This window comes from Eleutherodactylus coqui, chromosome 10 (genome assembly GCF_035609145.1).
Source record: "Eleutherodactylus coqui strain aEleCoq1 chromosome 10, aEleCoq1.hap1, whole genome shotgun sequence".
NCBI classification, from domain to species: Eukaryota; Metazoa; Chordata; class Amphibia; order Anura; family Eleutherodactylidae; genus Eleutherodactylus; species Eleutherodactylus coqui.
The window spans coordinates 124650500-124722588 of NC_089846.1; positions in this window are offsets into that span (position 1 = coordinate 124650500).

Here is a 72089-nt window from a genome sequence, read left to right on the forward strand (position 1 = left end):
ACATATAAGGAAAAGAATAATTTTATGCCCAAGTATGGTAAAGAGTCTGATGCCCACAGGAACAAAAATCTACCTTAAACCCCATATTCGTGTGGCCTATGTTAGCCATGAGGGTGCAACAATTTTCGGGGGATTTCATCTCCACTTTTCAAAAACCATAATATTTTTATTTTCCCGTTGATATGGCCGTATGAGAACTTGCTTTTTGCATGGTGGACTGTAGTTTTTTATAGGCACCATTTTTGGGTGCACATAATGCATTGTAAAACTTTTTTTATTCTTAATTTTAGAGCAGGAAGAGATAACACATCAATTGTGCAGTTGTGTTCTGTTTTCTTTTTACAGCGTTAATCATTCAGCATAATTGGCATGATACATTTTTTCTGCTGGTCAATACGATTACAACAATACCAAAAATATCATACTTTTTTTAGGTTTTTACATTTTCGCACAATAAAACCCCCTTTTTTAAAATACTTATTATTTTTACATCACTGCGCTCAAAGTCCCTTTACTTTTTTATTTTTTCTTGGTTGGAGCTATTTGAGGACTTACGTTTTGCACGACATTCTGTAGTTTTTACTTATAGCATTTGGGGGTTCATATGGCTTTTTTGATAACTTTTATTGTATTTCTTGTGAGGTAAAACAAACAAAATAAACATTTTACCTCCATTTTTTACAGTGAGTTTTGCCGTGCAGGATAAATAGTGTGTTCAATTTATTGTACAGGACTTTACAGACGCCTGAATACCAAATATATGTAGGGTTTTCTTTTTTAATTTTTTATGCAAATGAGGGAAAATGCGCAAAAATATTTTTCTTTTACATTTTTTTAACACTTGGAATTTTTTATATTCCTTTAGGAGACTTGAACTGTAGCAGCTATGATGGTTATGAAAGTGCATTGTGAGACTTCTGTGCTGCAATGCCTTATCGCTTACAATAGCGATCATAGCCAATTGCCAGTATCTGGCATCCTATTGGCATTGCAACCCGTCGGTCCTCATGCTCTCTGTGATTACATTGCACAGTTTGATGATATTACAGAGGGAACACGCTCCCTCTGTCAACCTTTTACAGTGATCACTGCATGTAGGGGGTTATAGCATACTGCAGCAGCATATATGGTGCAAAACGTTTTTTGCAAATCTTTATTGTTCCATAATAACACAGCAGGCAACATTTCAACCTTCTTAGGTCTTTCTCAAGGTAACCTCCCAGGTAACCTCCGTTGACCTTGTTGAATGCCTTCTCCAAGAAATAGAGGTGCCTGAGTTATTAAACATAATGATGTTTATAAAACAGTGGGTACCATTCAGAAAGTACCTACCCGAACAAAGCCAACTTGGATCTGAGTAATCAAAATCGGTAATCTGCCAACCTAATGGTTAATATCTTCAAATATATTTTCAAATCTGTATTAAGCAGTCAAATGGAATGGAAATTTCCCAATCTATCTGTAGTTTTTCCTGGTTTAGATAAGGTTATAATAGTTGCACATAACATCTCTCTCGGAATTTCCCTAGTGACTTAAATATTATTGAAAAGGAATAATACATGAAGGGATAGGGTTAATTGAAAAACTTTTTAGTAATCGTTTGGAAGCCCATCAGGCCTAGGGGCTTTATGTAGCCTAAGCATTTTAGAAGCTTCAAGAATTTCTGCCAAGGAGACTGGCATGGATAAGATGCCTATCTGTTGTGCAGACACCCTAGGGAGCAACATTGACTCTAAAAAGGCTGACATACCATTAGCAGTGGGTTGAGAGGTCTCTAAGTCCTTGACAAAGTTATAATGCAAGGCATAATGCTTTCCTATAATATCAGCTATTCCTTGAGGTTTAGAAAAATATGGGATATTTAAGTTAGCAGAACGGGTTTTAAGATATGAGGTCAGCAATGCACTGGCTTTATTTCCTTGGCAATAATATTTAGCTTTGACTCTCCTAAGAACTTGATCATATTTGTATAGCTCCAGCTGATATAGCTGACTTTGAAGATTGAAATATTTTATGGGCTTAAATTAATGATATTATTTAAAATATATAGTCTTTTTGTTTTAATGGTATTTAATAAAGTTTTCAGTTTTAAGTCAGAATACAACCAATTGAGCTGTCATCTTTCATATACAAAGAATATACGATCATAGCACATCAAGTAGCATATACAAAGAGTTGTACATTAATTTACCAATATAATTTGAGTGTTTAAACATAAAACTGAAAACAATAACAAAAAAGCATAAAAACTGAAAAATAGTTACCAGGTAAATAGTAAATAATTCAGACAGTGTTACAAGTCTTGGTGGTTTTTTGGGCAATTCATGAGAATGAGGATTGCAATCAGGTATGCAATCAGAGCTAGAAAACCAAGTTCCCCATATATGATAGAATTTAGAGAGTGTAAAGATATTGCCTGCAAGCATTTTCTCATAAACACCTGTTTGATTTATCATGGCTATAAATTACCATAAATTAGGGAATCTACACTTTGATAAAGATGGCATTTTACATCCAAGAATTTAAAATTTCAGTTGGATTGCATGCGAGCCAATGTTCAAGAGTGCCAAGGATGGGGTTTTCTAAACTGCACATCCCACCAAAGAAAATAGTGTCTGGAAAACAGAGTCCAGTACTGCTGAAGTAAAGGGTAACTCCTTAGTCTATGCCATAGTGTTCCTCTACTACCATAATTGCCCCAGCAATTGTCCATTCTCCAAGGTTGCAAATGCATACTACCAGTTCATGCAGTCGAACACTTTTTTGGCATTTAGGAATAGCAGAACAGCAAGTATTGTCCTACATTTGATAACATATGAGATATTTTAAATAGAGATGAGCGAGTATGCTCGCTAAGGCACATTACTCGAGCGAGTAATGCCTTAGCCGAGTATCTCCCCGCTCGTCTCTAAAGATTCGGGGGCCAGCGGGGGGCGGGGAGCAGCGGGGGAGAGCAAGGAGGAACGGAGGGGAGATCTCTCTCTCCCTCTCTCCCCCTCTCTCCCGCCCGCTCCCCGCCGCAACTCACCTGTCACCCGCGCCGGCCCCCGAATCTTTAGAGACAAGCGGGGAGATACTCGGCTAAGGCACTACTCACTCGAGTAATGTGCCCTAGCGAGTATACGCGCTCATCTCTAGTTTTAAACCCTTCTAGTATCATCTAGTGCTTGTTGGCCTTTCATAAATCCTACTTGATCTACTTTAATAAGTGATGGCAAAATAGGTGCCTATATAAAGGCTAATACTTTGTATAAATTTTAATTTCAGTATTTAATAATGAGATAAGCCAAAAATGGCGAGATTATTTAGCTCTTTTGTTAATTTGGAGAGGGTAACTATTACAGTTTGCTGGCTTTCTTTTGGGAAGAAACCTCCTGTGGCCACTAATTGGATGGCTTTGTACATGTATGGGGATAAGATCTCCCGAAAGGTTTTGTAACACACATTTGAAAGTACATTTTGGCCTGTTGATTTACTGGCTTGCAGGGAATTGATATGATCAAGCACTTCTGCTATTGTAATCGGATAGTCAAGAGTTTCTCTGTGGGTCTTAGAGAGGGTGGGTAGATTGATATTTTTCAGATACATTCGGACATGCTGTGTTACGCTCAGGAACACAAAAGGATCTTCTTTCAAATTGTATAAAGCTGAGTAATAGTCCTTATAGCTATTTGCTATACCTATTGGATTTGTTAGTTTCCCATTATTGTTTTGATCTGTCAGATATGGAATCCAAAATTTAAGGTGTTGAGCTTTAAGGCAAGAGGCCAACAATTTCCCAACTTTATTGTTTTGTGAATAATATTGAACATCAACTCTTTTCAATTTCCTCTCATAGTTCTGGAGCCAAATGCTTTGGAGTTTATTCCTGCATCAGAAAAGCTTCTCTGCCTGTTGTGTCATTTGTGATTGCTTATTTTGTGTTTTGAAGTCTTTAATTTTATTAGTTAGCTCTTGTAAAAGTCCAGCTTTTATTTTTTTTCACATAAAATGTGTGAGTTTACTTCCTAGGATGCATTAAGGGTAAAATCTTAGTTTAGGTATCTTTCAAGTTTGTTTTTGTGTCCTAGTTGAGATAGGAGAAAGTCATTAGTGTACCAAATATAGCGGAACAATATTCTTCTGCTATGATCAGATAGATTGCAGCATGGTCAGACCAAATGATTGTCTCGATCGTCACTTTCTGAGATCTCAAGTAAAGATCTATTGGTTATAAACATGTCAAGTTGTGAATTGCTATTATGAACATGTAAATAGGTCTGTGCATTGCTCACCATACATCAAATAGTTCCTTTTTCTACCATACATTAACCAAAGATTGAGTATATCTGTATAAGTAAGAGGTTGCGTCCATACTAGTGTTCAAAACTGCATTAACCTCTTAAGGACATGGGTTCTTTTGGCCGTATAGACACAACAATTTTTTGAGGGATTTCCATCTCCACTTTTCAAAAGCCATAACTTTTTTATATTTTAGTTGGCATGGCCATATGAAGGCTTGTTTTTTTTTGTGTTTTAAACTGTAGGTTTTATCAGCTTTTTTTTTGGGGGGGGGGGGGTGTCAAACACTATTCTGCCATTTTTCTTTTTTTTACAGCAGGAATCATACAGTATAAGTGACGGGATACATTTTATATGCGCGTTGGTACAATTGCGATAACCATTTTTTAAAATTGCATTGTCATAAAAGTTAATCCAGTTTTTCAAAGCTAGCGTTGTTACTGGTAATTAGGAGATGTACTGGAAACCCCCACTTATATAGCATTTTGTTGTTCCTTAGTGTCCTAATACAATGGATTAGCTGTTGACTTTGTGCTAAGGTAGCTGCAGATAGATCTATATACATAGATAGTGATTGATATGGCTCAGGTAATGGATTTATTTTCTTCATGGCCTCCAGCAATTTATCTATGAAGAAATGGACCCAGGCCAGGACATCTCTTAGTATATGGTCTGCCAGATGTTTGAGGCAAGGAAGTGTATGTGTCCGAGCAATTATAAAGTCTTGCAATGAACACTCCGATGGCAGAGTTTTCATAAGACTTGGTAGATAATGCATCAGTTCAGAAGCCGGCACACTTTATGGTATCCCTTGAAATTTTACGTAGTTAGAGCATGACCTGTCTCCATCTCTAACATTTTTGCTTTCAATCCATCTAGTTCTGATTCTATGGTGTAATGCCCATCAATGAGGGAATTGTGCAACGCTGGAAACTCTGCAATTTTAGGTTCCACATGGTTAATTCTGTTTCTTGCTTTGATAGCAGAGTTAATGGATTGGAGAAGCTGAACAAAGTTTTATTGCAGATATAGTTGCCGAACTTTCAGCATGGCTTTCATGTAGTATCAGTAACAGAGAAGACAGATACAGAGATATCGTCAAAAATGTTAATCATCTAATCATTGGCAAAGGTGTAGTGTTAGTAGGGGATTTGTCACTCACCCTGATGCTTGCCCTTCCAGGGAGTCCATCCTCTTGTTTTGCTGGGCAGAAAAAGAAGAGGCTGCTGCTGCCATGTGGCCCGCAGATGATGATAATGACATTCCTGTTCTGGAGACTTCCACCCCTTTTCTGCAGGACCACTTTCAGGAGCATTCAAAACAGTGTGACTTGTATGAAAAACCTTGCTATTTGAGGAAACAGAGCTCTTTCCCTGTCTCCTCTTCATAGAATCCATATGCTTTGGTGATCAGTCAGCAGGCTCCAATACCGGACAGCCAGCTCTTGAGCATCTGACCATGCTATCTTGATCTCACTCTGATGATTGGATGAAATAGAAATTAAGAAGCTTCCCCTGCTTTGCAGGTATCCTCTGCCCCCTCTGCGGCATCTTGGATGTCTAAGCTGCAGGTGAGGCCTAAGAAACCTTAAGCCTGGTTTAGACACAACAATTATTACTCAAAAGATGTTTTTTTGAGCAATTTTTGAGCAATAATCGTTGTATGCCTTTATAGCGCTGAGAGATCACTTTGCACTCCCAGCGAGGTATACATAAGACAAGCGGGGCCACTTGTCTTCCGCATCCAACTGTTCTCTGCTCAGAGCGCCCGGCTGTTATACAGCTGAGCGCTCCGAGCGGGGTATGCAGAAGACAAGCGGGGCCACTTGTCTTCCGCATCCAGCTGTTCTCTGCTCGGAGCACGCTGCTGTTATACAGCCAAGCGGTCTGAGCAGGGTATGCAGAACACAACTGGACCACTGTGTTCTTCATACCCCGGCTGTTCAGGGAGCGCTCAGCTGGTATACAGCTGTGCACTCTATGCGGAGTATGAAGAACACAGCTGGAATGCTGTGTTCTTCATACCCCACCTGTGTTCAGGGAGCGGGATATAGCTGAAATAGTATCAGCTGTATCCCATTGTGAATTCCTGATAAGGCTGATCGTTGTCTTTCAAGAGTGCGCCAGAATAAAACTGTATGAATTTCAGATTTGCAGTTATTAGCAAAATAATTAGACAGCACTGAAAATATTTTAGAGGGGTATTTGGAGGAAAGTAAATAATAATTATTCAACCTCCATGGAGTTGTTGGGAGTTTATTGTATATTTTGGAAATAAACAATAAAATAGGAGTGTGGTCTGACCATGTAATCTCGCCAATTTTAGAGGTTACAATATGTTGATAAAAAAAAAAAGTTATGTGTAAGGAACATATCTATATGGGTGTAGGTTTGTAAAGAAAGTGTTGTCTCACTCCATATGTCAATAAGCCCTTCTTTTTATGGTAACTGCTGAAGTTCCATGGGTTTGTCAGCCACGTATGAAGTGGAAGAATCCAAAGATAGATACATAATGTTATATAAAGGAAACCCTGTTTATATTGATTAATTATTATTATTATATTGATTAATCTTCATAACAACTGGAATTGTTTCTTCTATTAGGGGTGTAAACAGCCCCAATGGTGTATGTGATGTTATTTATTGTACAGATTAAAATAACATATTTCCCTAATGCATTTACATGAGACTGAATTGAGACAAAAGCTAAAATAAAAATTCTTAGTAATAACACCTCTTTTTTTATTAAATATGAGAAAAAGGTTTATGTTTTATTAAAAGAGATCTGTCTAATCAATATGGGACACTTGAATACATATGATATCTATGTGGGAGTTAATTGCCTGTTTTTAAAGCATGGATCGCTTGAATGGACTATTTAGTTCTTTAACATAAAAGTATATAATTTATAATTTGAAACACCATGTTTAAATTTGGGGAAGTTTATTGGAAAATTGGCTTGTAAGCATAAGCACTCTGTGTCAATTGGGTATATTGCAGACAGAAACTTAGAAAAACATAGCGTAGAAACAAATATTGCTATCCAATACCGTATCCTATTAGTATTAATATTGCTTTGAGTCATCAGTGTCAAAGCGAGAAGGGTTCAGATGATAAAATCAGCCAACCTAACATAAACACGTGAGCCATTCCTGGGCTTAGTTATACCTACTATATATATAAAGGAGTCTAATAAGCCATTTTTACAGGGCTAGAAGTTGGGTTATGCGGTTATCTTCTTATACATTTATCAAACCTCTGATCTGTAGACTTTCAGTTCAGTTAATATAAGTGATCTTAAGAAAAATATACAGATATCTCTGATAAAAGATTTGAGAAACATATCAGAAGATAGCTGCACAATCCAACTTCTAGCAGCTATCTGTAAGATTCTGTAAGAATCGCATTAAGGTAATTAGTAGAGATGAGCGAACGTACTCGGATAAGCACTACTCGTCCGAGTAATGTGCCTTATCCGAGTACCGCTGTACTCGTGCTGAAAGATTCGGGACGCGCTGCGGAGCGGGGAGCTGCAGGGGAGAGCGGGGAGGAACGGAGGGGAGATCTTTCTCTCCTTCTCTCCCGCCCGCTGTGCCCCGCTCCCCGCTGCGACTCACCTGTCAGCAGCGGAGCGCCCCGAATCTTTCAGCACGAGTACAGCGGTACTCGGATAAGGCACATTACTCGGACGAGTAGTGCTTATCCGAGTACGTTCGCTCATCTCTAGTAATTAGTAGAGATGAGCGAGCGTACTCAGCCACGCCCCTTTTTCGCCCGAGTACCGCGATTTTCGAGTACTTCCGTACTCGGGCGAAAAGATTCGGGGGGGCGCCGTGGGTGAGTGGGGGGTTGCAGTGGGGAGTGGGGGGGAGAGGGAGAGAGAGAGGGCTCCCCCCTGTTCCCCGCTGCTACCCCCAGTGCCACCACGCCTCCCCCCGCCCCCCGGCGCCCCTTGAATCTTTTCACCCGAGTACGGAAGTACTCGAAAATCGCGGTGCTCGATCGAGTAATTACTCGAAACGAGTATGTTCGCTCATCTCTATTAATTAGACAAAGAAACATAATAATTAGAAAATCACTTACATAGCCATTCCTTCTGTAGTCATGGAGAGGAGCTGTTTTTAGATGACTAATTCCCATTATTGTAGTAGTTAAATCAACTTTGTAGGGGTGTCAATCGATAACTTATTTTCTTTTCAATCATTTTTATTGGGTTTTATGATAAACAAACAAAAATTGTTTTATAATAAACAAACAGAAAGTTGACATATATGTTGCGCTAGAATACAACCCGCCTTACAATAGCACGCAACTCGAAAGGCTCCGAAGTTTCTACCATAAAAAAAATAGTATCTACAGTCTCGTCCAACGGCCCCTATGAAAAAATGCTGGCAGTCCAAATTGGAACATTCAATCTCTTTGTATCCAAATGGAACATTTGGCTGATAACTTATTTTCATCCTTTAAGTAGGAGTTTCACTGTGAAGGCCCATTTGAAGAAAATGTTATTGTTTCATAAAGTTCTTGTGGCATTGCCGAATTCACTGTGTCTTGCTAAAGCAGCCTCAGAGAGATCAGTGAACAAAGTAATGTCCTTAAACCTTTTGGGAATATCTTGTACATTCCTAACTATTAATAAGAGTTGCCTTAGGTACAGATTTAGTTTTAGGAATGTGATGTGCTCTATTGATCAGAACATCGGTTTGAGGTGCTCCAGGTAACACTGCAGCAAAATAATCAATAAGATATTCAACAAGCTGATCAGTTATAATTGTTGTTGCTATACCTCAGAATTGCACATTATTGCCAATTCTCTAATTCTGCCACTTTTAATCTCAGTGTGCAGACCTCCTCTTCTAAAGCGTTATTCTTGTCTACTAATTCATTATGCACTGTTGAAAATTCTGCCATCTTTGTTTTAAAATGGAAGGTACGTTCTCCCAATACCAAGAATTCTGCTTGTATGGATTTGAAAGCAGTGCTAATGTCTTTCTACAACATAGACCTGAGGTTGGAGAACATACCTATAAAGATCGTCCTCAGAGATCGGGTTAAAGGATGCAAGGAGAAAAAAATCACATGGAGGCATGTTGTGATGAAAAGCAACAGATTGACAATCTGTGCTAATGCATTTAGCTTCACAAAGTACAGCATGACTTACTAGACTTGCCGAAGTTACAGCCTCCATCTGTATGGTGGAGAGGATTCCAGGATAAGAAAAAGGGTGATTCTCACAGTGCACGGTGAGAAGAAGGGGAAGCTGAAGGAGATATGAGGCTGCCTTCCATTGCTGTGATTGTCCGAAAGCCACTATTTTGGAAGCATGTGGATGGAAAGAATTCTGTGAGCTTGGAAGAGTGACTGGTTGGAGAAATTGATGCTGACATAGGTCAGTCGGTCTGTACTGCAAAAGAGCAGTTAGACTACCATGAAGCACCTATATGATGCATAGGGCAGAGGATCTTGCTGCAATACTGCTTATGCCATGTGCTACTGGCCACGCCCCCTCCCCCTATTTTACTAATCTTCAATGTAAAAATACTGTATGTGTTCAGGATTACACTATACGTGCCATACACCAATGATTTAAATCAAAAGAAAAGCTGATTAAATATATCCTTCCATTTGTATGAAAGTATATTTTCAGTGCCTTGAATACAAGTGACATGTTATTTGGTGTTCAATATTTTGCAGTGGACTCTCTATATTAGACTTGTTATTGACCAACAAACAAAATGTTTCTATTGTCCATTTCACTGCACATAGGAGACTACAGTAATAATTCTCACCCATGGCTCACAGGAGCTGATAGATTTTCAGGGAACAGCATGGTGGCTGGCGCTTAGCACTGTTGACTTCTAGAGCTGTGGTCCTGGGTACAAATTCTACCTAGGACAATGTCTGCATGGAATTTGTATGTTTTCCACGTGTTTGTCTGGGTTTCCTCCCATGCTCCAAAAATATACAGCTAGGTGAATATAGATTGTAAGCCCCAATGGGGACAGAGCCCAATGTTATGTGATGTAATATGCATGTGCTATATACATAAATGTGATTATTATTATTATTAGATTAGTGAAGGATTTCTGGAAAAGTGGCAATAGAGGAGGTTGTCTATGGTCCTAGTCTATAACTAGCATGCCATGTTTTTTTTTATATGTAATTCCAACATTTCATATACAAATACAGAAACTTTTATCTTGATTGTGATATCCAGGCTCAGAAAGTCATCTTATCTTAACCCATTAAAAAGCCATTGTTCTCTATTTTAACATAACAAAACTAATTGTTAAACGATTAGCAGTGTAAATAATCCATCTTGATAGCACAGTACACCATGATATTACATTGCATTAAGAGTCAAGCTAAAGAAAAATGCATCTATATCATGTGCAATATATAAATGGCGATTCTTGACTGTCCTAGAATAAAACATTCTATAATACCAATCTAATTCTCATATATAAATATAAAGTGGAACAGGGTTGACAATTCTTCTGTTCACAAAATTAATATATTGAGAAATTTGTGAAGCATAGGAAATTTGTCAGTGAACCAGAACATATTTAAATTAAACATGATGAGGATTTCATTGACAGAGCAGAACAAAGTCTTGAAAATGTAGGAAGACAAGAAATATTTAGTGTACCTGCAGAAACAGAGGAATGGAAGCATGTGACGCAAAGACGTAGGAGGATTAGGAGTCATTCAGCACCCATACAGCTCAGGAACTGGTACCAGGTTCTCACACAGGAGAAGAATGAAAAGGTACAGCAAGAAATTACTTTGCCCACAAAGAACTGTGTAGTAAGCACACAGTGTCCTCTTGGATGGAGAAAAAGAAGTGTTGTTGGGAAGAAGAAAAGGAGAGTGGTGGTTGTGGGGGATTCCCTATTAACACCAATTATCAATATTTTGAGGAACATTTTGTTTTCCTACACCAAGCCACGATAGCAAAGGCTCATAGGTGACTAAATGAAAGATACCCCCACAAAGGACCCCATTTAAAAAATACACATCTTAATTAGAGATGAGCGAATTTACTCGTTTCGAGTAATTACTCGACCGAGCACCGCGATTTTCGAGTACTTCAGTACTCGGGTGAAAAGATTCGGGGGGTGCCGGGAGGAGGCGTGGCGGCACGGGGGGTAGCAGCGGGGAACAGGGGGGAGCCCTCTCTCTCTCCCTCTCCCCCCCACTCCCCGCTGCAAGCCCCCACTCACCCAATGCGCCCCCCGAATCTTTTCACCCAAGTACGGAAGTACTCGAAAATCGCAGTACTCGGGTGAAAAAGGGGCGTGGCCGAGTAGGCTCGCTCATCTCTAATCTTAATGTATTCACTGAGGGGTATCAGGAGTATTTTGACCCCATAGTTTCTTTTCAGGAATTAAAGGGGTTGTCCCGCGAAAGCAAGTGGGTCTATACACTTCTGTATGGCCATATTAATTCACTTTGTAATGTACATTGTGCATTAATTATGAGCCATACAGAAGTTATCAGAAGTTATTCACTTACCTGTTCCGTTGCTAGCATCCTCGTCTCCATGGTGCCGTCTAATTTTCAGCGTCTAATCGCCCGATTAGACGCGCTTGCGCAGTCCGGTCTTCTTCTTTTCTCAATGGGGCCGCTCGTGCCGGAGAGCGGCTCCTCGTAGCTCCGCCCCGTCACGTGCCGATTCCAGCCAATCAGGAGGCTGGAATCGGCAATGGACCGCACAGAAGAGCTGCGGTCCACCGAGGGAGAAGATCCCGGTGGCCATCTTCACCAGGTAAGTAAGAAGTCACCGGAGCGCGGGGATTCAGGTAAGCACTGTCCGGTTTTTATTTTTAACCCCTGCATCGGGTTTGTCTCGCGCCGAACGGGGGGGGCTATTGAAAAAAAAAAAAAACCATTTCGGAGCGGGACAACCCCTTTAATGAAATTTAGAGGACAAAAAAATAAAATTTCATATTTTTACAAAAATGTAATTTTAAAGACAATTTTCTTTTCTATAGTGCACATGAAAGTGAGGATTTGCACCCCTAGATGGATACCCTTGTTTGTCCTGTGTTCAGAAACAGACCCATTGCAGCCCTAATATTATTTTTGGATGCACAACAGGACCCAAACTGAAAAGAGCAGCCAGTGGCTTTCAGAACAGACATTTTGCTTGAAGGTGTTTTAGGCCCCATAGCACACTTGTAAAGGCCTTGAGCACCAAAACGATGGAGAACCCCCGCAAATTACCCCATTTTGAAAACTAGACCCCTTAACGAATTCATCTAGGGGTGTACTGCGTATTTTGACCACACAGTTTTTGAATGAATCAAAGCAAAGCAGAAGGAAAAAATTATGATTTTTGTTTTTTTTGGCAATTGTGTCATTTCAAAAACAGGGGTTTTTTTTGTACAGCACACCCAGAAAGGAAGACTTTCATCCCAAAATGGATACCCCTGTTTGTCCCCTGTTCAGAAACATACCCATTATGGTCCCAATAATGCTCTATGTCCCTTCCAACTTTACGATTCTATGAAAAATTAGGACCAACTACGACAATCTTTTTAAATAAAATGATTGATTGAATCTAGAAAGAAATATATGATTTATTTCCATGAAACACCACCACTTTTGTGCAGGTGCTATGTCTTCAGCCCCATGCACTTGAATAGGACTGAGCTAGCATACAGTTTCTGACTCTAGTCCTCAAGACCTCCTTCCCCTACAGGTCCTGTTTTCAGAATTTCCTGAGCATTGCATAGATGATGTGATTACTGTCAGCATCACAGAAATGGCTACAGGTATTCTCTCTTTAGTATATCATGATATCCTGGAAATCTGTTGGGAGGGCTTAAAGGGGTTGTCCCGCGCCGAAACGTGTTTTTTTTTTTTCAACAGCCCCCCCGTTTGGCGCGAGACAACCCCGATGCAGGGGTTAAACAAGAACACCGGACAGCGCTTACCTGAATCCCCGCACTCCGGTGACTTCTTACTTACCTGCTGAAGATGGCCACCGGGATCTTCTCCCTCGGTGGACCGCAGGGCTTCTGTGCGGTCCATTGCCGATTCCAGCCTCCTGATTGGCTGGAATCGGCACGTGACGGGGCGGAGCTACACGGAGGCGCTCTCCGGCACGAGCGGCCCCATTGAGAAAAGAAGAAGACGGCTCCATGGAAACGAGGACGCTAGCAACGGAACAGGTAAGTGAATAACTTCTGATAACTTCTGTATGGCTCATAATTAATGCACAATGTACATTACAAAGTGCATTAATATGGCCATACAGAAGTGTATAGACCCACTTTGTTTCGCGGGACAACCCCTTTAAGGACTGGTGTTAGGAAACACTGCCCTAAATAGAAAATGTGCTGTTTGGAAATAAAGAAGACTTTTTTTCATTTCAGACTAACCCTTTTAAAGGATTGTTTATCTTAGACATCATTAACTTTGAGCCAAGCTACTTATTTCAGGCATACAGGTATAGCAAGTGGCAAAAAAATGTTTGCCTAATGTTAATGCACATTCGCTTTATTCTTATGCAACTTATGGAGCATGGCCATATTTTGAGTTTGCATTGCAGCTCCCATGCTATGCCAATAGCACATTACGTTTTGTTGTGCCAAACAGTCATAATCTGAAGATCATTTGTGTGATGCCTTCTATATCTGCAGGTAGGTCCCAATTGGTGTAATAGGTTTAATATGGCAGAAATCTGTTCTGGTCTGTTGTATTTAGTATTCAGTATGTCATACATAAAAAAGAGAAGATTATTTTATTAGCAGACTGTAATTTATATTAGTAAGCAACGTAAAAAAACATGGTCTGCAAAAACTGAAGAAAAAAAAATTCTTCAAACACGTAAAACCCTTTTATTAGCCGGACATATCATTGAATGTTACACTTGCTTTTTAGTGGAGTGTAAACCAACTTGTCTTCCAGTTGTAGTTTATCTAATTCAATTTACAGACAAACTGGGAAAATAGCAATCAATGGTCACTGATCTCTTCACAGAAAATGTTAGGAGATAAGATTTTGGGCAGTTCATGGGCCATGAAGGTAAAAAGCAGCATTCATGGTCTATCAAGCATTAGGGAAATGTTATGTACTACGAATTCAGTTCATTTCAGATTGCAGTGATCGATAGTTTATCAGCTGTTTCTATGGAAGCCACATTATGGTGCTGTATAAAATGGAACTGTAATTCGGACGTGTACATAAGCCCTTAAATGTAGGCTAGGTTCATATTATGGCTTGGTGACTACGTCAGGCATTTACCGCACCTGAAAAATAACTTTCACAGAGGGTAGGCAGTTGAAGTCAAACTAATAAATTTAAGGCCCAATTCACAGACGTGACTTATATTAAAACTCAAATTTTAATAAGATACAATTAAAATACGAAAAAGGGGCACTACACTAACAAACATACAAACACAAAAAAAAACCAGGTAAGGTAAACCACGGAGAATGGCGGTACCCGCAACAGCCTGGATTTATGATACTCGATGAATATTATTTCAAACACTCCACTAGAGTGAGAGTCAGGAAGACCCCAACAGAACCAGAGTGGGAATTGAACAGGCTCATTTAATAGTACAAGAGCCTAATGGAGTCTTATGGGACCTCGAGGCTCCACTCTGTCTCTGTAAGAAGGCTTGTTAAATGAGTGTCTATTTTGTAATTCGCATTGAGCATATATCGCTCGGTGCAAATTAGAATTCCAAGTCCTATATGGACAAGATTTTGTGGGGTGTTATAATGCAATCACCCGATATTTATATTTATAGAACACTCAAAAGCCAGCAGTTCGAAGTGAAATAAATGCTAAGGGTCAAACCTAGATAAATTAAACTAGTAGTGTATTTTTCTCCAGATGTTTTAAATACAAGACTCTGGGGTAGGTACAGTATCTGCATTTAGCAGTTGATATATAAGAGAGTAGTGTTTTTAGACTCACTGCATTAAGCAGTTGATGCGAAGAAATAGTACTTTAGACTCAAGAAAATAGTGTTTTTGGACTCTCTGCATTAAGCAGTTGATGCGAAAAAAATAGTACTTTAGACTCTACGCGTTTCACCACATATTCTTTGTGGATCATCAGGAGATATAGTACTCAAGTTTTGGATCAGGTCTTTGTGTACAATAGGAGGATGACAAGGTTGTCTCAAATCACAGAGTATCATGAGCAGTTTACAACTAAAATAAATGATAGACTCTCAATTTCACTTATAGCGAAAAATAGGTGCACCTGGAATAACCAAGTGCCCTAATTCAGGAGTTTAAGGAGATAAATCCTAACTCTAAGTGCAAATAGCTTCCGCTCCTAACTGATGCGAAGCAAGCTATTTCTCAGTATGAGGGGCTATAACATAATAGTTATACCCTTGAGGTTAGAAAATAGCCTGATGTTAGAAAATGAGGCCCTATGGGGGAGACAGCAATGTGTGTCTGTTAACCCCAGTTTTAGCTGGATACCTCGACAAAGAAGCACTATGGGGGAGACAGCAATGTATGTCTGTTAGCCCCAGTCTTAGTTGGATACCCCAACAAAAGAAAGCACTATGGGGGAGACCAATGTGTGTCTATTAACCCCAATCTTAATTAGATGCCACAAGAGACTAGTGCTTTTTGTTGTCTTAGTTGGACTTCCCAACAAAAAAGCACTATGGGGGAGACAGCAATGTATGTCTGTTAACCCCAGTCTTAGTTGGATATCCCAACAGCAAAGCACTATGGGGGAGACAACTATGTGTGTCTATTAACCCCAGTCTTAGTTAGCTGCCACAAAAGACTGGTGCTTTTTGTTAGAGAATAGAATAAACCTAAGAACTAACGTCAGGTCTATATCTAAAATCCCAATGGTGGATTTTAAGAGTAGCAAATTAGTCAAGAACAGCCTCAGGTAAAAGCCAATGCCCTCATACAAAAGAAAAAAAGAGCTCCAGCAGGAGCGTAGCGAAGAGAGTAACCCGTCGCCTTGATGGTAGGCTAGGGAATGAAGATGATCATTGAGTGAGCTCATTATATATAAATGGCTCCTCCCACAGTGGGTTTGGTTTGAGTAGATTCATCCAATCAAGTCGCTTACAAGCATCAACAATAGCCATGTGCAGTAGTTTGTTGATCTTAAGAACGTTATAATACCTCCACAATAGTAAGATGATAAATACATGGTTGCTCACCTTAATAGTCTACCATAATGCAGGAAACCTTTACTGTTAAGTGTGGATCGTAGATCATGGCAGGTAAGTAAATGGGCGAAGCTGGTGGGCGTAACAGAGGCGCCTGACGCCGCCGGAGGGGCGTAGGACGTCATTACGCAAAGGGGCGTGCTTATGGCTCAATGCCCCGCCGCGAAGCGGCGTGACGCAGGACGCACAACGAAGGCGCCCAACGCCGCCGGAGGGGCCGGGCGAAGCGCACGACGTCATTGCGCAAATGGGCGTGCCTATGGCCTAACGCCCAGCTGCAAGGCGGCGTTACGTAGGGCGCATGTCTCCGCCGGCGCAGCACACGTGAGCACGTAGAGGGCGCGCTCGTTGATGGGAATTTCGCCCACAAGGGGCGTGGTTGCGCTGCGTGTCACAGCCAGCACGCCCATTTGCGCAATGACGTCGTGCGCTTCGCCCGGCCCCTCCGGCGGCGTTGGGCGCCTTCGTTGTGCGTCCTGCGTCACGCCGCTTCGCGGCGGGGCATTGAGCCATAAGCACGCCCCTTTGCGTAATGACGTCCTACGCCCCTCCGGCGGCGTCAGGCGCCTCTGTTACGCCCACCAGCTTCGCCCATTTACTTACCTGCCATGATCTACGATCCACACTTAACAGTAAAGGTTTCCTGCATTATGGTAGACTATTAAGGTGAGCAACCATGTATTTATCATCTTACTATTGTGGAGGTATTATAACGTTCTTAAGATCAACAAACTACTGCACATGGCTATTGTTGATGCTTGTAAGCGACTTGATTGGATGAATCTACTCAAACCAAACCCACTGTGGGAGGAGCCATTTATATATAATGAGCTCACTCAATGATCATCTTCATTCCCTAGCCTACCATCAAGGCGACGGGTTACTCTCTTCGCTACGCTCCTGCTGGAGCTCTTTTTTTCTTTTGTATGAGGGCATTGGCTTTTACCTGAGGCTGTTCTTGACTAATTTGCTACTCTTAAAATCCACCATTGGGATTTTAGATATAGACCTGACGTTAGTTCTTAGGTTTATTCTATTCTCTAACAAAAAGCACCAGTCTTTTGTGGCAGCTAACTAAGACTGGGGTTAATAGACACACATAGTTGTCTCCCCCATAGTGCTTTGCTGTTGGGATATCCAACTAAGACTGGGGTTAACAGACATACATTGCTGTCTCCCCCATAGTGCTTTTTTGTTGGGAAGTCCAACTAAGACAACAAAAAGCACTAGTCTCTTGTGGCATCTAATTAAGATTGGGGTTAATAGACACACATTGGTCTCCCCCATAGTGCTTTCTTTTGTTGGGGTATCCAACTAAGACTGGGGCTAACAGACATACATTGCTGTCTCCCCCATAGTGCTTCTTTGTCGAGGTATCCAGCTAAAACTGGGGTTAACAGACACACATTGCTGTCTCCCCCATAGGGCCTCATTTTCTAACATCAGGCTATTTTCTAACCTCAAGGGTATAACTATTATGTTATAGCCCCTCATACTGAGAAATAGCTTGCTTCGCATCAGTTAGGAGCGGAAGCTATTTGCACTTAGAGTTAGGATTTATCTCCTTAAACTCCTGAATTAGGGCACTTGGTTATTCCAGGTGCACCTATTTTTCGCTATAAGTGAAATTGAGAGTCTATCATTTATTTTAGTTGTAAACTGCTCATGATACTCTGTGATTTGAGACAACCTTGTCATCCTCCTATTGTACACAAAGACCTGATCCAAAACTTGAGTACTATATCTCCTGATGATCCACAAAGAATATGTGGTGAAACGCGTAGAGTCTAAAGTACTATTTTTTTCGCATCAACTGCTTAATGCAGAGAGTCCAAAAACACTATTTTCTTGAGTCTAAAGTACTATTTCTTCGCATCAACTGCTTAATGCAGTGAGTCTAAAAACACTACTCTCTTATATATCAACTGCTAAATGCAGATACTGTACCTACCCCAGAGTCTTGTATTTAAAACATCTGGAGAAAAATACACTACTAGTTTAATTTATCTAGGTTTGACCCTTAGCATTTATTTCACTTCGAACTGCTGGCTTTTGAGTGTTCTATAAATATAAATATCGGGTGATTGCATTATAACACCCCACAAAATCTTGTCCATATAGGACTTGGAATTCTAATTTGCACCGAGCGATATATGCTCAATGCGAATTACAAAATAGACACTCATTTAACAAGCCTTCTTACAGAGACAGAGTGGAGCCTCGAGGTCCCATAAGACTCCATTAGGCTCTTGTACTATTAAATGAGCCTGTTCAATTCCCACTCTGGTTCTGTTGGGGTCTTCCTGACTCTCACTCTAGTGGAGTGTTTGAAATAATATTCATCGAGTATCATAAATCCAGGCTGTTGCGGGTACCGCCATTCTCCGTGGTTTACCTTACCTGGTTTTTTTTTGTGTTTGTATGTTTGTTAGTGTAGTGCCCCTTTTTCGTATTTTAATTGTATCTTATTAAAATTTGAGTTTTAATATAAGTCACGTCTGTGAATTGGGCCTTAAATTTATTAGTTTGACTTCAACTGCCTACCCTCTGTGAACCCTTTTACTCGACTATATATGGCAGGTTTTCTTTCACGAAATATTTGCACATCCGAATGGGTATCCGAAGCCAATTCTGTCTTCTCCGAAGAAGGCTACACCCCCAGTCTTGATAATATCTCCATTAGACCCACCTTCAAAGAGCTTACAAAAGTGTATAAAGAATACGTCCGATGTTGGTGGGAGATACAGGGTCTGTCTAAATATTACGAACATAAAATCGTACCAAGAGGTTTGAGAGTCTCAGTGCTGCCTCCAGTCCGTTGCCGTAACCCCGAATTTCTCAAAAAATGGGAGACCGAAGCAACTAACTCATCACTCAGACTCATCAACCTCTTGCTAGAAGAGGAGAAAACCACCCTCGTTAAAAATCAGAAACAATTAGAAGATCTAATAGAAAAATCAAAAATCTTCTCGACAGACCCTGAATATTCCTCCTTAGAAAAAACCTTACAAGACAGTATCTCGAAGTATACCCAACACATAAAAGATAGAAAACACTCTTTGTTTATGAGAGATCTGGCAGACTTTAGGGAAAATCGAGCTTATTTTGGTACAAATAAATATTCGGGAACTGAACCAAGTTCCTCAGAAACGGAACAGTCTGACACTGAGGTCGCTCGATCTCGTACATTGAATTATTCACGTCCTAATCGAGTACGGAATAAAGGTCGAGGTAGGGGACGACTACACCAGCAACCACCTCAAGATTTCCCTATTTCACAATATTTTTTACGGGGGCGCAGAGATCAGCCACCGAGCTACTGACAGTATCTGAGGAGCCTGGAAGAATTCAGGCATCCTCTGGTAGTTCGTCGGCTGAGGAAGAAATGAAAATTGTCAATTTATCTACACATGTACTAACTAGTCATGAAACTACAGTGCTGAAGAGGGGGCTGTCCTTTGTCCCGACGACCCGTTACCAACCGTTCGTCTGGGCAAAGGACATCTCCCTCTTCGTCAGAAAATTGCGCTGGAAGAAATACTTTTCCATTCAGGATGATAAATTAGCCAAGGACCTTGGTATTGATAAATCTGATATTCCAGCAGTCAGAATTCTCCAGAGTCTTGAGGATGAGATGACTATGCCCCTAGCAAGTACCGACTGTAAACTCCGTAATAAAACTAACCCACCAGCCATTAATTGTCCAGAATTGGACTTATTTGAAAAATTGGTATTAAGGGACCTGAGGAAAATCAGGCCGAATCATAATAAAGCTCTGAACATGACCAGACTAGAAAAGTCAGCCCTAAAAGATCTCGAAAATAATGAAACATTGGTGATCAAACAATCCGACAAAGGGGGTAATGTGGTGGTATTAGACAGGAGCAAGTATATCCAAATATGCATGGACCTCCTGAGTGATAGATCTACATATGCCATACTTGAAGAAGATCCAACAAATGTCTTTCAGACAGCCCTCAACAGAATTCTACTCAGGGGTAAAGAACTGAAGTGTATCAGTGATACAGAATTCAAGTTTATGACCCCAGTAACTCCGAGAATAGCAGTATTCTATGCTCTACCTAAGATCCATAAGGGCATTAGTCCATTGAAAGGACGTCCAATCGTGTCCGGCATTGATAACATCACCCAGAACTCTAGCGTCTACCTGGACCGCATGCTGAGACCATTTGTCTCAGCATTACCATCATTTGCACAGGATACGATGGACGTCCTACGTCAAATTGAAGGAATCACAGTCAGCTCCGATACATGGGTGGCAAGTCTTGATGTCGAGGCACTGTATAGCTCGATCCCCCATCCAGTGGGATTACGAGCTATTACTCATTTTTTATCTCAGAGAGGGATGCAGTATCAGGCTCAAAACGAATTTATTCTACAATTGCTGGAATTCGTGTTGACACACAATTACTTCCTTTTTGACAGGAGATTCTACCACCAGCTCAGGGGCACCGCGATGGGGACACCATGTGCCCCCACGTACGCCAACTTGCTCCTGGGCTGGTGGGAGGAAAAGTGTGTCTTCTCCACTGAGAACTGTACCTGGTCGAGATATGTCTTGTCATGGATAAGATATATTGACGACATACTCATCTTGTGGACAGGGTCTAAATCACAGTTCTCTGAGTTTGTAACTTGGCTCAATACCAACGAGCTTAATCTGAGATTTACGGCCGACATCAACAAAACATCCATGACTTTCCTCGACATAACTATCATAATCCAACCCGATGGCAAAATCTCGACCAACCTTTATCGTAAGAATACAGCTACAAATAGCTTACTTTCCTGGAACAGCTTTCACCCACAACCCCTTAAAAAAGGTATTCCAAAGGGGCAATTCCTGAGGATCAGACGGAATTGCTCCGAAGAAAGTACCTTTAACATCGAGTGTCAAAAACTGAGGGATAGATTCCTACAAAGGGGTTATCCTATTCAGGTCTTGGATCAAGCAGAACACTTTGCACGTACTTGCAATAGGAATGAGCTATTGATCCCAAAAATAAGGAATGAGACAGCAGAAATGCGTATCGTGGGAACCTATGATACTGGACGGGAAAAAATATTAGAGATTTTGCATACATACTGGGATGTCCTTCAAAATGACAAAGACATCAGTACTTACATTCCAATACATCCGAAAGTAACATATCGCCGGGGCCGCAACATCAAGGATCATGTAGTCAAAAGCTTTTTGAAACCATCTACACCCCAAAATAACTGGCTTACACGCTCCATCCCCAATGGCACCTTTTCATGTGCTAAATGCTTGGCGTGTAGGTTTATTAAAAAAGGAAGTACCTTCATGTCAAGCTCAACAGGGACAGAATACACTATACGAGAATTCGTTAACTGTCTCTCTACCAATGTTGTCTACATTATCACCTGTGTTTGTCAGAAACAATATATTGGAAAAACTAGGCAGCAATTTCGCCGTAGGATTCTGGCACACGTAGGCAACATTGGTAGAAAGGAAGCAACTTCAGTGTCCACCCATGTGTTGGATCAGCATGGAGGGGATGCTAATTGTCTGAAGTTTCAGGGGATGGAAATTGTGAAGTCTGATGGGAGAAGAGGTGACATAGATTCACTGCTTTTGCAAAAAGAAGCGGCCTGGATCTATAGATGCGACACTGTTCAACCGGCTGGTCTTAACGAACAACTTTTGTTTAACTGTTTCCTTTGAGGCTGATTTTTGTTGGCATTTTTTATAATTTTGGTCCATGCCGTCCATTCTGGTGCAAATATTTCTTGATCTCTGCATCATCATATTGACATGCTCTAAATTGAGCTTTCACCCTCTATCGTGTATCAATTTATATCTTTATTTTAGAATCGGTGTACACTATCGGTCCCAAAGAAAGGGGCAAGACACTAGAACATACTCACAATTAACGATCTGTGTTCTCAGTGGACTAAATATTTTATGCATAAAATAGAGCTCCTGTATATTTTATGTAAATATGCACTTGGTGGAATATATATTCTTTCCCCTACTTCCTTCCCCTGGTGGTATTAAAAATACACTAGTAAAAATACTTACCCACAAGATTGCTATTTATCTATTCCATTGTGCTAATTTACGTTGAATACCTTAATAGAATTTAAACAGCCATGCATATTGTACATTGTAGTTACGCTTTAGTATCAAGAATACGCCTGCTACGTACTTATCTTTGTGAATAAGCGTAGCGATACCGGGTTGCCCTCTGACGTACAGACGTCATGGCGCCCTGACGTAAGTGCTGGCTGTGACACGCAGCGCAACCACGCCCCTTGTGGGCGAAATTCCCATCAACGAGCGCGCCCTCTACGTGCTCACGTGTGCTGCGCCGGCGGAGACATGCGCCCTACGTAACGCCGCCTTGCAGCTGGGCGTTAGGCCATAGGCACGCCCATTTGCGCAATGACGTCGTGCGCTTCGCCCGGCCCCTCCGGCGGCGTTGGGCGCCTTCGTTGTGCGTCCTGCGTCACGCCGCTTCGCGGCGGGGCATTGAGCCATAAGCACGCCCCTTTGCGTAATGACGTCCTACGCCCCTCCGGCGGCGTCAGGCGCCTCTGTTACGCCCACCAGCTTCGCCCATTTACTTACCTGCCATGATCTACGATCCACACTTAACAGTAAAGGTTTCCTGCATTATGGTAGACTATTAAGGTGAGCAACCATGTATTTATCATCTTACTATTGTGGAGGTATTATAACGTTCTTAAGATCAACAAACTACTGCACATGGCTATTGTTGATGCTTGTAAGCGACTTGATTGGATGAATCTACTCAAACCAAACCCACTGTGGGAGGAGCCATTTATATATAATGAGCTCACTCAATGATCATCTTCATTCCCTAGCCTACCATCAAGGCGACGGGTTACTCTCTTCGCTACGCTCCTGCTGGAGCTCTTTTTTTCTTTTGTATGAGGGCATTGGCTTTTACCTGAGGCTGTTCTTGACTAATTTGCTACTCTTAAAATCCACCATTGGGATTTTAGATATAGACCTGACGTTAGTTCTTAGGTTTATTCTATTCTCTAACAAAAAGCACCAGTCTTTTGTGGCAGCTAACTAAGACTGGGGTTAATAGACACACATAGTTGTCTCCCCCATAGTGCTTTGCTGTTGGGATATCCAACTAAGACTGGGGTTAACAGACATACATTGCTGTCTCCCCCATAGTGCTTTTTTGTTGGGAAGTCCAACTAAGACAACAAAAAGCACTAGTCTCTTGTGGCATCTAATTAAGATTGGGGTTAATAGACACACATTGGTCTCCCCCATAGTGCTTTCTTTTGTTGGGGTATCCAACTAAGACTGGGGCTAACAGACATACATTGCTGTCTCCCCCATAGTGCTTCTTTGTCGAGGTATCCAGCTAAAACTGGGGTTAACAGACACACATTGCTGTCTCCCCCATAGGGCCTCATTTTCTAACATCAGGCTATTTTCTAACCTCAAGGGTATAACTATTATGTTATAGCCCCTCATACTGAGAAATAGCTTGCTTCGCATCAGTTAGGAGCGGAAGCTATTTGCACTTAGAGTTAGGATTTATCTCCTTAAACTCCTGAATTAGGGCACTTGGTTATTCCAGGTGCACCTATTTTTCGCTATAAGTGAAATTGAGAGTCTATCATTTATTTTAGTTGTAAACTGCTCATGATACTCTGTGATTTGAGACAACCTTGTCATCCTCCTATTGTACACAAAGACCTGATCCAAAACTTGAGTACTATATCTCCTGATGATCCACAAAGAATATGTGGTGAAACGCGTAGAGTCTAAAGTACTATTTTTTTCGCATCAACTGCTTAATGCAGAGAGTCCAAAAACACTATTTTCTTGAGTCTAAAGTACTATTTCTTCGCATCAACTGCTTAATGCAGTGAGTCTAAAAACACTACTCTCTTATATATCAACTGCTAAATGCAGATACTGTACCTACCCCAGAGTCTTGTATTTAAAACATCTGGAGAAAAATACACTACTAGTTTAATTTATCTAGGTTTGACCCTTAGCATTTATTTCACTTCGAACTGCTGGCTTTTGAGTGTTCTATAAATATAAATATCGGGTGATTGCATTATAACACCCCACAAAATCTTGTCCATATAGGACTTGGAATTCTAATTTGCACCGAGCGATATATGCTCAATGCGAATTACAAAATAGACACTCATTTAACAAGCCTTCTTACAGAGACAGAGTGGAGCCTCGAGGTCCCATAAGACTCCATTAGGCTCTTGTACTATTAAATGAGCCTGTTCAATTCCCACTCTGGTTCTGTTGGGGTCTTCCTGACTCTCACTCTAGTGGAGTGTTTGAAATAATATTCATCGAGTATCATAAATCCAGGCTGTTGCGGGTACCGCCATTCTCCGTGGTTTACCTTACCTGGTTTTTTTTTGTGTTTGTATGTTTGTTAGTGTAGTGCCCCTTTTTCGTATTTTAATTGTATCTTATTAAAATTTGAGTTTTAATATAAGTCACGTCTGTGAATTGAAAAATAACTTTAGGTAAGAAATTTAACTAAAAAATTAACTCTAATTAATTTGGTTAACAATATTTTTTATTAATTTTGTGAATGTAAAATGAGTTGAACGATTCAATATTTTAATCATATTTTGGATCGGAGGGTTACAATATCAACAAAAGATGACGATATAGAACAGATTTTAATTTGTTAATTTGAAATATTGATGGGTTTGCAATCTCACTTCTTGTGCTGGTTAAGGCATTCAATCAAACATCAGAACAAATGGCATTTTCCAAACAATGGATTCAACTTAATGTTATATTCATAGTAACAGCTTGAGACGGCACACTTGTGAGTTACACTGAATAATAAAGAAATTAGAAGAATGATAGACCGTGAACTTAAACAGACATACATTTCTAAGGTCTTAACTCCTTTAAAGGGGTTCTGTCATTAGAATAAAAAAATCTATACTTACCTAAACTTCCCCAGGCAAACACTTTGCCGGATCTTTACCTCGCCGATCTTCTCCTGTCTGCTGCTGTTCCACCAGGTCACCTCAACTGTAGCCTGCCAATCCTTCTTCTTCCGGTGACAAAGCTTCCATTACCAGCATTTCCTTCCTGCAGGGCAATGTACGCTATGTCACCAGTAACGTAGCATTCATAGCCTAGTGGGGAGTCCCGAACAATTGCCGAGACTGCGTATGCACGCAGTCTCTCTGCAATAGTATATGAACACTCTATATTATATCATATATTATAATATTATGTTATTATTGACGTAACCTACACTGACCAGCAGAAAGAAGACTGCTGAGAATGGACACTCCATAACAAGAAGAGGAACTGTCCAGCTTACAGTTTGGTGACCTGGGGGACTGGAGATGATCACCGAGGAGAAGATGTGGTAAGAAGACTGCCTGGGGGGGGATCATATTTTGGTCAATAGGGCTTGTCCAGGACTTGACAGGAAAAAATGCAAAGAAAGAAAAATTACTCATCTGATAAAGCCCTCACTACTTCAGAACTACCGCTTTGGTGGCCCCTTCCAGTCTTTATTTATTACCCTGCATTGACGATGAGCTGTATAGCCATGTGATTGCTACAGCCAATCACTAGCCTCAGAGGCCAGTGACACCTTCAGCCTGATTTCATCGATGCAAGGAAAGATAGATACTTGGATGCAGTTTATGTTAAATCCTAACCTTAGACAATAGTCTTTACATATCTTTACTTTGTCTCTATAGAGGTGATGAAAGACCTTTGTTCAGTAGTACTATGTAGACCCATTCTGCCTGGAGCTCTTCCACTTTTGATCTACAATCTTCCCCATCTTCATTTTCACCAACCATACATCTTTGCAAGCAGTAACTGAGATATTCCTGAGTCGGCGAAGAGAACATGAAGGAAAATGCAAGTAAGGAAAAGTTGCATGGGAAAATACATTACAAAGTAGGTCAAATCAATGATATGAATTGAGGATGCGAAGGACATGGACTGAGAAATAACGATGTAATGGTCAAAGTTCTGCCTTTCTGTGCAAAAAGAAAGTAAAGTAACATAGGCATTCTGTGCTATGTGTTGTGAGATGTTCTTTGGCAGAGCACTGTTGCTAATCAGGTTAGGGCTCATTCACATTAGCACTAGGACTTTCCATTTTCCTGTTCCATTCAGGGAGCAGGAAAAAGGCAACCCGTAGCCAAATTGAATCATCATATGACAGAATCAAATGCCGTTAGACAGGCCTCATCGCAATTTATTGGGGTCGATTTGATTTACTTTCTGTCCGGCCAGCATTTTGACAGTTTGACAGGTCAAAATAATGCTTCATGGAGCGCTATTTCATCCTGATTTTTATCTGAAACTTTCAAACCCGTACTTTAGTTACTATTAGTCTGTGCCATTTGCATCCACATTCTGCAACTGGTGCTCACTGTTTTTTGTTTTTTTTCATTTCTACACCATTCTGTCTTGTTATTATTGTACATGGAAATACCCACAGATAATTAGTTTCTGATATATTCAAGCACTGATTAGCGGCTGTATAACTGGCTGACATTGGTATAATTACTGAGTATACACGGTATTATTGTATCTTGACGCCACCAGAAGCTAGGAGTTTGACAGGAGGAACGCCCCTGTTACACCCCTAATTCCCAATTGGGTCAAGCCTTGAATGTCCTGGCAGCAGCATTTGCATTGTTTATTGTGGGCCCTGCAGGCTTAGGGTGAGAGTTCGTTTTCACTTAGCCTTAGATTACGAGTTGAAAGATGCCAGTCTTTACAGTTAATAATCTAAGGCTAAGAAGAAAAGTAACCTGTGAGGGTATATGTATAAATTGCGATATGTTTTTATGCTTTTATACCTGTATGCAAGTTCTATTCAAAGCTAAAATGAGAAAAACTTAATATGTCGCCTTACATCAGATATTCCAAAGGTTTGCAAGGCTGACAGAGATGTGTCCAGAAATTCAGAGATGATACAGAACCGGACACGAAGGCCGTGTGCTTGGCTGTTTTCTCAGAAGTGCCGTATCTAGATAACGACTGTTTAACTACGTAGATAACTATCACTGCCTCAGGCGGAAATGCGGACTTCACATATATGGTTATGCGGTGAATTTGAGCCAATGAGACCATTACTCATTCCTAGTGATGTGACCAAAGGGTATAAGACCCCATGTAATCTGTAATAAAGTGTGCAGTTATGTCCCCATGTGAGGAACTATACCAGACCTCCAAGTGTGGTGTCTCTTCTTTACCGCCGGCAGCGGGGTGGGCCTGATTGGTGCTGTACGCAGACATTTCCCTGACAAACCCTCACCCTAAGGCTGCAGCCCCGGCTAAATACAATGCACATGCTGCAGGTCAGACTCTCACCGGAGCTGCCATCCGCCGTGTCTGTGCTTCGTCCCTGTGCGCCGTGTCCCAGCTACTGGCTGTGTGTAGCATCACGGCCACCGGCTGGCAATTCCCTCACAGCCAGTCCCCCACTGATTGCTTCTGTGCATGTGCCTCCGGGGCTCCGTCAAAGTCGCCAGCTGTGTGTAGTGTCCTGGCCACCATCTGGAAGCTCCCTCATGGCTGATCCCCCACTGAGTGCTTCTGCATATGTGCCATTGGGGCTCCATCCCGGCCATTGTCTGACAGATCGCCCATTGCCACTTCCCCACTGACTGTGCGCTTGTGCCGCTAGCGCCCCAGACGCTCCTAATTCTGCAGTGCGCTTACTGTAGCAGCAGTCTGTCGCCACTCACACTCTCCCTACCCCTGTGCTGTAGCTTTCCGGGACCTGCAGGCCAGCCAGCAGTGCAGCCAATCACATACAAGGGGGCGTCACCCCCCTATCAATCTTGACTCCACCAGTACTTTCCGGTGGCATCAAGATACAATAATACCAGTATACACTACATTGACTTTCTTTAGTCACATCCAAATGTACACAGTTATAACATTGCTGGATGTTTGTAAGAGAGTGTACAATTTGGCTAAGTGATAGGGAGCTACCACCTGGAGTAACTATAAAAACAACTGTTGATGCTAATATAAGACCTGACTGAAATAATTGCACAGATTATTGTTGAAAACATTATATTTATCTTGCTTCTCATAGGGATTAGAGGATTAGGCTACTATTTATCTCTTAATCATTGATATTTGAAATCCGTAAGGATGTGCATTGTTTCAAGGTCATGTTTTTAATGATTGCTTATATTCTTAGTAGGGTTGATAATATGGTGGGAACCAGTGGCTTTTTAAAAATCCTGTCATTTGTCATGCCACTGTAGATGTTTTTGAGTGTCCTGGTAAACACTGCACTTTGTTAAATATGCATAGCACAATATATACCAACATTGTTTTTCAGGATTTATTTTTTATAGTTTTCAGGATGATTAACCCTTTCCAATCCACTGCCTGACGTCTAAAGACATTCTGATAGAAGGCTGTACAGCTCCGATGTCAGAAGACATCGGCAGGGTATTCTTACTGTATATTAATGGCCGCTGTGTTTTCGGGGGCCTCTCCAGCATGTCCCATACCGCAGTACTGGCTCTAGCCAGCAGATGGCGCCATTGTATAAAGACAGAAAGAGAAACCCCCTAGGAAACCCTGAATCCAAAATTGGATTGCAAAGGGTTAATGCAATACAAAATCCATATAGTTTATTTTAATGTTTTTCTACATTTGCACATAATTTGTTTGCAATGTATTATGCCTGCTTGAGTAAAATTGACAGGCAGCCTGTTGAACCACGCCTGTAGGACTTATTAGGCTTCCCCACATGGCAGACTTGAGAGCTTTTTGCCATAGAGACCCATTAGGACTCCGCAATATGATCATGGGATGGGACCAATGGAGTGACAAAAGAATCTGTCTCTTCCTTCTGTAAAACTCTGTGGATGCCATAATCAACATTGACCATGGCATCTAAGGGGTTAATTAACCAGGATCATAGTTATATCTTGGAGTTGTGTGTCAGCGGTAATATACAGCCAGCGAAAGAATATGATAATATAGGCATACAGGCACAGCTCCTGCATTGGCTACCTTCCTGTCACAATATATGAATACTTTGCATGGCAGGAATTTTTATTTCTCAGAAAATGGTGGAATTTCATATGTTGTTCCTGAAAATATACTGGGACTATTTGTAGAGCAAATTTCCCGTTATAACTATTGAGTGACAGCTGTAGTTACCAGAAGTGCACTCAATTAAGTGGAACTCACAGTATTCCCCCGCACTGCAGTTGTAGTTTGATAGTTACAATTGCAAAGTTGTGATACAAAAAGTTTGCCTTTAGCCCCAAAGTTTAAATGATCTTCTTCAATTATGTAATAATGACCACGCAACAGAGTATAAAGTTACGTCCTGGGGATAGCGCTGTATAACAGCCAGGCGTCTGAGCGGGGAACAGCTGAATGCAGAAGACAAGTGGCCCTGCTTGTTTTCTGCATCATCCGCTCGGAGAGCAAGGTGATTGCTCAATGTTCGAGCGATCCTCTTGCGCTGTAAATGACACAATGATTATCGCTCAAAAGACATCTTTTGAGCGATCATCATTGTGTCTAAATGGGCCTTAGGTTATGGTGTCAGTGGGTCAAGCTCACACTTTTATTCTAGCAATATGCTGCAAACTTTGTTCAGCAAGGGTTCCAGTGAGCTGTTGGCTCCCCCATGCCTCCCCCCCCCCCCCCCCCCCCCCAGCCACTGAATAACAGTTGTCTTCCTATAACCACTGTCAGGCAGCCTACTGAGCCTGACCTCTGTTAGAGCCCAAAAGGCATACATGGCAGACTTGGTAGCCTTTAGGCCTCTAGTTTACATGACAACCCATCAGTACTTTACAATTGCATTAGGAAGAGTCAATAAGGTGACATAAGAATCCCCTTTTCTTTGTCTAACCACTTAGATGGCACAGGCACTATTGACTGTGGCATTTGTGGCGTTAAGCAGCCAATATCATACTTATTTTTGATGTTGCAATTGAATGTCGGCTGTAATATACAACTGTCATATACAACTAATACCCAATGCAGATGTTGTGGCCACTGCTCTTTTTCTTACGCTACTAATGCTGAGCGAATCGAAACAGTCAAACTCTGCTTTAGGTGGAACTTTGCTAACAGTTTGGTTCACGGCAAACCTGAACTTCAGGGTAAGGGTGGTGGTTCTTATTCTCCTGTGGTTCAGTGGTTAGCCCTGTTGCCTTGCAGTGCTGAGGTCCTAGGTTCAACTCTGACAACATCTGCATTACATTTGTATTCTCCCTGTGTTTCATAGTAATCACCTTTATTTAACTTCATGTAGATGCAGACCTTGATCAGACTTGAAGACAGAGTTTCTAAGAGATGCTATCCTGGAGTACCTCAAGGAAAATAGCAGTATAACTCCATATCAGCATTGGTTTATGTAAGATCGCTCCTGTCAAACCAACCTGATCAGCTTCTACAAGGAGGTAAGTTCTAGACTGGATCAGGGAGAGTCATTGGATCTTGTGTATCTGGACTTTTTCAAAGTATTTAATACTGTGCCACATAAAAAGTTGGTATATAAAATGAGAATGCTTGTTCTGAGTGAGAATGTGCGTAAATGGGTAAGTAACTGTCTCAGTGGTAGAAAGCAGGGAGTGGTTATAAGTGGTACATACTCTAATTGGCTCACCGTTACTAGTGGGGTACCACAGGGGTTGGTTTTGGTCCTATTCTTTTAAACATATTTATTAATGACCTGATAGAAGGCTTGTGCAGGAAAATAGTAATATTTGCAGATGACACAAAACTGTGTAAAGAAATTAACACAAGAGAGGACACAATGCGGTTGCAAGAGGATCTGGATAAGTTGGGGATTAGGGCAGAAAAGTGGCAAATGACATTTAACATTGACAAATATAAAGTTCTGCACATGGGCTTCGAAAATACAAGTCACCATTACACACTAAATGGAAAACCACTGGGTAACACTGACATGGTAAAGGACTTGGGGATTTTAGTTAACTGTAAGCTTAGCTAGAGCAACCAGTGTCAGGCAGCTGCTGCCAAGGCAAATAGGATCATGGGGTGCATCAAAAGAACATTGTTCTTCCTCTTTACAAGTCACTGGTCAGACAACACACAGAATATTGTATACAGTTTTGGGGCCTGTACTCAGCAAGGACATATCAGAGTTTGAGCGGATACAAAGGTGGGCAACTAAAGTTTTAAATGGAACGGGTGAACTACAATACCCAGAGAGGTTATCAAAATTGGGTCTATTTAGTTTAGAAAAAAGAAAGCTGAGGGGTGACCCAATAACTATGTGTACATATATCAGGGGTCAATACAAAAATCTCTCCCATCACCTATTCATACCCAGGACTGTGACTGTAACAAGGCATCCTCTACGTCTAGAGCGTAGAAGGTTTCTACGCCGACATTGAAAGGGGTTCTTCATTGCAAGAGCAGTGCGACTTTGGAACTCGCTTCATGTTACAACCTCTAAAAGCTTTAGAAGGATTGTTGATCCAGGGATTATTTCAATTGCCAAATTGGAGTCGGGAGGAATTTTTTCCCCCTAAATTGGGTAAATCTCATTGCTTTTTTTTCCCCTCCTCTGGATCAACTTTGGGGGCTTATTAGGCTGAACTGGATGGACATATGTCTTTATTCAGCCTTACATACCATGTTACTGTGTCTCCATGAAGGGTATTTTCAGCTCTATAGCAGAATAATTGAAAATCAACTTCTATAGAGTATTTTGCACCTCTATTTGACATTGTGTTAAAAGTGAACATTCACCTTAATTTATATTAGCCTAGTAGACCACTTTTAGCATGAGGTATTTACTGTAATTGCTTTCCATAAAATCTTCTACAATGATTTCTTCCTGCCATTGGATTATTACCAAAGAAAATATTTAAGTGACTTCAGATGCAAAAAAAAAAATTAAGAGCAATGAAGAACTCTAAGGTTTTATCACTTCTAAGAGAACAAGATCAATAGGAAAATTTGCATGAATTGATCTGAAGGAATAAATATTATGTCATTAGAGTTTTCAGAAAGTAAAGGTTTATTCTCAGACAAGACTATTAGTTTTATAATGGTGGCATAAACATTCTACTAATAGATATCATTGTAATTAATTTGATTAAATTGCTATTGGATGTAGCACTCTCATGAAAGGGGAATCAGAGCAGGCTGTTTGCTTTAACAGTGCAAAATAAATTCTAAGGGTGCCTTTACATAGGATATAAAAGCTGCAGCATTTACACTACAAGCCACATGGATGAGATTTAAAAACACTTTGCCCACACGTAGCGGAAAAATCTGCAGAATATTTGAAATGCACTGCGCATTCCACATCCGCAGTATGTCAATTTATGCTTCGGATTTTGACAGCGGTTTTCAATCTTTGAAATGTGAAAGTTAAAGGGGTTGTCCCGCGGCAGCAAGTGGGTCTATACACTTCTGTATGGCCATATTAATGCACTTTGTAATGTACATTGTGCATTAATTATGAGCCATACAGAAGTTATTCACTTACCTGCTCCGTTGCTAGCGTCCTCGTCTCCATGGTGCCGTCTGATTTTCAGCGTCTAATCGCCAGATTAGACGCGCTTGCGCAGTCCGGGTCTTCTTCTTTTCTGAATGGGGCCGCTCGTGCCGGAGAGCGGCTCCGTGTAGCTCCGCCCCGTCACGTGCCGATTCCAGGCAATCAGGAGGCTGGAATCGGCAATGGACCGCACAGAAGAGCTGCGGTCCACCGAGGGAGAAGATCCCGGCGGCCATCTTCAACCAGTAAGTAAGAAGTCACCGGAGCGCGGGGATTCAGGTAAGCGCTGTGCGGATTTTTTTTAGGTCCCTGCATCGGGGTTGTCTCGCGCCGAACGGGGGGGCTGTTGAAAAAAAAAACAAACAGTTTCGGCGCGGGACAACCCCTTTAAATCCTGCAGCTAAATCTACACTGTTTAGGAATGGGTTTGGCCTCTGTGGTTTTGCTGCTTATCCACTGCCAATTTTTCATGGTGGAAAGGTACCCTAAGGCCCAATGTCCATGGGCGGATTTGGTTAGTGGAATCCGCGCATGAGATCCTCAAACCAAAGCGCCCATAGGAAAGCACTGGGCATCCACACTTCATTTAACACCTGCGGATTAGTTTTTATTTGATTTGCGGACGCCACACGTAAAAAATAAATTGCAGCATGCTCCATTTTACCACGGATCACGCGGGGATGTGCACTATTCATCTGTATGGGAGCTTACGATACGCAGTGCATCTACAAATGCTTTTGCAGATTTGCTGCGAATTTGAAGGCTAAAATCAATTAGGGAGGTGGGGAAAAGGCTGGGAGGTGTGTTTGCGGATTTTTTCCATGCAGATGATCCGCAGTGCATCCGCGGATTAAAATCAATTTAATGATGACTCACAGTGCATCCACTGCGGAAATCTGCATAAACATCCACACGTGCCGTGGACATGAGGCCTAAAGCTCTATCTAAGGGTGCATTCCCACGAATGTATATCGGCTAGGTTTTCACGCCGAGCCGATATACGTTGTCCTCCTGTACAGGGAGGGGGGAGGATGGAAGAGCCAGGAGCAGGAACTGAGCTCCCGCCCCCTCTCTGCCTCCTCTCCACCCCTCTGCACTATTTGCAATGGCGAGAGGTGGGACGGGGCGGGGTTAATTCAGGGACCTTAGCCCCGCCCCCATCCTACCTCCTCTCATTGCAAATAGCGCAGAGGGGCGGAGAGGAGGCAGAGAGGGGGCGGGAGTTCAGTTCCTGCTTTTGGCTCTTCCATCCTCCCCCCCCCCCCTCCCCCTGCAGAGAGAGACAAGGTATATCGGCTCGGCCTGAAAACCGAGCCAATATATGTTCGTGTCAATGCACCCTAAAGCTACTAACATATGCTCTTCCCTTGTTAACAATCTGAGGTTGAAATTGCACCCTGGCATTTGAAAGCACACAGGCCCATTTGCAAAGTGGTGAATGTGAAATGTTTGTGCACTTGTGTATTATGGATATTATCTGCTACAGAAAAAATTGGATTACTCTTGAAGAGAAGCACAACCATATTTTTAATAGAGAACCTCCCCATAGTTTCTTTTAGATGCAGTTACAAAGTAATCAAGCCCACCATGTCCTGCACAGCAGCACAATGTATGCTGCAGATTTTTTAATGTAGGACATGGATGAGATTTCTTGAAATTACATGCATGTTACTTCTAATGAAAAACACTGCCGATTTTCCACAAGCAACTAGGCTACAGAAAATCTTCAATCTTTACGCTATGCGTGGATGTACTGTAAAACAATTTGCTTGAACTGGGTTATTTGCCTCCAAACTATGATTATATAAACAAAAGTGATCACATCATTAGAAGACCAACACATGCTTTGTTTACTGAGGGCGCCTACCCACTGGCGTTTGCGATTTTCGTGCGTGAAAAACGCAGCGTTTTCCGTGCGTTTTTGGCGCGTTTTCCGTTTTTCGCTGCATTTTTGCGCCTTTTCCGTTAATTTCCATTGACATTCATGGGTGCATTAAGAGAAAAATAAGGACACATATGCAACTGACAGTTCCTATGTTAGAAATTGCAACGGACCGAAAAAAAAAACGCAAGTGGACAGGAGCACATTCTATCCTAATTGCTCTTCAGAAAAAACGCAAAGGAAAAAAAATCGCAACTGGGTAGGCGCCCTGAGAAAGAATAGCAATTTAGAGCTCATGTCCAACGACTGTGTTTACACCATGTATTATGCATGTGTTACACGGCCATGTGATATTTGGTGATCCACGCACATGGGTGTGTAGTAAATTGCGTGCAAATACATACAAAAAATAGATTGCAGTATACTCTATTTTTTTTTTTTGCGTAACACGCAGCGTGAACCCTATATATTTTTATAGTCAGTGTATGTAAATGTTGTCCATATGCAATACATTACGTATGGGCGACACTTTCATATGCAACCATGCTATGAAATGCAGCGGGGAAGTTAAAAAAACAATCACACTGCACATGACTGTGTGCTTGTGATATGCAGGCATGCGTAATGCACTCGTAGCCATACACAGGCTCTGCAAGCTCTCTGCCCGATGTTACAAAGATCAGTAGGGGGGAGATGGGAGGAGACATGCAGTGTTTTACCGATGTGTTCATGAACATGAAGCCTTAATCACAGATACAGAGTGAGGCCTCATTAAGAAGAGCATGTTTATGTGCGTGCATACAATTGCACAAAACTGTGCATCTATTAGAACCATCGGTTCCCTATGGTGTGTTCACATGTCCATGTTTTACAGGTGTGCACAGGTGCGCACCTGCAAAATATAGGACATGGGTGCGCCATAGGTCCATGCTGTGCATCAATACTTCCCGTGGGAAGTCCCCTTGTCACTGAACACCGTGACAGCACTGTTACAGTTTTCAGTGATAAGGCCCCCCCTTCCCCCGTGGAGAGTAAAGAATCCCCTGCCACAGCTGCCACAATTTTAAATCCCTGTCTGCTGAAAGAACTTCATGACAGTGCCAGAAGAACAAGCGGCTAGATGTGGCTGAGCCCCGGCAACGGTGGACAGGTGAGCATTTTTTTTTTTAAATTTTTTACTAGAGCTAGAGATGATTTTCATGGAAGGGCTTATATTTAAAGCCCTTCCCCAAAAATCACTGAGGGCTTGCTGGCAGGCCGTTTCTTTTAATGGGGCCGTTGGCAGCAGCGGTCCCATTGAGAGCAATGCTGCATGGAGCTTCGTTCACGCATGTTTTGGCACCTGCATGGATGCGCGGATTTGTGCGCATCTACACACGTTCAAATCCATGCTTGTGCAAATGAGGCTTGGGAGTGTTGAAGGATCAGAGATGCCAATCAGCAGAAGTACTGCCCAAAGGATGCGGCGAGTATCAGGCTATAAAAAAAACACTTCTCAAGAACATAACAGTAATTGACAGCCAGCATCCCACAGTATCAACTAGGATAATAGATAACTCCTTAGAACAGCACCTAAGGATTTAAACAAAGAGAGGGCAGAATTGTATTATAAAGTGTGGTGTAAAAAACAACATACATTATTTTCTACCACAAATTATTGGTGTGCTTGAGGTGATGCAATGCAGAAAAGTGTGCATTAGGGCGGCTTCACATGAGCACAAGCACAAAAACGCTTGCATAAACACGACATATTTTCACCATGGAGTCGAGTATTTAATTACTGACTCACCCATGCCAGGGGTTTCATGGAGTGTTCTTTTAAGATTCCCACCAACAAGTGGAGAGTGTTCCACAGCATACTACAGCTGAAACCTGAGAACGTGTGTGCAGTAATTAGAACCAGCGTGGCACTGCATAATATTTGCCGGGACAACGATGCAGGTTGGTATGCAGAAGAGGCTGAACCTACAACTCTCCCGGCAGGAGTTGGCGATGACCCAAGACAGCATCTCAGATCAGCAGCATCTGCTCTTCAAGTCAGAGACATCTTCACGGACTACTTTTTGAGTCTTCAGGGAGCAGTTCCGGGGCAGTTGGACTGTGTTGAAGCAGATGAGCTGATCTCTCCAAACGGCATCGTGTTTTATAAGCCAGCTGTGCTTTCTTTTTTTTTTACCGTTTTTCATTTGCAAAATGAATAACCAATCCCTTGTTAAGGCATGCCTAAAAACTAACAATAGGACTTGTGCTGCTAAAACAAAAATTGCCCTAGTCTAAACCCAACCAATGTGTTGTGCATCAAAATGGCTGCTTACCAGTGTGTGGAAAAACAGAGGTAGTGCCAATATACTTTGACAGGCACTGTAGTGCCAGGCTGCAGCCAAACTGTTTGCATGTTCTCCATTGCTTTCAGACATTGTAGTAACCTTTAAGGAAGAACACTGTTTGAAAGCAACCTAAGAGCCTAAAATAACCATGTATGGGTGTGTTAACATATGAGTGTATATATACAGTGGCTCATTAGGGGGCCACCGTATGACTCCTGACATAAAATGTTACATTTCACTATAGCAAAACCATATAGCTTTAGTGTATCCTGCCAGCTAATAGAACAGATAGCACTGTCTTCTTCACCTAACTTTAAACCCTAAACGCGCTGAGTCTTATTTAATGCATTGGAATCCATTTGTGGGTTTTTACGCACAGTCAGCATCTATTTTAGCTTGCACTCACTTTGGTTATCTACTGAGGATTTAGATCAAGTTCGTGGATACATGGTGGTATTTTGAATCTTTTATAACACGTTGGAGCCCATTTGCAAGTGTTACATACAGCTTTGGCTGGCACTCAGTTTGGTTTTCCACTGATGATTAAATTCATAGACACTAGGTATATTATAGGTGGGCTATGCTAAGTCAGTACTAAATATGGCTAGTAATCAGATCACCCACCATAGCTAGAGTCTTTGACATAATATTCAAACCCTTTTGTGAGCATCATGCCTAGTTAGTATCCATTGGGCTGGTACTCACTTAGGGTCTCTACAGAGGATAAGAGGGTCCATAGATATATGGTGGTACTTTGCGTGGTGAGTCATGCTATTTTGTTACTCAGTCTGACTAGCAGCTGGATTACCCACCATAGGTATCCACCAAAAATCTAGAGGAATCTAGTGAAGTGGCTTTTGGGAGACACAATATTTGATGTCTCTATGGTCATAACAGATTTTCTTCTACCTTTTCTCCTTAATTGATTTTCACTTAGGATGGTTCCCCCAAGGCAACACCATTTCTGGTGATTGTTTCTCGTTGAAGGGGCCTCTTCTAAGTGTAGCATCATTTTTGGTGTTAAGAATCCCTGTTATAATGAGAGACGAGTCCATATCTGGGCTACCCTCACGTTAAGGCTGCATTCACACGAACGTATACCGGCTCGGTTTTCACGCCGAGCCAATATATGTCATCCTCATCTGCAGAGGGGGGGGGGGGGATGGAAGAGCCAGCGGCAGGAACTGAGCTCCCGCCCCCTCTCTACCTCCTCTCCGCCCCTCTGCACTATTTGCAATAGGGAGAGGCGTGGCAGAGGCGGAGCTAATTATTGGAACTTAACCACGCCCCTGCCCCGCCTTCTTTCATTGCAAATAGTGCAGAGGGGCGGACAGGGGGTGGAGAGGAGGCAGAGAGAGGGCGGGAGCTCACTTCCTGCTCCTGGCTCTTCAATCATCCCCCCCTGCAGATGAGGACGACGTATACCGGCTCGGCGTGAAAACCAAGCCGATATACGTTCGTGTGAATGCAGCCTAATGTTGTATCTTTATCTTGCACTAATTGCCAAATAGCTTTGGTTTTAATCTAAGTCAATTAAAGTTCATTTTTAATCCTATTCTGTGAGGAAATAAAAGACATAATACACTGCAATACAGAAGAAAAATGTATATTTTATAAAAGTTGTAGCGCAAGAGATGAAGTAATGAAAAAAAACAAACAAACTGTGTTCTAGAGTCACAAAATAGCCGGGACCCTTAAGGGGTTTACTCCCAGTTTTCTTAATACATAAATGGTGCAATCTGACAATTTCAACCTTGTTACATCTCAAAATATCTTATGTACTTGCATGTTTTATTCTAAATATGCATGGACATGTGTAAGTGTCTATGCATATATATCGCTCCATATGCACAAATTACTTATCTCACACCTACTAACGGGTTGCCAAATTTGCACCTTGGTGATTTTTATGGGATTGCACTTATTTTCTCTATTGCATCCTCACTGGTGAATGTATTTCTCCGTTTATAGCCTGTGAGAGATACATACTATAGCTTACAGAATTCATTTAGACAAGCACCTTGCTTCCATAGCAACAGGACTACTAAAACGATGCAAACACACACCAATGATTCATGTGAGAGACATAAAATGAGTTCTGCTCTTAATGAACATTCCTTTTTCTATTTTAATGTTGTTTTTAAAAAAAAAAATCAAAAACACTTGAAATTTTAAAGGGAAACTTTAAATCTGACGCACATGCTAATAATTGCCCAGGACTAGAATTGTCTATTCATATCAAAAGTTCCTTTTTTTTATATTCACATTGGCCATGTTCTGTAATTGTCATTTTATATATTATAACTGCTCTTTCGCTGTAATGTTTTCAAATAATACTCTGAATATAAAGTTTACTATGGGGGGAAAATATCTAGTAATAAAATATTACTTTAGAATTTAACCCCTTAGTGACGGAGCTTTTTTGCTTTTTTCCATTTTTGTTTTTTCCTACTCCCTTTTAAAAAATAGTAGCTCCTTTATTTATCCATCGACGTAGCTGTATGAGGGCTTGTTTTTTGCAGGACGAGTTGTATTTTTCAATGGCACTATTTATTGTACCATATAATGTACTGAAAAACTTTTTAAAAATTCTAAGCGGAGAGAAATGGAAAAAGAAACGACATTCCACCATCTTTCGGTGCGTCCTGTTTCTACGGCGCACAAGCTGCAACAAAAATGACCTGATATTTTCATTCCATGGGTCAGTACTAGAGATGAGCGAGCGTACTCGGTCACGCCCCTTTTTTGCCCGAGCGCCGCGATTTTCGAGTACTTCCGTACTCGGGCGAAAAGATTCGGGGGGCGCCATGGGTGAGTGGGGGGTTGCAGCGGGGAGTGGGGGGGAGAGGGAGAGAGAGAGGGCTCTCCCCTGTTCCCCGCTACTATCCCCCGCTCCGCCACGCCTCCCCCCGCCCCCCGAATCTTTTCACCCGAGTACGGAAGTACTCGAAAATCGCGGTGCTCGATCGAGTAGTTACTCGAAACGAGTATACTCGCTCATCTCTAGTCAGTACAAATACTATGATACCAAACTTATATAGTATTTTTTTTGCTGTAGTACTTGTATTTTTTTTTAAGATATTTAATTTTTTTCAATAATTTTCTGCCGTCATTTTGTGCGCGCAATACCTTTTTTATTTTTCCGCCGACGTAGTTGAGCAAGGGCTCATTTTTTGTGGGATGTCCTTTAGTTTCTGGTAGTATCAATTTTGAATACATACGACTTTTTGATCGCTTTTTTATTGCGTTTTTTCTGGAAGACAGGGTAACTAAAAAAGTATATTTCTGGCGTTCTTTATTTTTTTTTTCGGACGATGTTCACCGTACAGGAAAAATAATGCACTACTTTGATAGATCGGACTTTTATGGACGCGGCGATATCAAATACATATTTTTATTTTATGATTTAGATTTTTTAATAATAGATATGGCAAAAGAGGGGTGATTTAAACTTTTATAACTTTTTTTAACAATTAAAAAAAGTTTATTGTTTTTTTTTTACTTTACTTTGAAGTCCCCCTAGGGGACTTTAACATGCGATGCTTTGATCGCTCCTGCAGTATGACGTAATGTTATAGCATTACGACATACTGCTTTTTGACAGGCAGTCTATCAAGCCACCCTGTGTGGATGGCTTGATAGGCAGTCTGTTAAGGCAGCCCGGGGGCCATTCATTAGGCCCCCTGCTGCCATGACACCTGCACGGCTCCCCGGATCTCACCGCGGGGGGGCCGTTCGGGGGATTTAAATGCCGCTGTCAGAATTGAAGGGTTAATAGCCGCGATTGGCCGAACGGCTGAACGCGGCTATTGCCCGCGGGTGTCAGCTGTAATAAACAGCTGACGCCCCCGCTGTATGGAGGGAGATAGCGCCGCTACCTCCCTCCATACACGTCGCAGGACGTAGTTTTACTATAGCCCTGTCACTAAGGGGTTAATTACATTGACATAAGTTATTTTATAATGGTAAATGTCATCTAAAGAGAACAACATTTTAATTAGAAAGCCCTATGGTTTCATTCCAACCCTTCCCCCATCGAAGTGCCTTATTATATCTCCTGTTCTGCATCCACCTACAGTTTTTTAGAGATATTACTACAATTTACAAAAATGCTAGCGGAATTCATCTAACCCTTTAGGCCTGTGTCACAGGCATATTTATGTGTGCATTTGTGCTGCGTATTTGCTCAATGGTCGTTGCATATTTGTACGTCTTAATGTGCTTTTCAAGAGCCCAAATCGTGCGCATTTTGCGTGTGTAAAAAAATCTCGCAAACATGCTACCATTCATTAAGATAGGCAATCAGTGTAATTAATTCAATATGTGCACTTTCACTGCGCAAATGCGCAGGAAAACTGAGCATGCGTGCTCAAAATACGCTTATGGGAATGAACCCAATGAAATCAATGGGCTCTATTCACTGCATTTTGTGAGTGTTAATTTTTTGTGCGTAATGCGCCACGCAAATATGTTCGTGTTAATCTTACCTTTACAATGCGGTTTAGTTTAGTACTTTAGGACGCAACAATTTTTGGGATTTACATCTCCATTTTTCAAAAGACATATGAGGGCTTGTTTTTTTGAGTAATGAGCTGAAGTTTTTAAGTAGTATATATTACTTTTTCAAAAAAGGTGTCTTCAATTTATGGTATAGATCATGTGCCATTACCAAACGTGTTTTTTAAATTCTAAAAAAAGGAGAAGTGCACAAAAATTATTTTATAGTTATTTTTTACAGGGATTTTTCTTTACTTTTTGGATTTTTTTAACCTTTTGTATGTCTCTGTAGGGGACTTAAAGCAGCAATCCTGTGATTGCTCAGATAATACACTGCAGTTGTGGCATGATTAGATGGTCTTGCCACCTGAGGCACTAAAAGTGGTTCCCTTGGCCTATGTAAAGCTCTCAGAGGCTAATTGTGTGTAGTGGGCTTCTTTTTCTACCTGTATAGAGATGGTTGACCACTAAACTAGCCTTTACAATACAATCAAAGAGATTTTGTCCAGTTAACAGAGTTTCAAAGGGTGCACATTATTGGAATGCGAGAAGCTGGAAAGCTGTATTGAAGAATTGCCCGCCATCTTGGCCATTCTGATCAGACTGTTAGAAGGTGTTGGGACCGGTGGATACATAAGGGCATGCACGCAAGGCCTCCCTCAACAGTAAAAAGGATCATCTGATTGTCCAACAAGCATAAACAGCTCCAAGTGTTTTGGTTCTTACCATCCAGAGATAGGTGGAACCATCATTACTTGTGTCTGTTGGAACCATTTTCAGGTGCTTGGCTTAGGGACATTTGGTCTCATGGCACCCATTACATGTACTGCTTTTTACACCCACACACCATCACCTCCGTTTACAGTGTTGTCATAAATGAAAAAACTGGACTACTACTGAATGGAACCAGGTTGCCTTCAGCAACAAATCCAGGTTTAGTTTGGACACTGACAACGGCTAAGTTTCTGCCTGGAGACCAAGGGGTGAGCGTCTCCATCCTGCCGTTACTGTTGTGCGGGACATTGCCTGCACTGCTATAATGGTCTAGGGGCCGATCGCATGTAACAGTCAGTCACCCCTACTAGTGGTATGAAGGATAAAGAGACCACATCCACATATGTTGCCTCTCATGCATTCCTGCAGAATAATGCTCAGCTACACAAAGTAATGGTGTTGCAAAAATACCTCCACAACGTTGCCACACTTCTCTGGCCTGACCGTTCACCAGATTTATCGCCAATAGGAGAAGTCCACAGGACCATCTGGGATGCCAACAGCTTATGAGTTTGCACATTCTAAAGGCTCAGTTATAGCAAATGTGGGCCAATATTGCTGCATGATACCATATGGAACCTGTAAATCTCCATTCTCTCCATTACATCTTACATCCAAACTAGAAGCCTCCATTCAAATCTTCAATTTCCACAATAAATTATCCTTTTTCTGTGACATTGTAATCACTTATATCGATGTTACAATCACACGAATAAAATTCACTGAGGCAGAAATATCTACGGTTTTCCAATTAAGCCCTTTCACAGTGTAGACATTAATTAAAATTGTTTCTTTATTATAACAACTGATTAAAATTGCAGGGCACCATTAAGGTCCTCAACCCTCCTACTTAGAGGAACAGGACCCAACACATACACACACTCAGACCTATACAGTTACAGAACAGAAAAAAAAATTCTTATCTAAGATAATTTCATCACTTGGATAGAGTGGCCGGTATAATTAATAATTAGCAGTATCACTCAGATCTGCTTCCTTGAATTTTCTATGATAGTATAATATATCTGTAGATGGGTATCCACAGTTTCTTATAATTTAGAGTATTCCTCATATTAGGGTTTAGTTCTATTAGGGTTTGGTTCAACGCGTTTCCCTACATTGTCTAGTAGTTCGTCAAGAACCACCCTTATCCCATAGGTAAAAGGGATATCGACAGAACTATATACTGCTACTGTTGTGCTATATGCTGGATGTAACTCTAATCAATTTTTAGATAATTCAATACTAGAGATGAGCGAACCTACTCGTTTCGAGTAATTACTCGATCGAGCACCGCGATTTTCGAGTACTTCCGTACTCGGGTGAAAAGATTCGGGGGGCGCCGGGGGGTGGGGGGAGGCGTGGCGGAGCAGGGGGTAACAGCGGGGAACAGAGGGGTGCCCTGTCTCTCTCCCTCTCCCCCCACTCCCCGCTGCAACCCCCCCACTCACCCACGGTGCCCCCCGAATCTTTTCGCCCGAGTACGGAAGTACTCGAAAATCGCGGTACTCGGGCGAAAAAGGGGCGTGGCCGAGTAGGTTCGCTCATCTCTATTCAATACATAAGATAATCCTGGTAAAGTGTATGAGCGAGAGACAGATCCACACCAACTATTGCCGCACCTATTTTTCTCTGTATGATTAGTCTCAATAAATGGTTTGGGGACATGTGAGGAGGATATAGTTTACTTCTTACTAGTACCTGCTGCATATTTCAATATGTGCAGAAATAGTGAGACTTTTTTTCCCCTTTTACCCAATTCCTCTCAGCTAGTCTGTGGGATAGCAAGACCGATAGGATTTATCTCTCTAACCTAATGTCAATGGACTGGCTATCAGCCTTTGTTGCTGTCTATCATTTAAAGGTTAGTCACACCAGGACCATTCGCCCTGCTCCTCAATAATCTAGATAAGAAATAAAGGAAAAATAAATAAAAAAGAAATCAATATAGCCTGCTGCCTGGATCCTGGATCATGTCCCCAAACCACTTATTGTGGATATATATATATATATATATATATATATATATATATATATAATATGTATATATATAAAATATGTATATATATATATATATATATATATATACATAAAAATATGTATGTATATATATATATATATATATATATATATATATATATATATATATATATATATATATATATATAAAAGCAGATTCTAATGCTATAACAAAGAATTATGTATTTCCAAAGTCATCACTTCATGTATTTCTGTTTTTTATGTCCCTATCTTTCTGTTAGATAATGAAAGCGGAGAGTGACCTTTTTTCTTAATTGTGACCAGATTTAAATAATTGGCTAAATAATGAGCGATAAGCTTGGTTTATCTTAGTTAGAGAGGCAAAGTCTGGTCCATTAAAGATGCAGACTAACAAATGACTGCATCTCTGTTACTAATAGTGAAAATTAAGAGTAGACGTGTCTGCATAATGTATCTACAGTAAAAATCATGTACTGTGATTTTAACCTTAAAATGCTGCCGATTATACTTTTAAGCGCCAATGTTTTATCTGTGAGAGAGGAATGGATAGGAAGAGTTACAGATCAATCACTTTAAAATGTAATAAATGTCAGCTCTAGCTATCTCTTACATTTCGGTCTTCTTTAATTACATTGCTCTAGCTCCCTGTTGGTGAAGTAGTTTCAAAGAATTAAGTGTAGTTACACTAATTGCATCATAGCTTGCCTAATAAAATGTAAAGGTAAGAGTTATCTTAAGCACATAGGAAATGTTCCTCCAGGTGAAGAAAATAAATTTATTATATCTTTCTGCTCAGTTGAAAGACATATAGTCCTTCTATGAATGGTTATATTGCAGAAGCTAGACTCTTCTATACAATATATATGTGCATATAAATATATAGTCTAAAAAGGAGTATTGCTGACATGAAGAAATAATTTATCAACACTTCTGAGTTAAGCCTCTTCTCAGTGGATGCATGCAAAAGATGCCTTAGCTTCTAAAACTGCTTGCGTACGGCATATAATTATAGAGATATATATGCCAAACTATAAGAAAAAAATAACGAGAGCGACTAAGCCTCCTTGCACATTGCACCTATAGTTATAACAGTGTGCCCTATCTATGGGTATATTCACAAAACAATTGTGTAAGTTTTATGCATTGCGAGATGGTAGAGATGAGCGAACCTACTTGGCCACGCCCCTTTTTTGCCCGAGCGCCACGATTTTCAAGTACTTCCGTACTCGGGTGAAAAGATTCGGGGGGCGCCGTGGGTGAGTGGGGGGTTGCAGCAGGGAGTGGGGGGGGAGAGGCAGAGAGAGAGGGCTCCCCTTGTTCCCTGCTGCTACCCCCCGCTCGCCACGCCTCCCCCCGCCCCCCGGTGCCCCCTGAATCTTTTCACTCGAGTACGGAAGTACTCGAAAATCGCGGTGCTCGATCGAGTAATTACTCAAAACGAGTATATTCGCTCACCTCTAATTATATGTCAAGTTAATGTTTATTCCATCTCTACTCCTGACCATCAGGTGCTTACTGCACTCCACCCCCCCCCCACCCCCCCAATGGCTGCATTGAAACAGGTAGTGTTCTGGTTTTGAGCTACTGTATTTACTTACCTATTTCAGGCTGCTGTGTTTGGAATGAAACTTATTCTTATGAGAAGAGACCTGAACCCTAATAGATCTATAACTGCCTGAAAATCTTAATAATAGAATTTCCAAAGAAATGACTTTTGCGCAAAAATAACAGTTTTTAAATGTAAATAATTTTACCGAGAGTCTGAGCAATTCCAGAACAAAATGACATATCTTTGAAGGCAACAAAATATCAAGCTGTACAATTAGAGCTTGCAAGTTCTATTCAACAGTTTCTTTACACAATTGCCTGTTTCACCTTGTTGTCTTACTAAGAAAAATATAAATGCATTTGCCCTTGGCTATCAACGGCTGCAACACATTAGTGTGATGAATGACTTTAATTTCAATAAGTTTATTCAGACACAAAATAATTTAGTTCCCATTTATTACACTCGTTGAAAAAAAATAGAAAAAAAATGAGAACATAAGCAAAAATAAAGCAAATAATGTCAATTGTACATCCATTCACATTATCAAGACTAATTAGTAAGGAAACTAGAATGACTTGTGTCGATAACAGATTGCAAAGCAGAGTTACATTTTTTTATCTGAGTTATTAAATATTACATTTCTGAATATTTCATTATATTATTTAAAGGGGTTTTCCCACTGCTGAAATGCTCCATAGTCACTCTTTACTTCCTAGTTGTTGCTGACAAAGGTATGTCGCTGCTGCAGCCAGTCACTGCCTATAGAAGGTCACTACTGTGGCCAGTGATTGGCTACAGCAGTCAGAGGTCCTGGTCAGCAGCAATCAGGAAGTACAGAGTGGCTGTACAGCAATTTGGGGTAGTGGGAAAACCCCTTTAAATATGGAGTCGTTTTCACATCCTTGACTAGTAACAGTAAAACTATTTACATATTACTTTAGGGCTAGAGATGAGCGAACCTACTCGGCCATGCCCCTTTTTCGCCCGAGCGCCGCGATTTTCGAGTACTTCCGTACTCGGGTGAAAAGATTCGGGGGGCGTTGTGGGTGAGTGGGGGGTTGCAGCGGGGAGTGGGGGGGAGAGAGAGAGAGCTCCCGCCTGTTCCCCGCTGCTACCCCCCCGCTCCGCCACGCCTCCCCCCTGCCCCCCGGCACCCCCCAAATTTTTTCACCTGAGTACGGAAGTACTCGAAAATCGCAGTGCTCGATCGAGTAATTACTCGAAATGAGTATATTTGCTCATCTCTATTTAGGACCTTTCATACATACATAAATGCCTATGCTTTGTAAAATTATTCATTGTTATTCGTAATAATAGTTATAGTGTAAAGCCATTAGCTATTTTGAATATATGAAATTCTCAGGGCAAAGTAATGTGATGGGCTGTTTACATGTTGCTCTACTGGCCTATTTTTGTAGGCAACATTTTTCAAAAGCACAGCTTTCATTTTACCTCAGTAATATAAGAAATGAAAGCTGTGCTGTGATTGGTTGTTATGAGTAACAAAGATTGATTTTCTTTTAGACGGCTTTTATAGGAGTGTGGAGCTGGGCTACTTTTCCGTGGCCATCCTGTAGATGCTATGGTGATGTTGAATGAGTGTGAGGCATAGCATGTAGAAATGCATAATACATACAGAGTTGTCTTGATAACAAACTGATAACAAAGATGTATATATATATTGGGAAAGCCGGGGTTACTTGCCTCCTGGATCGCCCAGCTCTCCATCAGGAAATGGGCACCTCACGTGTACAAAAGCTCCAGAGACAGGAACTTCTTTAACATCTGGTACCTGACAGTTTTATTCCACATCAAAGCACAGCAAAATGTGTGGTACATACCATGTCCATGGTTTATAACCCAGAGGGTACCTGTCACTAACCCCCACCCAGGAAATCTAGAGGGCGTCCTCTTCTTTCAGACAGGTGATGGGCCCAAACTGGCCCACACTAGACTTCAGGCTCCAAATTCCTGACAGCTGCTTCTATAGCCTGCCTCTTTCAGGCTAGCTACCAGGTTTCCCCCCTGACTGTGGCAGAAACTTATCCTTTTATCTCACCTTCTGACACACACACACACACACACACACACACACACACACATATATATATATATATATATATATATATATATATATATATATATATATATATATTAGATCCCCACTTTTTATATAACTTGCTGAATAAACCATATATAAAGATACATATATTCATATATTTTAGTCCTATTTTGATCATATTCAGATTTAATTTTCCACTTTACAATCTCATTGTTGATGCAGAGCACTGGGCCCTAAATATTTGTTGTTGCCACATCGGACACTCTTGATCTTAGCTACAGTTTTCTGAACAGTAAGGTGAGTTGGAAGATTCTTACTAAACCCCATAGATTTCTCATGCTCATGTTAATGGCTTTCATCAGTGTTGTGCTCATATATGACTAATTCAGGTGAACACCCAAGCAATTGTTTTTAGATACTGTTTGTACTTTGTTTAAGAATTTGGCATATTTTCCAAAGGTAGTGCTCTGCTTTTTTCAGTTTACAGTCTTATTCTTAGAATATGACATCATTCTTTGATTAATGGGGAACTCTACTGAGCAACAGAATACTATGGCCTCTTCACTGTTTACACAGGTACAGTGCTCTCCATGTAAGGCCTCCCTCACACAGGCGTTTGCAGAAAAGCAGCATTTTTCAACGCTGCATTTACTGCAGATTCCGCACGGTTTCAGCAGCACTGGCATGCGTTGGGCCAGTATTTTGGCTGCGTTTTCAAAACAGCTGAAAACGCAGCCAAGGCTGCTGATAAAAGAAAAAAATCAATACTCACCCAGCTGGTGAAGTCGCTGTCCCTGGTGCTGCTGTCGGGACCTTGTGAAGCTGGCCGATTGCTCCAAATGACTAAGCGCCATTGAGTGACAGCCGGCTGAGCCAATCAGAGCCAGCACTGGATGTGTCCAATCACAGCCCTTTGATTAATGAATGGCTGTGATTGGACACATCCAGCACTTGCTGCGATTGGCTGAGTGAGCTGTCACTCAGCGACATTCAGCCAATCAGAGCAATCTCTCGTTGGAGGCGGGAATATTGAATCCCCGTCATCAGAGAAAAAATTCCCCTGCTGTCTGACAAGGCCCGAGTGCACTGCCAGTGACAGCAAGAATACCTGCAACGTGAGTATTGATTTTTTTTTTTTTTGGGACTCAGGTAGTATAGCTTAGCGTTGCCAAAAGTGCGGTACCAAATTGTGCTACGTTTTTGGCAGCGCTGAAACTGCTACCCATTCATTTCAATGCGCAACGCAGGGCTGAAAACGGCCAAAAATAGAACATGCAATGCTGTCAAAGTGCAGCATTGAAGACTCTGCCTTTTCAGCCTTGTGTGAGCAGCCCCATTGAAATGAATGGGAGTTTTGTACAGTGATTGCAGCGCTAAACACTGTACAAAACGCCTGTGTGAGGGAGGCCTTTGTGTGGTTGTGCCTGGTCCTGGTATTGCATCTCAGTTTCATTTACTGTACTTAAATGGAAATGAGCTGTATAAAAAGGCATAGCCACCAATGTGAATGAGTCTCTGTGCCGTGTAGACATTGAAGGAGTCGGAGTACCAACTGGAGCACCACATCTTCTTTATTCTTCCTATCGGCAGAGTCCCCGGGGTCAGATCCCTACCAAGTAAACATTGATGGCCTATCTTAAGCAAAGGCCATCAATATTTAACTCCTGAAAATCCTCTTTTAACAATAGTTTATGCAGCCTTCATTTGTGCAATTTACCCTGAGAATATTAACCATTGCCACTAAGAATATCAGCCATTGACATGACTTGAATAAGTAAAAAATTATTTAAATAATTTCCATTTAAAAAAAACTCCATGTCTTCTATTTGCAGAGAACATTACATCCAGGATTACGCTTTCCCATTTGGCATCTAATTGCTGGATAAATGGAATATGTTTAAATTGGGAGAAATGGCCGCAGTGCTGCACAATTCAATTCATTCCTTCTATTAATGGCATGATATCACTTTGAGAATTTAATGCCATCTGCCAGAATCCCTAAAGTGAGGAGTTCAATCAGAGCCGCTACTGATAGTGTAGTAGTACATTTATGAGGCTGAATGACACATTAAAATGGTAAGAACTAATCGCTTTTCTCTAGAGGTTCCAACAACATGATGAAACATATACCTTTCCTCTGGTCACAGTCATGAAATAGAATCCCATATGTCATGTAATGTCAGTGGCAAACACCTAGAAGGAGTTCAATAATTCTATGACAGGTAACTTGAACATCGTTGAAAAGCACCACTTATATACAGTGTCAATACTATCCACATACCAATCTCTAATTTTCTACAAGCATCTTATTTGGCACCGGTATTATCTGTCAATGTAAAATGTTTTATTTTTCAAGGAAAAAATATCTTCTATTTCTGCAATTTTGATGCTATTCGGTGAGAGCTGCAACAATTATAGTCACAGATGCCAAATTACTTAGTGGTGATAAGTTCATGTGCTATTATAAAAATGCAGTTTGTTTCCCGTTCTTTCACAGTTATAGGCAGGGCATTTGGAATGCATCCATCCAACCTCAGTCCCTAAAGAAAAGCATGAACAATGCTTGGCTTACACAGTAACATTTGGCTCTGATGAATGTGCATGTATGTCTGTGCTTTCAGTGCTCCTATATATGTGTACAGTGATGTCATGTGACATATGGCAATAATCGTTGCTCAGACACTGAGGTCAAACAAATACGGTATGTCAACTTTCTGTTATTCTTTGTTTATTAAAAAACCCAATAAAAAGTCTTGAAAAGAAAAGAAAAATACAAATGTTCTCCCCTCCATTAGTGTTCTAAGTTACCGACTACAGTATTTTTTATACCTCTTATTGTGACCCTGGTTACATGCACTCTAGCAGTTTTCTTTCTGAAACGAGTGCCTTTAGGCAAATGAAATTATTTTAAGAGACCCTTCTACCAACTCAGAACCATTTTGAATGACATTGTGCATTTTTTTATTTGTAAGTCATTGCACACTCTGTACATCTCATCAGTAAATATATAGCCCCTAGTGGCTAGTGATTGACTCCAGTTTATAATAATGGCTGCCCTTAGTGGATACTACGTTTATAAACCCATCATACAGTTTGATAGATCAAGAAGTTAAAGAGATTTTCTGAAAGTAAAAAAAAAAATCTATGGGCAGGTACTGGGCTAAAAGAATCATACTGTGGGAGGACAGCTCGGTAGGGCGCGGGTTTTGCGGCAGTCAAAGATGGAAACAAGTTGGTAAAGTCCAAGTGCAGGTGTGACCTGTGTTTATTTCAGTCCGGAAAAAGCAACACAACTTCAGCCTTAGCTTCAGGCAAGAAAATAACAGTCCAGTAATCGGATAACAGTCCGTCACGGCCTGTACAGGTCACGTTTAGCAGGTGTACCACACAGCAGGGTTTTTACCTCTAGCAGGTTCCCCCCTGTATCAGTGCACTCTGCTATTTATATCCACACCTCATCCTGGCTCAGCTTCAGCACCTGTGCTTATTGACCTCACACACAACCTGGAGTGGAGGAAGTGGAATGGATGGCCCCACTACCAACCTGACATCCATTCCAAAAATCCAGGCCCAACGACTTTTAAAGAAAGGACCTCCAGCAAATACTTGCTGGAGATTACCTTGCACTCTTGGACTTTCATGTCCTGCTGTTTGAGACATGAACTTCCTCCAGCCCCACTAGGCATAATAACGGAACCTAGGGGCGATGTAGCGACCATCCACTATCACGCCCTTCAGTACCTCACAATACTTACTGGTCAAAGTTCTCTTTAGTAGCACACAATCACATTGCTCTGATCTGGAAGAAGCTGCATCATCATGTGCCATTCATTGTGCATGTGACCACTCTGCCAATCACAGGCTTTAACAGTAGTACTGCCATGACCCACATTTAATCGCTAAGGCCTGTGGTTGGTTGAGTAGTCACGTGGATAATGAACACCATGTGACTAATTGCAACTTCTTCTAGAATCAGAGCAACCAAGACCAGACCTCCTTTGTATGATACTCCCAATTATTATGCTATTAGTCACTATCAAATATCAGAGTTTAGCTACAATAGAGTTTTGCACGTGAGCTTTTCCTGCTCGTAAAATACTGTTATTTTAACAATTGCTTCCCAAAGTCGATATGATTCAGTTCATTGATTTTAATTGAATTGTACTTTTTGATTTATTGTCAGCCTACATCTGTGTAGTAAATATTGTATATTTCACTGGACTTTGAAGTACTTTGATTTTGCCAGTCTGTCAGTAAAATTATTTTATGTAAAAATGCGTATCAAATATTGAAGTGATAAAACCAACTGTAAGGAATTCAAGCTGTCTAACCTGTCAAGGGCTACAAGCAGCAGTGGCCTACAGCACTGCACATATACAGTTGCTAACATTGCTTTGTTCTTGTCCTTTCATTCATGACATTCTTCATGAAGACAGTGCCTTTTGTCTAATGAATCTTTTATTTTTTTAAAGAATTTTAACTATTTAACATTTCTTTAGGACAAGTGTGAAATAGCAATAGTAGAGAGCATGAATTTAAGAACCACATTTTAATTTATTTTAAATATTATAAAAAAGTATCATAAATTAAATGCCATCATATATTTATCAAAAAAAAAGGTGTAAAAATGTTTTCTCCTGCTAATAGTTACCTAAGTCTCAAACAATTCCAGAGCTTTCATTACAGTATAATGTAGTTAATGCCAAGAATTGCACATGGTAATTTAGTATGTAAGGCCGAAAAAAGACATATCATCCAGTTTAGCCTATTTCTCCCCCAATGTTGATCCAGAGGAAGGAAAAAAAATACATTGTGGAAGAAACCAAATTTCCCCATTTAAGGGGTAAAAAAAATCCTTCCTGACTCAAAACTGGCAATCAGAATAATGCCTGGATTAACAATTCTTAAATTTTTAGTTATTATAACATGAAGTATTGTAATGCTGAAGAAAAGCATCCTGCAATCTCTCAAACTCTTTTATCGAATTTGCCATCACTACATCCTCAAGAAAAGAGTTCCATAGTCTCACTGCTCTTGCAACAAGGATCCCCTTCTATGTTGGTGTAGAAACCTTCTTTCCTCTAGACTCTTTGTTGCAGTCACAGTCCTTGGTATAAATAGATCATGGGAGAGATCTCTGTATTGTCCCCTGATATAATTATACACAGTTATTAGATCCTCCATAAGCCATCTTTTTTCTAAACTAACCCCAATTTTGATACCCTCTCTGGGCATTGTAGTCCACCTGTACCATTTATTACTTTAGTTGCCCGCCTTTGTAAGATATGTCCTTCTTGAGTACTGGTGGCAAAACTGCAAACAATATTCCATGTGTGGTCAGACCAGTGAATTGTAAAGAGGCAAAGTAATGTTCTCGCCATGTGCCCCTAGACCTCTTTTGATGCACCCCATGATACTATTTGCCTTGGAAGTAGCTGCTTGATACCGGTCGCTCCAGTTAAGCTTAGAGTTTACTAAAATCCCCATTAACTTATATTCAAGATCTATGCATATGGATCTAGAATATGGTGTCCTCTTGTGCTTTATGGTGGAAAATATGTGGGAAGAAGGGCAGATTAAGAGTAACCTATAGTCTCAGGCATAAATGATCACTGTCTCTTTTAGAACCACTATAGCTATGATCCACATGGTGAGAAGAAAATAATTATATTTGAGGGGCACTTTCCATTTGCAGCTTTGGCCTGGTAATGTACATACACTTTAAGGATCTGTAAAACTGGGCCTGTGGTAGACCTATAGCTAGCATAGGCTCTCAGCATTACCTTAATACCCATATGATTAGATTGCCTTTGCTAAATAATATTAAAGTATGTAAGGCCGAAAAAAGACATATTTCCATCCATTTCAGCCTGTTATGCCCCAATGTTGATCTAGAGGATAGCAAAAAAAAAAACAACAAACAATGAGGAAGAAGCCAATTGTCCCTATTTAAGGGGGGGAAAAATCCTCCCTGACTCCAATCTGGCAATCAAAATAATTCATGGATCAACAACCCTTTTGTAGTTATTAATGATTATAACATATAATATTGTATCACTCAAGAAAGCCATCCAGGCCCTAGCTTGAACTCTTTTATCAAATTTGTCATCACCACAGCCTCAGGCAGCAAGTTCTATAGTCTCACTGCTCTTACAGTGAAAAAAAAAACACTTTTATGTTGATGTAGAAACCTTTCTTCCTCTAGACGAAGAGGATACCCTCTTGTTACAGTCACAGTCCTTGCTATAAACAGATCATAAGAGAGATCTCTCTATTGTCCCCTGATATATTTAAACATAATTATCAGATCGCCCATCAGCCATCTTTTTTTCTAAACTAAAAAATCCCAATTTTGATAACCTCTCTGGGCATTGTAGTTCGCCCATTCCATTTTTTACTTTAGTTGCCCTCCTCTGATATATCAAGCTCTGGTCTATCCTTCTTGAGTATTGGTGCCCAAAACTGCAAACAATATTCCATGTGTGGTCTAGCCAGTGACTTGAAAAGAGGAAGAACAATGTTATTATCATGTGCCTCTAAACCTCTTTTGATGCACCCCATGATCCTATTTGCCTTGCCAGATGCTACCTTACACTGGTTGCTCTAGTAAAGATAACAGTTAACTAAAACCCCAAAGTATATTTCAATGTCAATGTTTATCAGTGGTTTCCCATTTAGCTTTTAATGGAGACATGTGCTTTTCTGCCCATGTGCATAACTAGAGACGAGCGAGCACCAAAATGCTCGGGTGCTCGTTACTCGGGACGAAAATTTCGCGATGCTCAAGGGTTCGTTTCGAATAACGAACCCCATTGAAGTCAATGGGCGACCCGAGCATTTTTGTATATCGCCGATGCTCGCTAAGGTTTCCATTTGTGAAAATCTGGGCAATTCAAGAAAGTGATGGGAATGACACAGCAACGGATAGGGCAGGCGAGGGGCTACATATTGGGCTGCATCTCAAGTTCCCAGGTCCCACTATTAAGCCACAATAGCGGCAAGAGTGGGCCCCCCCCCCCAACAATTTTTACTTCTGAAAAGCTCTCATTAGCAATGCATACCTTAGCTAAGCACCACACTACCTCCAACAAAGCACAATCACTGCCTGCATGACACTCCGCTGCCACTTCTCCTGGGTTACATGCTGCCCAGCCCCCCCCCCCCTCCCGCACGACCCAGTGTCCACAGCACACACCAAAGTGTCCCTGCGCAGCCTTCAGCTGCCCTCATGCCACGCCACACTCATGTCTATTTATAAGTGCGTCTGCCATGAGGAGGAACCGCAGGCACACACTGCAGAGGGTTGGCACGGCTAGGCAGCGACCCTCTTTAAAAGGGGCAGGATGATAGCCCACAATGCTGTACAGAAGCAATGAGAAATATAATCCTGTGCCACCGTCATCAGGAGCTGCACACGTGGGCATAGCAATGGGGAACCTATGTGCCACACACTATTCATTCTGTCAAGGTGTCTGCATGCCCCAGTCAGACTGCGGTTTTTTATAAATAGTCACAGGCAGGTACAACTCCGCAATGGGAATTCTGTGTGCACCCACAGCATGGGGGGCTCCCAGGAACCCACCCGCTGTACATAAATGTATCCCATTGCAGTGCCCTGGACAGCAGAGCTAACGTCAGATTAAATGCAGGTGGGCTTCGGCCCAAACTGCATGCCCCAGTCAGGCTCGAGTTTTTTATAAGTATACACAGGCACGTACATCTCCCTAATGGGAAGTCCATGTGGACCCACAGCATGGGTGGGTCGCAGGAAGCCACTGGCGGTACATAAATATATCCCATTGCAGTGCCCAACAAAGCTGATGTAACGTCAGCTTTAATACAGGTGGGCAAAAAATTAATTGGATTACACTGTAGGTGAGGGCCCAAAAAAATTGGTGTACCAACAGTACTAATGTACCTCAGAAAAATTGCCCATGCCCAACCAAGAGGGCAGGTGAAACCCATTAATCGCTTTGGTTAATGTGGCTTAATTGGTAACTAGGCCTGGAGGCAGCCCAGTTAAAATAAAAATTGGTTCAGGTGCAAGTTTCAACGCTTTAATGAGCATTGAAACGTATAAAAATTGTTTACAAAAATTATGACTGAGCCTTGTGGGCCTAAGAAAAATTGCCCGTTCGGCGTGATTACGTGAGATTTCAGGAGGAGGAGCAGGAGGAGGAGGATGAATAGAATACACAGATTGTGGGTGCAGCCTACGTATTGCTTAGGTATCGCTGCTGTCCGCTGGTGGAGAAGAGAAGTCTGGGGAAATCCAGGCTTTGTTCATCTTGATTAGTGTAAGCCTGTCGGCACTGTCGGTTGACAGGCGGGTACGCTTATCCGTGATGATTCCCCCAGCCGCACTAAACACCCTCTCTGACAAGACGCTAGTCGCAGGACAAGCAAGCACCTCCAGGGCATACAGCGCGAGTTCAGGCCACGTGTCCAGCTTCGACACCCAGTAGTTGTAGGGGGCAGAAGCGTCACGGAGGACCGTCGTGCGATCAGCTACGTACTCCCTCACCATCCTTTTACAGTGCTCCCGCCAACTCAGCCTTGACTGGGGAGCAGTGACACAGTCTTGCTGGGGAGCCATAAAGCTGGAAAAGGCCTTGGAGAATGTTCCCCTGCCTGCGCTGTACATGCTGCCTGATCTCTACGCCTCCCCTGCTACCTGGCCCTCGGAACTGCACCTTCTGCCACTAGCGCTGTCGGATGGGAATGTTACCATCAGTTTGTCCGCCAGGGTCCTGTGGTATATCACTCTCGAACCCCTTTCCTCTTCGGGTATGAGAGTGGAAAGGTTCTCCTTATACCGTGGGTCAAGCAGTGTGTACACGCAGTAATCCGTAGTGGCCAGAATGCGTGTAACGCGAGGGTCTCGAGATAGGCATCCTAACATGAAGTCAGCCATGTGTGCCAGGGTACCTGTACGCAACACATGGCTGTCATTCAGCTGAGAGCTGCCCCTGATTAGTCCCTGCGCTCAGCCAATCAGAGGCAGCACTCACCCATTCATGAATTCATGAATGGGTGAGTGAGAGCTGCCTCTGATTGGTGAGGCTGTGACCAATCAGAGGCAGCTCATTCGCCAGGCGGGGATTTTAAATCCCGGCTGCTGGATACTACTCATAGCAGTTCAGGAGAACTGCCGGCCGGCCGCGGCTGAACTCCGTCTGCCGGGACAAGGTAAGCATATTTTTTTTTTACTTTTTACACATTTCTGGATGAATTTCAGGGAAGGGCTTATATTTTTAAGCCCTTCCCGAAAATTCAACGTGCGATCGCCGGCAGCCCATTGGTTTCAATGGAGCCGGCTGTATTGCCGGCTCCATTGAATTCAATGGGCAAACATCATTCTTCTCTGCCACAGCTGTTACAACTGTGGCAGAGGAGAATGATTTGTCTAGTATATGTTCTCAATGGGGTCGGCGCTGCTGCCGCCGGCCCCATTGAGCGCATATAGGGAAGAGAACAGGAATCACAGATCGCAGATAGGTGCGATCTGCGATTTCTGTTCTATAATTTATCGGACGAGTGCATAAAAAGCGCTCATGTGTCCGATACCATTGCAAAGCAATGGTTTTATAAAATCACACATCGCATGCGCATGAGCAGATCGCACGGAAAATAGCCTGTGTGACCAAGGCCTTAGGGTGAAGTCAGACGAGTGCTTTTTTTGCGCACTCCTATGTGCGCAAAAAAGAACGTCTGATAGAGCCATTGGTTCCCTATACTGTGTTTACATGTCCGTCTATCACAGGCGCAAAATACTCGCATCTGCAAAAGTTAGGACACCCATGCATTGGAAAGGTCCATGCTGCACGTAAAGAATCCCCACGGTGAGTCCCTTCATCACTGAACACTGTGACAGTACTGTTACAGAGTTCAGTAATGATGGGACTCCCCACAGGGATGAAGGAATCCCCTGCCACAGCTGTCACAGCTGTAACAGCTGGGGCAAATGAACGCAATATTCTCTCATTGCTTTCAATGGGGCCAGCACTGCTGCTGCTGGCCCCATTAAAAGCAATGGAGTGCAGGCAACCCCTGCAGTGATTTTTGGGAAAGTGCTGTAAATATAAGCCCTTCCCTGAAAACCATCCTTAGCTGCTGTAAAAAATACATCACCTCTCCACCATTGTCTTGGCTTCGGCGCAACCTCTCTCTGGCATCCTGGCACTGATCTAAGGTACTTTCTCCTGACCTCTTGAAAGTGCTGGGTCTGATTGGCTGAGCGCTCAGCCAATCAGAAGCGGCGCTCAGCCATTCATTGAATGACAGCTGAGCACTGCCTGTGATTGGTCACAGTGCGCAGCCAATCATAGGCAGCACTCAGCCATTGAATGAGTTCAATGAGTGGCTGAACAGAACAGACATTTTGCTTGAAGGCGATTTAGGCCCCATTGCTCACTTGTAGAGCCCTTGAGTGGCCAAAACAATGAAGAACCCCTCACAAATGACACTATTTTGTAAACTAGACCCCTTAATAAATTCATCTATGGGTGTACTACATATTTTGACCCCACAGTTTTTGAATGAATCTAAGCAAAGCAGAAAGAAAGAAAATACGATTTTAATTTTTTTGGCATTTTTTTTTGGTATCACTTTAAATACAGGGTTTTTTTTTTATACAGCACACATATGAATGAAGACTTTCTCTCCAAAAAGGATACCTCTGTTTGTCCTGTGCTCAGAAATATACCCATGGTGGCCCTAATCTTATATCTATATGCGCAATGGGGCCCAAAATGAAAGGAGCAGGCTGTAACTTTCAGAACAGACATTTTGCTTGGAGGTGTTTTAGGCCCCATTGTGCACTTGTAGAGCCCTGAAATGGCTACAACAATGGAGAACCCCCACATATTACCCAGTTTTTATAAAATTAGACCCCTTAATGAATTCATCCAGGTTTGTACAACATATTTTGACCCTACAGTTTTTGAATGAATTTAAGCAACACAAAAGGAACAAATTAAGATTTTAATTTTTTTTTTGCAATTGTGTCCTTTTAAAAAACATTTTTTTTTTGTACAGCACACATTTAAATTTTATGTGATCACCATTATCCATTGGTGGCCCACGGTCATTGCTCCAGGCTCTCGGCTACTTTTAGTAGCCAGGAGCAAGGAGATTTTAAATTTCCTGGGCCCTTCCCAGCTTCTGCGTTTCTGCCATTTTGGCAATGGGCGCATGTGTTGAAGCTTCGGAAAGGTCCGCCGATAAGGATACCATTGGGGGACATCGCCAGAGGCCTTACATAGGTAATTTAGGTGATAAACTTAATTTTGTTTTCTTTTACATGATCGCTGTTAACCATTGGATAATGGCGATCATGTAACTAGGGACCATGTACCACAGTCTCCCCTGAAATCTCCAGGCTCTTGGGTATGTTTAGTAGCCAGGAGCAGGAAATTTTTAAATTACTCCGGCAATCCGCTGCTTTTGCGCATGCATCCTCCATTTTGGCAACGGGTGCATACGAAGAAGCTGGGGTAAGGTCCACGGATAAATTTGGGGGTGTTAGGAACATATTTTCATCTCCCCTCATGGATATGATACGTGAGGGGAGATGAAACTTAAAAGAGTGTAAAGAAAAAGAAAAAAGTTTAACTTTTACAGGATCGCTGTTATCCATTGTCTAACAGCGATCATATGACCAGGAACCACATACAACAGCTCCCAGTGACAGCTCCATGCTCTCGGCTACTCATATAAGCCAGGAGCAGGGAGTTTTTAAATTTTCCGTGCTATAATGATGTTTGGCGCAAATGCGCAGACGCTGGGGTCAGGTTCTTGAGGACATGAATGCCGCGGGACATCGTAGAGGATGGGGGTGAGTATCTTCTGTAAGGCAAGCTGAAATTTTAACTTTTTTTTGCTTTTCATTGACTTTAAGGTAATCGCCTGTATCCGGTGGATGCCATCAATCGCTTGACCCCATGACAGCTCCAGGTTGTCGACTACCTCTGGTAACTGACAGCATGGAGCTGCAATATCCACAGCTTGCAGAGTTTTAATCCCCAGAGGAAGCATGTTTTTACATCCCTGGGGATCAAAGCCCAGCAGAGCAGGATGTAAAAACACTATGGGGTGGTAACTAAGTGATTAAGGGTGTCACTAAGCTGATCGAACTTGGCCTTCCTAAAGGGAAGCATTTTCAAAGCTCCCCTATAATGAAGAAATGTATTTTATTATGGTAACTACTTACCAAGTACCTCCCAATGTGCAGCCCTCTTATTCTGCCTGGTCTGTTGGTTTTTAAAATGACCTTCCCCCTAGTTGGGTCCTGTACAAGTTGGGTGAGGTAATTACCTTTAGTAATTGACAGAAAGTTGTTACCTTTATGAAATCTGCAGGTTTTGGCTTTCCAGTTTATATCCAGATAGTTAAATGTCCCAATAATAATTACCTCTATCTCTCTGGTTGCCCTCCCCCCCAGTTCCTAGTTTAAACACTCCTTCACCTTCTAGCCATCTTCTTCCCAAGCACAGCTGCACCCTTCCCACTAAGATGCAGCCCATCCCTATGGTAGAGCCTGTAGTCTACAGCAAAGTCAGCCCAGTCTCCAGGAACCCAAACGCCTCCTTCCTACACCAACTCAGGAGCTGCCTTGTTTACCTCAATAATCTCCCACTGCTTTTCTTGTGTGGCACATGGTGCAGTTTGTACTATTTTGGAGGAACTTGCCCTGAGCTTATATCCTAGTTCCTTGAAATCATTCTTAAGGACCTTTCACCTACCTCTAACTTTGTCATTGGTGCCAATGTGTACCATGACCAGTGGATCCTCACCAGCCCCTCCCAGTAATCTGTCAACCTGATCTGCGGGTGTTGAACTCGAGCCCCAGGAAGACAACACACCGTTTGATGATCCCTGTCTTTGTGGCAGATTGCCCTGTCTGTTCCCCTAATAATTAAGTCTCCCACTACCAGGACTTGTCTAGCCTGGCCTGTGCTCCTATTACCCTTCTTACTGGAGTAGACATCATCCTGGTGGTCAGAGGGCATGTCGTGTTGCAGCAATGCTAATCCTTTAATGGCAACCCCCTCATCTGCCAACTTTGCAAACTTGTTGGGATGCGCCAGTTCAGGACTAGCCTCCCTGGTTCTCTTTCCTCTACTTCTCCTTCTAAATGACACCCAACTAGCTGCCTGCTCATCATGGTCCCCCAAACTACCATCCACCCCCACATCTACCCCGGTGAGTGCCTGCTCAGTGAGCAGCAAACTGCTTTCCCTGTTTTCAATGCATCTTAGTGTTGCAAGCTGCTCATTTAGATATACAATGGCCATTATATTGTACGGTATTGCAATTCATAATGCACACATACTTCTTCAGGACTAAAATTTTGTACAAATTTAGTAGTATTAGCATTTTCTTCTAAGATAGTTTCTTTTTCATCATAAAAAAACACATCAAAAGCCAATAGTATATACTTTATGGTGAACTTAATGTCTATGGAATTTATCCAATAAGACTTTATTTTCCAACAGATGGTGTTGGATAAAACAGTAGTCATTATTTAAAAAAAAAAAATGGAGATGTGACCTTGAGGATGTTAACAACTGTACCTTACACCTTTGATAAACAGTAGTAAACTAAGTGCCAGAGAAATAGAATTGTATATAACATTGAGTTACAGTATTCTTTAAACTATTTTGCTTCAAGATGCGTCAACAGGACATAAAACGCTTTTACATTTTTTTTGTTAACAACAAAGATTTTCAACATTTTTACAGTTCCTTTGATCACCTGCAAAAAAGATTTGATCTTCTATCCAGCTGAGAGCATTTTCAAAAGAAGTACAGATGTGGTTTCACTGGTTAAACAAAACAAGTGCTGAACATTCCTATTTTATATCATTTTGTTTCCTTGTTAACGGCTGTATTTTTTTATTTTTCCAACACTAGAAAAGACAGCATCAGAATAACAACACAACCCTGTTAAAATAAAGGTCATGACGTTATTGTCAAATGCATCATCATAAACTGTTAGAATGTATATGTGTAGGAATTTTCTTTTGTTCGAATGAACACATTGTTAGTGATATACTTTGGAGATCCTAACAAAATAATTGATTTTTTTTGTGAAGGAAAGATAAAGTTTTATATCTTATTTAAAGTTAAAAGACTTTAAATTCAAGACTAAACTTACATTCCATGCTAAAAATGTCAAAAGTACAGAACCGCTTAAATATTTTTAGCGCTCCAAGGCCTCGGTCACACGACCGTTTTTTGGTCCGATCTGCAGACGCGCTTGCGATCTGCAGATCTATAGACCAAATGCATCCCAATGGGATCGGTCACATGTCCGTTTTTTATGCGGATGTGCTATCAATTATAGGACACAACAATGCGCAGAACGCGCCTATCTGCGTTCTGCGCATCGCTGTATTCTATATATGCGCTCAATGGGGCTGGCGGCAGCAGCGCCGACCCCATTGAGAACATATACTAAAGATCCTTCTCCTCTGCCACAGCTGTAACAGCTGTGGCAGAGAAGAACGATGTTCGCCCATTGAATTCAATGGAGCCGGCAATACGTATTGCCGGCTCCATTGAAAGCAATGGGCTGCCGGCGAGCGCGGGATGAATTTTCGGGAAGGGCTTAAAAATATAAGCCCTTCCCTGAAAATCATTCTAAAATGTGTAAAAAAAAAAAAAAAGTATACTCACCTTTTCCCAGCAGCCGGAGTTCAGCCGCGTCTGACCGGCAGTTCTTCTGAACTGCTCTGTGTAGTATTCAGCAGCCGGGGATTTAAAATCCCTGCCTGCTGAATGAGCTGCCTCTGATTGGTCACAGCCCTCACCAATCAGAGGCAGCTCTCACTCACCCATTCATGAATTCATAAATGGGTGAGTGAGTGTTGCCTCTGATTGGCTGAGCGCAGGGACCAATCAGAGGCAGCTCTCAGCTGTCATTCAATAGCTGAGAGCTGCCTCTGATTGGTCCCTGCACTCAGCCAATCAGAGGCAGCACTCACTCACCCATTCATGAATTCATGAATGGGTGAGTGAGAGCTGCCTCTGATTGGTGAGGGCTGTGATCAATCAGAGGCAGCTCATTCAGCAGGTGGGGATTTTAAATCCCCGGCTGCTGAATACTACACAGAGCAGTTCAGGAGAACTGCCGGCCAGACGCGGCTGAACTCCAGCTGCTGGGAAAAGGTGAGTATACATTTTTTTTTTATTTTTACAAATTTTAGGATGATTTTCAGGGAAGGGCTTATATTTCTAAGCCCTTCCCGAAAGTTCATCCCGCGCTCGCCCGCAGCCCATTGCGTTCAATGGAGCTGGTTGTATTGCCGGCTCCATTGAATTCAATGGGCTAACATCGTTCTCCTCTGCCACAGCTGTGCCACAGCTGTGGCACAGCTGTGGCAGAGGATAGCGGGCAGTGTGGGGCAGTTTCACTGAAAACGCTGCTAGGTGCAGCATTTTCAGTGAATCGTCGGCCCCGGTCACGCGATTTGCGGATGCGCATCCGTTATGCGATCCGCAAATCGCGGGAAAAAACGCCCGTGTGACCGAGGCCTTAGTGTCATAATCATGAGTTAACTAAGTGAAACCATTTACCAATAAATTTCAATCAAAACTTCTGAGGCTTCTAAAAAACTTCTAATAAATCCCTGATGTTGCACGTAAGCAATGCAACTTTGGGTGATGGGTTGTCAATAGTGGCATCACAACCAGTGCCATTTTTAACACGAGGCTGCAGAATTTCAATGATTTCTGACAGCTCCATTGAAAGTGAATGAGAGTAAAGAGAAGTTGCCTAATGAATGCACTCAGCTATTTTTTAATGCTCCCATTCACCTTTATGGAGAGACAGTGAATGCTAATTTTGCTCTCTAGCTAGAGGCCTTTGGTTCTCAGCAACAGTGGGAGTCACAGAGGTTAGACCTTCACCTGACTTACAAATGTTACCTGTCTGAGTGATAGGTTATAAATTAAAAAGGGTTGTCTAGGGACAACCTCTTTAATAATAGAATTTGACTAGATATTGCTAAATCTACTGTTAAACTCTGTATCAGTATATTTCTGATGAAATCTGCTTTAAATTTCTCATGATGTGGTATTTAAACCCTCAGAGTTTAGTATAGATTTTCCTTGGATCTTCTTCATACTCTTTCAGGAGTTTCAGATGTAAGTGCTTAATATTATAACCATATTTTTGGACTAATGGAAATACCGGACCATAAGGGCATATTTATATGAACCACTGAGTGTTATCTCCACATCTCATTTTTGTGACATGGATCAGAGACTGAAATTCATGGGAGAATCTCAAGTAAAATTGGCTTCCACCTCATTAAGGTTTTTTGTCTTCCCCTGGATCAACATTTGGGGGGTTATAGGGTGAAATGGATTTGTTACTTAAATATTTGCTAGTTGATATGCTTCCAGGTACTGAAATTATGAGTTAAAGCTAAAGCATCGAGGAAGCCTACAAATCACACACACTTTGTATGTAATAGTAAGTCATCTGATTTATTAGTCAATCCGCAGAGATATTTTTACAAAGAAATTTGAAATGAGGCTAGAACACGCCTCACTTGTAATAATTATAATTTATTATAATCCATTTATTATCAATGGTTATTAATCATTTAAACAAGAGGCAGGACGTCTCAGGCTGATTGGAATGGTTTCTTACGAGACTTCTCTAATTGGCCTTGGAAATGGCCTTACATTCTTGTGATATAAACAATGATATGAACTAAAGGAAAGACAGTGAAAGACTAAAAGAAAAGCAGGTTACAAGACAAAAATGCAGGATAGAAAATCTTATAGCTTCTCTCTAGAGATGAGCGAATATACTCGTTTCGAGTAATTACTCGATCGAGCACCGCGATTTTCGAGTACTTCCGTACTCGGGTGAAAAGATTCGGGGGGCGCCAGGGGGTGGGGGGAGGCGTGGCGGAGCGGGGGTAGCAGCAGGGAACAGGGGGGAGCCCTCTCTCTCTCCCTCTCCCCCCCACTCCCCACTGCAACCCCCCACTCACCCACAGCGCCCCCCGAATCTTTTCACCCGAGTACGGAAGTACTCAAAAAATCGCAGCGCTCGGGTGAAAAAGGGGCGTGGCCGAGTAGGTTCGCTCATCTCTACTTCTCTCACAGATGGATTCATTTCTTTTTTCAACCTAACATGATATGGGACTATGTTACTGAGTTTTGAAGTTGTGCTGCAGATTTTCATACAGATTCTCACATGGATTTAGTCACAGTCAATGGGGAAAATCCATGTATGGTTGCCTGATGCCGTTTCCAGGCCAAGATTTGACATGTCAATTGTTTTTTAGCAAGCGTCTCACTTGTAATAATTATAATGTATTATAATTCATTTATTACCATTTGTTATTAATAATTCAACAAGTGCAGTGATGTCTCACAAGAGGCAGGACTTCTCTCAGGCTGATTCGAGCTGTTTCTTTTGAGACTTCTGTAAATGTCCTTGGAAATGATCTTGCATTTTTCTGATTGAAACAATAATGTGAACTAAAGGAAAGGCAATGAAAGACTAAGAGAAGGGCAGATTACAAGACAAAAATGGAGGATAGAAAATCTTATAGCTTCCCTCACAAATCCCCCTTTTGCAATTATTTCCTCATGTTACATAGCCCACACAGGTAGCATCATTTCCATTCTCATCCCAGAAACTTGAGCTAACTACTAAGGAATGTGTTGCCATACCTAACCTTTGGGAAGATCAACGTTCCTAAGAATTATCCATGACCCTCCTGGTTACACCCACATAGCGTGGCCCCAGTCTGTTCCTAAAAGCTCTAATCTAACGCCTGGATATGAGGATAGGAAACTCATGTGTTCTTTGAATTGGGATAGATATAGCATGAGAAAACATGACACAACCATTTAGTTATGTATGGGTTGGATTTCCTTTAATTACATAGGCTGCGAGTTTGTGTATTCATGAACTCGTCAACCAATTATATAAAACCCACTAGATTTGGTATGCACTGAATGCAACAGCAAAGCAGTATACAACGTACCACTACTCCACGATGCATACTGAAAAGTAGACAAAGCAAGTGTCATCAACTCCAGCCTCCTGAGCAGAGTCCTGGGAAGGGATTGTTTTTTTCCTACAATTATCAATATTGGTTATCACTGTATAACATGTTCTGTTTGTCCATTTTTAATATATCTGGAATAATCTACAAAAAAAGAAAATCTGCATTAGCAATTGATTTATCTTTCAAATGCTCAAATGCAATCATGTTGACATAGGACATCTTGTTGTTATCTGACCTCTAGTAATTTAAAATACAGAGTTATTTTCAGACTGCTCAGTGGTTACTATGTCCATTCCCCACCCCTCTTGAATCCAAGTGAAAGTAATGTAGCAGGATTCAACTTAGTTTCTTTTATGTCCCTGGCCTGTAGTAAGGCATGAATTGTTACTTCAATGTCTCCCTCTTGTGCAGGGCTCAAGGATTACTTAGGTATGCAAAGAAGCACAGCCCCTTCTTTCAGCTTGACCAAGAGAGGTGGGAATGGAAGCTTCCCAATATCTGTCTTGCTGGTTGCCTATAGCGTCTGTGGAACCTGAGTAAGCTGGGCTATATGTGAAGAGGGGTATGGACTTATTGGCCTTTTCCAAGAAGACAAAAGCTTTGAACAAGCAAATTAACTGTTCATCCACCTCAGAGCCGAGCCTAACAGTACCATAGGTGAGGAGTGGATACTGGCTTGTGAGGCCTGTATCACATCTCCCCAATGAGATTTACAGGTGCAGTGTTGCTGACTAGTAATTGTGTTAGAATCCTTTGCAAGAGGAAAACAATTTGGCAACACCAGTCAATATCTTCATTACAAATGGGAGTTTAAGCAACATTTTCAAATCCCCCAGTTTCACATTAACTGCAGAAAATCATGTGCTTGATAATGTCATGGTCTGCTCCTGCCACCCCTACTATCCCTCTCCCTTTCCAAATTCAGCGGAAGGAACTATTGTGATTGGGATGGTAGGGTTCTGGCAGGCTGGTCTCATATTTGATGAATCTGCTAGCTGAAGGATTTTTAAATTTGTGCTGAATGCAAAATTTCCATGTCTGCATAAGAGTTCATGACAGTAAGGGGCACATAACACCTCTGGAACCTGCACAAAAACTTGTTGCAGATGAGAATAGAGTTTACAATCTGTAACCATAGGAACTGCACAAATGGTAATTAACTGCTGGTTCATTAAAGGCCTAATACCCCTAATACTGCTTTTGGTATATTCAGTTTCTGCTTGTATTACTTGAAGTGTGTCTGCCCTAGTAAGTTGACTGGGCAGTTCTCTGACACCATAAATCTACCCAAATTTGAAATGTGATAACCTTTTAGCAAATTTGTTATTAATTTTACTCTGTTTACAATGCACTTATCAGGTTTGTCAAGTGCATAATTCTCATTTTAGCATCATATCTCAATAATATTCAAATAAGTAGAACTCAATATTTTGAATATATCATGTACTTGTGTTATGCATAGCAAACTCCCTTTTTTATTTGCTAGACTACTCTGTAGTGAGGAGGGCAAAACCATTACATACTCTTTCCTTCCCTCCCTTTCCGTACATCATCAATCTCCACCCCTTGTGGTTTGGCACCTTGCTTGAGTGTCTTTTTCACACTTCACTTCTAACAGTCAGACTGCATATCTCATATATAACACATACAGAATACCTTCACACTCACACGTACAAAAAAAATCACAAAAATAACAGATCTACAGTATGTATGGTCAGAATTGATAAGTATTACATTATCATTTTCTTGTGCAGCAAAAATCACACATTTTCCATTCAAATTGCACAGAACACTTTTAAATCACTGTACATAAGCATCCTTTCAGTTTAACTTTCTTGTAACCTTTTGCACACACTGGCTGAGACCCCCTACCTAATTCACTTCTCATCACTATTTGTTATCCCGTCTTTACTTTCGACTTTCTCAATCCACCTACCTATATCATATGCTTATTTTTCCATCTGATTCATTGTGCATAGTTCTATTCAGCTCTGATACATTTTCTGAAATTCTTTAACAGCCTCTGTGCCTTCACGCTCTTCAACAATCTGTCTGGCATTTTTCTGAACAACACCCTGCTCCCTGCTACTTCCCTGTGATTTTCCCATAACTCACAATTGTTGAGCATTCCACAACCTGCAATTATGGCACAGTCCTCAGAGATATTTATCTCCTTGACAGTCCATTTGGCTCTTAACCCGGCACTCTACCATAATGAATGTGTATACGTCCTTTATTTGGACCTGCAGTCCTTAAGGGAAATGTTCAGTGGGGAAATCTTTTCTTTGGTCAGATACAACTTTCCACATCAGCCAAATGATTGCATATGTGGGAGGCACAGAGAAACTTTGTAAGGAAATAAGTTTTCTTACCTCTCTTATGGAGCTCCCTAATCTGTCAATTTAAAGAATTCAGAAACACTTCCATTTGGCATAGTTACCTTTGGAAGGATGACTCTCCAGCCACATGTTGGGATACCAAATTTATTAGCAAAATATTTGCTAGTTGGTATGTTTCCAGGTAGCCAAATTATTAGTTAATGCTTGAGCATCAAGAAAGCTTACAAATCACACACTTTGAATGTAATAGGAAGCCATCTGATTTGTTAGTCAATCTGCAGAGATATTTTATACAAAGATATGAGGCTAAAACACGCCTCACTTGTAATAATTATAATTTATTATAATCCATTTATTATCAGTGGTTATTATTAATTCAACAAGTGGAGTGATGTCTCACAAGATGCAGGTCATCTTAGGCTGATTGGAATAGTTTGTCATGAGACTTCTCTAAGTGACCTTGGAAATGGCCTTACCTTCTCGTGATTGAATTACAACATTACAGTCATGTGTAAAGTCCAGTGGAAAGTAGATTGAACTCAAAGTGGATTTTGATGTAGAAATCAAGCCTAAATATGTGGCAAAATTCTCCTGTGTGAACAAGGCCTAACACATACCTATATTTAAAGGCATAACAAGGGGAAAATATTTTAGCTATATATATTCTAAGGGTAATATTCTGTTAATATGGTACAGACACAGTACTGTATACAAACCAGAATACCACATCACAATGCCTGCCACATGACCATGCTCTGCAACTCTATTTCTTCATTATACCTGCCACTGTGTAGTGCCTTACGATTATTAAGACATTTCTGAGGTGGATCGTGCAGTTGCACATAACAGAAGAGCATCCCGGCAGCCACTTCTATGAGGCATAGATCCTGGCATAGAAAACACTACACACTACAGTACAGTGATCTTACCTACCATCCTGCCAGGACCTTTCAATATCAGCTGCTTCTACCTCTGCTCCCCACAGATGCATCAGTAGATTGCTGCATGGCTTTGAGAAGAGTGTCTCTAAGGCTGGGCTCTCACACGTCGGAATCCCAGCAGAAATCTCGCGGTTTGGCCGCAGCGAAAAAACGCGAGATTTCCGCCAGGAAAGCGATGCTTCAAAACCAGCGGCATTTAGCTGCAGGTTTTGGAGCAGCTTGGCAGCACGCTTTTCTGTTGCGGCCGGCGCTCCCATTGAGGAAAACGTGACTGCAACAGAAAAAAAAAAGAACATGCTGCAGCCAGAGAATTTGTGCAGCAACACCGGCTTCAGCCGGCGTTGCCGCAACGGATTCGCCGACCCATGTGGACGAGATTTCTCAGAAATCTCGTCCACATGGCTGGCAAATACCAGGATTAATGGCCACAGGCGAAATTGCTGCAGCAAAATTCCAGACGGCGAAAGTCCCCCCTATGTGAACCCAGCCTAACAGTCTACAAAATATTTCGGAAACTTGTTCTAGAGTTTGCCATTTCTGCTTATGATTTTACTACATTTTGCAATCAATGACTCAAGTCTCCCTTTGCAAATTCCCCTAGGAAGCATTATTAAATAAATTTGTCCCTGACATCCCTAAACACACGCAAAAGCTAATTTCCTTCCTATTTCTAGCTGCCAGAATTATAACGAGTGGAAAACTTTTATAAACGAGCCAGAATTGTCCTGCTTATGATTAATGAGAAACTCTAGCATTATACAGGGCAAAGTCAAACTGTTAAAAAATGTTTGGTCTCCCTAGATCGAATATTCTGTGGAAATTAGATTAATGGGGGTGGTTCTGATCATCAACAGTTTATCAAGGGGGCTCCAACACTCGGGAGTAGAGATGAGCGAACGCGTTCGTCCGAGCTTGATATTCGTGCGAATATTAGGGTGTTCGGGATGTTCGTTATTCGTGACGAACACCATGCGGTGTTCTGGTTACTTTCACTTCCTTCCCTGAGACGTTAGCGCGCTTTTCTGGCCAATTGAAAGACAGGGAAGGCATTACAACTTCCCCCTGCAACGTTTAAGCCCTATACCACCCCCCTGCTGTGAGTGGCTGGCGAGATCAGGTGTTCGCCTAATATAAAAGTCGGCCCCTCCCGCGGCTCGCCTCAGATGCGGTGTGAGTTAGATGAGGGACAGTGCTGTTTATACCGGAGCTGCTGTAGGGAAAGAATTGGTAGTTAGTGTAGGCTTCAAGACCCCCCAAAGGTCCTTATTAGGGCCACTGATAGCTGTGTGTTGGCTGCTGTTAGCAGTGGGATTTTTTTTTTCTCAAAATCGCCTCTGCAGACCGTTGCACCTGGCATTAGGGACAGAAGTGCTGCATAGGCAGGGAGAGTGTTAGGAGTGAGTGTAGCCTTCAAGAACCTCAACGGTCCTTTCTAGGGCCATATTTATCCGTGTGCAGTACTGTCCAGGCTGCTGTTGGCTGTGCTGCATTTTTTTTGGGCTTCTCAAAATCGCCTCTGCAGAGCATTCCACCCTCCATTGATACTGCAGGGAAAGAATTGTATAGGCAGGGCCACAACACAGTTATTATTCATAGAATATACGCAGTGCTGCCTGTTGGTGGGAAAAAACTGAAAACAAATCTATTTGTCCAGCCTCTGTCCGTCCTTACGGGCGGTGGACACGTGTGAGCTGCGTGAAAAACATTGCTAAATCATACGCAGCCAGCTACGCTTTACTGCTGGGTTCGCCATTTGCTTTCCTTAATTGGGAAAAAAAATACCTGCTCTCCAAGAGTTATAATAACTCTGCTACCCTCACGTTCTGTGACACATAAGCAGGGACACAGCACAGTTATTAAACTTCTCAGGTTCATTGAATATACGCAGTGCTGCCTGTTGGTGGGAAAAAACTGAAAAGAAATCTATTTGTCCAGCCTGTGTCCGTCCTTACGCCTGTGGAGACGTGTGAGCTGCGTGAAAAACATTGCTAAATCATACGCAGCCAGCTACGCTTTACTGCTGGGTTCGCCATTTGCTTTCCTTAATTGGGAAAAAAAATACCTGCTCTCCAAGAGTTATAATAACTCTGCTACCCTCACGTTCTGTGACACATAAGCAGGGACACAGCACAGTTATTAAACTTCTCAGGTTCATAGAATATACGCAGTGCTGCCTGTTGGTGGGAAAAAACTGAAAACAAATCTATTTGTCCAGCCTCTGTCCGTCCTTACGGGCGGTGGACACGTGTGAGCTGCGTGAAAAACATTGCTAAATCATACGCAGCCAGCTACGCTTTACTGCTGGGTTCGCCATTTGCTTTCCTTAATTGGGAAAAAAAATACCTGCTCTCCAAGAGTTATAATAACTCTGCTACCCTCACGTTCTGTGACACATAAGCAGGGACACAGCACAGTTATTAAACTTCTCAGGTTCATTGAATATACGCAGTGCTGCCTGTTGGTGGGAAAAAACTGAAAACAAATCTATTTGTCCAGCCTCTGTCCGTCCTTACGGGCGGTGGACACGTGTGAGCTGCGTGAAAAACATTGCTAAATCATACGCAGCCAGCTACGCTTTACTGCTGGGTTCGCCATTTGCTTTCCTTAATTGGGAAAAAAAATACCTGCTCTCCAAGAGTTATAATAACTCTGCTACCCTCACGTTCTGTGACACATAAGCAGGGACACAGCACAGTTATTAAACTTCTCAG